Raw genomic sequence first — 72,089 nt, 5'->3', positions numbered from 1 at the left:
GTGACTGTTGCATACACGTAGGGGGAGTACGTGTAGGGGCCACTAAGGAGCAGTCAAATCACATAGTAAGTTAGTCGGAAGAAGCAACCATCATTTCACTCTTGAATGACACATACACAATATAAAATGGTTGATATGGAGAGAAAAAGAAAACCACTATATATACACTAGCAGGAGCCTGAGCTACAAGCCTGCTTGCTAAGGTTGCTCTCTTCACAAGCATAGAACGACGGGCCTGATCCCGCAGCTGGGGGAAGGGAACAATGTTATGCGTAGACGCGGTCGACATCGGCGAGGGAGAAAACCCATAGTCGGTGCGTTCCAATCGGGGGTCACCGCGGTATGGGCCAATGCCACGTCCCAACCGCCCTTCTAGCTACAGCCCGACGTCCCAGGTAGTCCATCTTCCTTTTGGAGCCGGCTTGCTCCACTGCCGTAGCTCCATCTCCATGTTGATCTTTCTCTACTTCTACCGGCTTCTACTTCTGATGAGTTTATGTCTCATGAACTAGTGCCAGTACTATTGTTCTAATCACACTTCTTCAATATCTTTGCCATCAAGGATGCTCAGGTCGATTTCAGTGGAACTGCACAAAAGCATCGTATGATCCGAGGGTACCAGCCGTCTTTCCTTCGACAGGTTCTACCTGGCCAGGGAATTAAATCATGTTTAGGGTTAGGGTTTAAGTCGTAGTGACCCCATTAGTAGTTTTTTCTTTCGTACACGCTCTCACAACTTTTTTCTTTAGTTGTGAAGTAAATATTGGCTATGATCTGTGAATCATTGAGATGCATCAGCATGCGTGTTTGTTTTCCTTTGTATTTGATGGAATGTTGTATCGCGTTTTTCCGGAGTGAACCTTGGAATAGGAATGAAAATGGAGTGAAAAGTTTCCGTTTTTCCGGAGAAAAAATGGAAACGGAGAGAAACCAACGTTTCGTTTCGTTGGATCGCGCCATTGAGCAAAACCAATGTTTAATCACGTCTGCCGTGTTCGTGTCTCACCCTCCTCCATGGCTTGACCCCACACAGTCGCTCGGCATGCCACTCACCGCAAACCGAGTATACGATAACTTTCCCGCCTGCTTGTCGATGGATCGTGCCATGGAGTACTAGCACTACTGGAAGAGATTGACGGACTCCCAAGAACTTTTTACATGCATGTTGTAGCCGGCTATTGCGACCTTTGAACGCGGAGCAGCCGCGTGCACCCAGAAGCGGCGCGGGTGACGCTCTCTCGGTCGGCGCGCCGCTTCAATGCCAGCGCCAATGAGAGGTCGCGTCCGCTCTGGCCGGGCATGAATGCGGCACTAACCGTTTCGGGCGGGAAGCATGCGCGGGTGATGAAGAGTGTTCGGGTTGGTCAGGACCGGCCGTGGCAGCGGTCTGGACGTGTGCAAATAAGAGATGTTGTACGTTAATATTGTTGGGTGTATAATTAACAACGTACATAATGTGCTAGTTGGACAAATATGATTGGAGATGGAGATGGAAATGAAATTTTACGTAAACACGGATATGCATGTCTATGTCTATGTGTGTGTGCGCGACGACTCTCGCGACCTGGAAGAGGGGGCGTGTTTTTGATCGAGTTTTCTTTCTTGGTATGTTAGAAAATCAGTTTGTCTAATTCACCTCTAGATGTTATTTAAGGATATCACATCTAAGCTCCCACAAGTATATAATGTAGCAACAAGAAACAAAAAAACTAGGACAAAAAAATAGACCACAAACAAAGTGGACTTCAACTTAGATGTGACATAACTAGACAGACCCTTAGAAATTGTCCGCCAGTTTTCGTTTCTTTTTTCCGGGAACGCGCGTATTCTATTTAAAACCACTTCTATGGAGAGATTTTTTTACTCCATTATAGCCTCTTGTTTGATAGAGTTTCTCGCGTCTCGCTCTCTCACCCTCTCCATATCAAAACAAGATGACAGTGTCCACTCTATCTCTCTCCTCACCGGTGGTCACAGGTCCGGCCGAATCCCATCCGCTGCGGGAGCTGAGAAGGTGCAGCGTTGACGTTGTCATCGTCGGCGACGGAGGGAGCCGATGCGCACCGTCTTCTCGGAGCCGGCGCTGGCGCGAACAAAGATCCTCCGGGCCCTTGTTCGCTGCCGTCGTGTGGGCAGATCCCGCCCGCCCACCTAAACGACATCTCGCTCACCTGAGGTATAACTTCTTGTACTGGTCCAGCTCCCCAGGTCGCTGCGTGCGGGTTTTCTTCTATGCGACTACTCCCCAGCTCCCCATGCATAGTAGCTAGGGTTTGTCGACTGGTACAACATCACCTACTAGTACTATTATAGAGGAAATGCCACTCGAAAAGTTGTCCTGATTTATGCCTCGGTGGAGGTATACATGTTATTTCGACAAAAAGTACATGGTAGTTGTGCGGTCATTGTCCATATGGTGGTAGTACTATCGCCGGTTAAATGAAGAAATGCTTTTTTTCTCGGGTATCCTGGTTTAGTTCCCATCAAGATATAATTATGATGCTTCTGTTTGTTGGTGTACTTTTCATTAATTCTTATTGACAATTGAGATGTCATTGCCAACCCTTTTTTATATTTTTGGAAACAGCGATGCGTGTCTTCATACCCGGGCATGTCTTCCTCAATTTTAGTGGAACTGCACAAAATTGGATGGCCATTGTTGTTCCGCCTCACTGTCCTCTGCCACGTGGTTCTTCCTTCCTCGAGCTTGATTACTGAGAAGAAACAGACCACAGTGAGGATTTGTCGAACTTCATAGGTGCCTCACCCAAACTTGATGCCAAATGGATGATGCATCACCACGATGACCTATCGATGCTCATGGTTGCGCCTCATGGTTGCGTCGGCTGGTGAAGCTGATCGATTTTCAATGAAAAACAAGCTGTCTTCCATCAGTGCTCTTTGCTTGTTACGCACAAAGATGATATCCTTCGTCAGTTCACCTTGGTTGCGTTGGAGACGCAGTCGTCTTTCACGTTGGTGCAATTTTATCACACAATTGGCTATGAACCAAATGTTTCCTCGAAGAAGGATCGACGTTGGTACTAAGAGCATAAGTTTTGTATTGATTTCTAAGCCTTCTCACAACTTTGTCTCCAGCTCCCCTGTAATTTTATTTGTCCAGCTATTAACTTTGATTTAAAAAATGGTGTGGACTAAAAACCCGGATGGACGTAGTAGCCCTCCATTTTTATTTACTCCGCATATTAGATTTGACTGAAGTCAAACTTTGTAATACTCTCAAACCTTTCCGATAATTGAAATTAAAATTCTTTATTTGTACACACTCTCACACGTTTCCGATAATTTGGCGCATGTGTGGTTGTTCACTTAAGGGAGGGTAGTGTACCACACGTGAAGGACAGGAAGTGCGACCAGGACGCGTGGGCGTGGATCGTTAGTTCATCGGAAGTAGTACTAGTTTTCTTCACTGTACATTAAATAAAGAGTTTCGTTTCGTACTTACACAATTTAAAACGATTGTTATGGAGAGAATAAGAAAACCACTCCACTATATATTAGTCGTATACACATGAGAGTACTATATGGACGCGGCTTCATTGAATTAGTGCACCTGCCTTTGGGTTTATGACAGGTGGGCCCAAAATGTGGCTGGCTCACCTGTCATACAGCCAAAAGCAGATGCAGTGAAGGCACCGGAGCTCAGTCCGTACTACATTAGTATATATATAAGCGGGAGCCTCAGCGCTTGTTCGCTAGGGCTTGCACTCTCCACACGCTCACCGCAATATATATATGTTACACGCTGGAGGCTCAATGTTCATTTGCTAGGGTTTGCTATATTCATAGTCTTTCACCCTCTCTTCACCAGATCTAAACAAGACTGTGTTGGCCACTTGTCTCTCTCTCCCCCCTCACAGCTGGTGAAGGAGGCGTCTGTATCCCGTCGCACCAGGAAGGGGAGGAGGTGCAGCGTTAACTCTATCGCATTCTGCGAGGGAGGCAATCCACTGCCGGCTGCGCTATTCTCTTTCACCCAGCGCCTGTGTGGGAGGGCCACCGACCCCTTCTTCCTCGCTGCCGTACGTAGTGTGGGCAGATCCGGCCTCCCGCCGCACGCCTTGCCACATCCCGGCGACCCTAAGGTATAAGTTTCTTTGAACCGTCGTTGCTCTAGCTGCATGTGGATCTTTTTCGATCTTTAGTTGAATCTAGGTCTTGGTTCAAAGAGGAAAGAAAGGTGCGGTGGGGTGGAGCATGAATCTAGGACGTGGTTCAATGAGGAAAGGAGGGAGGAAAAGTAGTATAGACTGGCTATCCAGCCGCTTTGTTGGTCGAAAAGGGAAAAAGGGGGTAACCCAGTACACACATCTGTAAGGAACCGATCTCTTTGTTGAAAAGGGAAAGAAACTGGGGGGGGTCGGGTAGTTTGTGCAGGACTAGATTTGCTGCCCTCACATAGGAAAAAAGTTCAAAGAGAACAAATATGGGACCAACACAGATATGCTGCTTGGCTACATACTCTGCATCACCCATTTATATGTGTGGACGCACATGGTTCTAGCATGTCCCATACAGCTATTTTATTGTTGTTAATCTAAGAATGCCGCCGGAAAATTGAAGCAATGCCACTGTTAAAAGTAAATTACATTTTTAACGAATGTTGTTTCAAGAGAATGTCTCTGTTAATATGAATCAATGCAACCGTTTTATAAATGCTACTATCCTACTTTGTTTTCCATCCAAGATAAGTTAGATGCTTCTTTCTGTCACTGTTTGTTTCATCCTCCTTTATCGGCAAGTAATTGTTTCCTTTTTTGCCTCTGTTAAAACAGGGGTATCGATTCAACTTGTTGCTATTGCGACATTTTGCTTCGCTACTCGAAACACTTATGTTTTAAGAGTGTTTTGTGCAGTTCAACTTGAATGTCACACCGGTGACTTTGCTTAATTTTGGTGGAACTTCACAAAAGGAGATCGAGATTTGTTTCCAGTCTTCGTGGCGAGTTGTTTCAAATCTTGGTCTCAACCACATGATGTGTAGTGTGCTTTGAGATGTTGTGCTACTTGTTTTGGTACTGTTTTAAATAAATGTTGAATTGAAGCTATTGTATTGCTGTCTTTTCCCATTAAGTAGTGAACAAAAATGGGACCAACCCAGACATGATGCTTGTTGCTTTGTTACAACAAATTCAGCATCACCCCCTTTATAAGCCAGTAATTGATGCCACTCTCAGAATTAACTACTGAATCTTATTTCAAAACTGCAACACTTGTTAGGGATTGGCGGGATTACCATTTTTGTGGCCGCATGTTTCATCCTCCTTTATTAGCCAGTAATTGATTCCTTTTTTGCCTCTGTTTAAACAGGGATATCTATTCAACTTGTTGCTATTGCGACATTTTGCTTCGCTACGCGAAACACTTTGCTTGATTTCAGTGCAACTGCACAAAACGAGATTGGATTTCCTATTCGTGTTGGCAGATTCGTATTTTATCCTGGTGTTCTCATGAAAGGTCAGTACAGGCCTTCATCCACATGATTGTGCAGTGTGCTTTGAGATGTTGTGCTACTTGTATTGGTACTGTTTTAAATAAATGTTGAATTGAAGCTATTGTATTGCTGTCTTTTCCCATTAAGTAGTGAACAAAAATGGGACCAACCCAGACATGATGCTTGTTGCTTTGTTACAACAAACTCTGCATCACCCCCTTTATAAGTAGATGGAAGCACATATTGTTGTTGCGCCCACTCTCCCCTGGAACTGTTTATGCTTTTCGTTAATCTAATGCCGCTGGTAAAATTAAGCAATGCCACTCTCAGAATTAATTAACTACTGAATCTTAGTTCAAAACTGCAACACTTGTTAGGAATGGTACTATCCTGCTTTGTAGTTCTTTCTACATGTTTAACCAAGGTATTGTTAAGATAATGTCTCTTTAAAATGAATCAGTTGCATTGTTTTAGGAATGGTACTTTTCTGCTTTGTCGTTCTTTATACATGTTGAAACAAGGCATTGTTAAGATAATGTCTCAGTCAATATGAATGAATCACACTGATGGAGAATTGCTACTCTCCTGCTTTGTTTCCCATTAAGACAAGTCATCAACCGTTATTTCTCAGTAATTGTTTCCCTTATACCTATTGTTGCTTACAGGGATATCAAAATTAAAGCTCGGTTTTATTCCGACTTCGATTTTAGTTGAACTGCACAAAAGGAGCCAATGTGTCCAAGGCAAACTGCTGCGTTACTGGGTCCAGTTGGTCGTTCCACTTTGCAGAAAGAAGCAGTCACTGTTTGCGGTACATTACAGAAGGAATGACCGAGAAGCTTTACAGAGTATTATTAGACACCGGTGACATGACTAGTCTGCAGAGACCATTGGCAATTTAACAACACGTGGAGTGCCCTGGGCAAAAAGTGCCCAAACAAGTACAAGAAGCTACGACAGGACCACGATCATAGGCATTACATATTTTGAATGGGAAAAGCTTGTCAAAGTTTAATCATTGATGTTAGCAAGAAGACGTTAGTTTAATATATTGGAATTGGAAAACCTTGTCAAAATTTGCTCATTGATGTTAGCCAGAAGACATGCATTTGATATTTTTGAGTGGGACGCCCTTGCTGTGAGCAGCGTCGAGTGTTTTTTCCTATTCCTGTGTTCATTTTAGAAGTAAATAGTTACTCTGCTGAGATATTCCTGTGTTAAGAGTTTGTTCTGAATATTGTCTATGTAATGCCAGGCCTTGTGTTTGATTGCAAAGTTGAGCTTGGAATGTTGTGGCATGCGGCATCACGAGCTGTTCACCGTGCCTCCTAAGAATAATGCTTCGTATTGTTTTGCATGTCGATCTAATGCCAGTGATTTGCTTGTTAAGAAGATCATCCTCTTCTGTTGTTTTCGTGCGTAAGAAGTTCATAGCCTATACGACATGTCGGATAGGTTAGACATGAAACCATATGATCTTCCGACCAACTCATGATGTTAGGCCGTGATTGGATCGTCGTTTTCCAACCAAAACCTCTTGTAAAACTGACGCTTGTAAATTAAAGCAGATGGTCTCTGGCGAAGGCGCTTGGTTGGTCGATTTCGACTAGTACAATATCGGAAGTACTTCACACACGATAAAAATGCTGAAAGACACTCGGACGATTGCTAATACAGCCGTTAGCTGTTGTTTCAGCCTTGCCCATGGATGGCATGATACCACGTCGTGCATGTATCGTCTGGTAATGTCGTCCATATAGCAGTGCTCGTAAAATATACACTGGTCTCTCAAATTACACGTGTAACCCGCCGGTTTTACTTACAGACCTTGGGCCCTCAGTTTCATTATGCCTGTATTTTATGCATTGTTTCCGATGACGAGTAAATTACACTTGTATGTTAATACAGGTTTGAAATAACCCAGAGCTCCCAATCGCGGCCTTACCGTTTCATGTCGTCTCAGTTTCTCGAAGGTGCTCATACGTGTCCGATGAGGCTTCCTGAATGAGCAGCGGGCGCTGTATCAGACATCTGTAGGGCCCGCGAGGCCCTCTTCGTTGTCTTTTGAGTTGTTGCGCTCGTCGTGGCGCCGAGCATTGTTAACATGGTCAACGAACATGAGGATTCAGGAGATGACTTTATTTTGACTGGATGACACTAGGGACCCACTAGGGCCATAGCCATACGTACGCAAGTGCCTCCTTATTATGTACAACTATATTTTTTTTGCTTTCTCCTGGTTTCCTGACATCACGGTCCCACACCATTGTCAACCTATGTAGTCAATATAAACGAGAGAATTGCACAAGGTGCGGCCGACAGCTGGGACCAAGCAGCTCGAGCAGTATTTGTGTTTTTGAGGCGTGAGCACTGCAGAGTTTTTCTTGGCGATGATTTCGTTGTTGTTCAGAGGAGAGCAGGGTATTAACTGGGCGGGCTGTGGCCCGTCTAGCCCAGGCCAGATATCCAGCCCAGATACTAATTTTTTCAAGATGAAAATGGCTAGCCCAGCTATACGTCTTTTTGAGGAATACCCAGGCAAGGTCAACTTGTTATTCTCCGCCCCGCTGGGCTGCAAATCTTTCCTAGGAGGGATGCATTAGGCTTAACAGGAAAATGGGCTTTAAAAAATAATAAATGGGATGTAATTATAAAAACTGGGCAGTAACTATAAAAAATGCACCAAACACGAAATTAGTTTATAAAATATTATTTATGGATTTTGAAAATCTTAAATTTTCATTGTTGCGCGCGCAATGTTTCGTTGGATTTTTACGTAATACAAATTTATATTTAATCTGACTAGAAATTTCGGGATAAAAATATTTCGGATCCCATCAAAATGTGGGAAATTTTATTGAATTCTGTCTTCAACGGTTGGTTGAAATTATTAATCGTTGTCCTAGCTAGAAAATGGGTTGTACTTTTAACAAACTGTAAATGGGCTGTTGTAAATTCCATTAGAATTCAAAAATGGGCTGTACATTCTTACAAAACGCAAATGGGCTATAAGTTCTCTGCCACACACTTGTGGGCCTACTAAGTGACGCGTCCCCTAAAAAAATAAGTTGACGCGTATGCAAGGCTTTGTCAACTTATTATAGTCAACACACGGTTCTAGCAGTAGTGGCCGTTGGATGTCTATCCAACGGATGTCGTGCTTCTTCTTCAATCTCGGATATTCTTAGCTTCGGCCACCGAAAACATGATTCCTCCCCCTGACATCTGGGGCGCACCGTTTCGGAGGCTGACCTGTGGGCCTACTAAGTTGGAGCGTACCAAGGGCTTTGTCAAGTTAGTCAATATAAACGATTCTAGCTTCAGTGATCGTACGATGTCCATCCAACGGCCGTAGTGCTTCTTCAACCTCTGGTCTTCTTGGTCCAGCCGCCCAAAGCAGCGCTAGTTGTGCCGCCTGCTCCTGCCTCCCATGGCCGGATGTGCTGCCGTGGAGGCCTCACCGCCCCCATACTACTCCCACCGCTGGCCAGGCCATCCCTCCACTCACCCACACCCCCTGTTATTCTGCGGCGATGGCAGCCTCACACCACAGCCAAACCAGTGAACCCTCGTACTCCTCTCTGCGTGGGCTTCCACTGCTGCGTCTTCCCTGGCTCCGTGTCGTCCCCTTCCTAAGCGTCACCATCATCCACTGCCCGGTGCTCTCGGCGCGGCGTGGTCAATGTGGTCAACGACCGACTTCCATCGGAAGAGTACTGTATGTGGAGAGGCTAACAGCTGGGTCCACGACGGCCTCAAGGATGTGCCTCCTTATTACGCGCAAAATAATTATTCCTCCACCTGACAGCAGGGACCCACCAGACGGGCCGCCTTATTTTGCCAAAAAAACGTTTCCCCCCTGACTGCTGGGACCCACTGGACGGGCCACCGTATTTTGCCAAAAAACATTCCCCCCACTGTCAGCTCGGACCCATCGAAAGTGCCTCTTTATTACGCACAAAAAAACGAATACTCCCCCTACTAGCAGGGACCCACCTTGGTGGGAGGCTGACTTGTGGGCCTACTAAGTTGACGGGGACGGAGGGCTTTGTCAACTTAGTCAATATGAACGATTCTAGCTCCAGTGACCGGACGATGTCCATCCAAGGGCCGTAGTGCTTCTTCAACCTCTGGTCTTCTTGCTCCAGCTGCCCAAAGCAGCACCGATCGTGCCGCCTGCTCCTGCCTCCCGTGGCCGGCTATGCTGTCGTGGAGGCCTCACCGCCCCTACTATTCCCACCGCTGGCCAGGCCTTGCGGCGATGGCAGCCTCACACCGCAGTCGAACGAGTGAACCCTCATACTCCTCTCCGCGCGGGCATCCACTGCCGCATCTTCACCGGCTCCGCGTCGTCCCCTTTCTAGGCCTCGCCATCGTCCACCGCCTTGGTGCTTTCGGTGTGGCGTGGTCAACGTGGTCAAGGAACGACTTCCATCGGATGTGGACTGTACGTGGAGAGGCTGACAGCTGGGTCCATGGCCGCAGCAAGGAAGTGCTTCCTTATTACGCGGAAAATTATGATTCCTCCACCTGACAGCAGGGACCCACCGGACGGGCCACCGTACTTCGCAAAAAAACGTTTCCCTCCTGACTGCTGGGACCCACCAGCTACACCTTCGCACGCAAGGAAGTGCATCCGGGCAAAAAAACGATTCGCCCCCCTGACTGCTGGGACCCACCAGCTACATCTTCGCATGCAAGGAAGTGCGACCGGGCAAAAAAACAAAACGATTCGCCCCCCTGACTGCTGGGACCCACCAGCTACATCTTCGCAGGCAAGGAAGTGCCTGACAGTCGGGACCCACCTGGTCGAAGCGTACGTAGCGTTGTCATTTTGGTCGTGAACGTGTACATACATACTGGTCAATGTAGAGGCGCGCACGTGTCATAGTAGAGGCGCGCACGTGTCGTAATAGAGGCGCACACGTAGCCTGTACACATAAGTACAGCGGCGAGGGTGCAAGAAAGAAAATACGGCCACGTACGTACATACGAGCAGGGTCTCGAACGCCTACTCGCGCATACGTACATGGCTGGGTCGGAACAGAGAAACAACGTCGTCGTCATGTTCATGGGGAGCCAACCGGCTGGGTCCAAACGGAATGTGTGGTCGTGTTCATCGGGAGGGCTTGGACGGAACAGGTGATGGAAACATGGCCTGGCGTACTGCACAACGGAGGAAATGGACCTCCTACATTCGGAACAGGGTCCTGTTGATTTGGAGGGGTGTGGCATACCGCAAAACGGAGGAAACGGACCTGCTACGGTCGAAATAGGGGTCCTGTTGATTGGGAGGGGTGTGGTGTACCGCAAAACGGACGAAACGGACCTCCTACGGTCAAAACGGGGGTCCTGTTGATCGGGAGGGGTGTGGCATACCGCAAAACGGACGAAACGAACTTGTGTTGGAGCGCTACGGTCGAAACGGGGGCCTGTTCATCGGGAGCGGTGTGGCGTACCGCAAAACGGGACTCCACAGGATACTGTTCATCTCCACCGTCGACCTCCTCCAGCCACCACGGGCTACCGTCGACCTCCTCCAGCCTCCACGGGCTCCTGTTCATCCAGCCTCCACCGTGCGCTACTCCACCGGCTACTGTTCAACCACCCATCCACGGGCACCCCTCCATCGTCTACTGTTCATCCAGCCCTCCCCACCACGGGGTCCTATTCAACCACCCCTCCACGGCCACCCCTCCACCATCTACTATTCATCCAGCCCTCCACACCACGGGGTCCTGTTCATCCAGAGGCAACGCCACCGCTCACTGTTCCTCCAACACCCCCCCCCCGCAACTCTCACTATTCATCCAATCGATCGGCTTCAATTAGCAGCAGTAGCGAAGGAATCGCTCCATCGGGTTCAGTTAACTGCCATCGATCGATTGCTCGGGTTCAGTAACATGTAGCCTGCAGTGCAATCGCTTGGGTTCAGTTAGAGCCAACACCTCGCACACACGCGCGTACGTGTACGAGAGAAACGCGCATCGCTCGGCCCCCGACCTCCCACCGTAACCGCCAACTCCCCGAAATTTTCCTCCCCCTCGCTTCTACTACGGTTTTTTCCGTCATGGTCGGCCCAAAGAATGTCATGCAGCTGCATCTCCGGCCCGCCCAGGACGAAAAGCCCATTTTTTGTCATGATTTTTTTTCATATAAGTAGGAGCCCACCACATCTATGATGATACCGAGTTTTTTCACAATTATCGTCATAGAAGTGTCATATGTATGACAGAAAAAAATTTCGTTCGGCCCAAAATGTCATGGATGTGTCTTTTTTTGTAGTGATGTGTACTTGTCCAGGGTATTGTGCTACCTTATATTCTAACAGGTGTTGGGAAACCGCCAAGATTCCTTGCCCCTGTCCTCTCTTCCCTCCAGCCGCAGTGACAACATCTCGGGAAGGGATTGAGAAGACTGCTTGGCGCGGCATCTCCATCAACAACTCAATCAGATAAAGTTCCTCCCCTGCCCATTCATGTTCGTAATTTGTGACTTGCGCATTAGAAAACCTCGCCACTCTATCTATACTTGGGTGCTCCCATCCCCGACTCGAACGCTGCTTCGGTCGGGGTAGTTGTAGTAACATGGGAAAAAGAAGAGTTTGGCAGGGGGCTGGACCCTGCGCCTGTAACCCGGCAGATGTGATTCTGCAGCAGGCACAGGAGCGCCGGCAAGGTAGCTTGCTAGGGAGACTCATTTATTTTCATTAAAGGGGCACTTTGCCTCTGCACGAATGTACACGCGCATGAGTTCCCGGCGAAACCTCACCTTTTTCATTGATATGCTGATGGAAGTACATATACTACAGAACATAAGCATGGGCTCGGCAGTGTACATTTCCTAGAAAGCACGGCAGGCTGCGCAAGGTGACGGGCATGGGGAACTGGGCGATGGAGATCTTTACGAGGAAGCCCGCCAACCACCGTCGCCAGGGACAGCAGGACGAGGCCCCCGGCAAGGCGTGTTGACGGGGGAGGGAGTGGGCCAGACGATGGTGCGGCCACTGGCGGTCAGCCGGAGTCGGAGTCATCGTCCTCCCGCCTGTTGTCGTCGTCGTCGCTCGCGCTGCCCTCCTCGCCGCTGTCGCTCGAGGAGGAGCTTTCATCATCAGTGGAGCTCTCCATGTAGCACCCTAGGCAAATTCCGGAGTTCCCGAAGACCTTGACGGAGAGCAAGCCGCTCTCCATTAACTTAAAATGGAGAACGTGCCCCTCCGTCAAGCTGTGGGCACGTGCAAAGGTTTTCCACCCCTGACGAATATAGATGACGTGAGGGCGGGGAAAGTCGACGTCTGCCCACATGCTGTCGTTCTTGCAGTCTCTCATGTGAAGCCTCAAGGCACGCGGGGCCTCCTCCTCCATAACCCGAGCGAACGGAGTCGGAAGCCGGAGGCAACTACACACAAGCTTATACAGCCTGATGAAGAACTCATAAGGTTGGTCCCCAATGTGGCCGCCCATAGGAGGAGGGCCACCGATGGGAGCGCAGCGGATCCGCCGCCCCAAGCGCTGCGACGATCTAGGCCCCGTCCCCTTCCTCTCCCCCTCACGACGGGCTCCGCCCCCGGAGGCTCAGAGGGAGGAGGGACGCATTGTTAAGCAGAATCCCTCGTCGCTGCCATCGAGGCACTAGCATGCCCTTTCACCATGGTGAATGGGAGGAAGATGGTAAGCAAGAGGGAGAGAAGAGAGCGAGTGCGGAGAGGCACCGTGCCTCTACCCTTTTATAAAAGAGCAATGCCGGAGCCTGTCCACCCAGCCCAAGGGGCGGCCGCCCCGCACGGCCAATGCGGCCTCTTGAAGAACGGGGAATCAGAATCGGCCCGCACCCCCAATCCATGAACGCCTGATTTTCCGCCTCAACATTAATGCCCACGTCCTCCGTGCCCGCCACCTGCCCTTACCAACGCATGGAGGGTACATGGCAAAACAAAAGGGGCGCGGGGACAGGTGGGACAACTGATTTCCACCCTGTGATCGTGGGGTGCAGCGCCATGCAAATTGCAACCCAAGTCCACTTAGTAAATGAGTAGCGCCCCTGCAGATTCCTTCCTTTTTAATAAGGGAAGCACGGTCCGCCTCTTTGCTATCGACTACGAGATGATGCGAGCATGCTGAGGCCATCCCACCATGACCCCCACATCACACACTCGACACGGTTTGTGGGGAAGCGTAACAGATAGAAACATGGTGGCGGTTCACCTCTGCCACGCCCGCCCACGCACTGCTTTGGGCTTGGCCCAACTACGCCTTGCGCTTATGTGTGGCTCAGGCCTGGGGGCTCCTGTCGGTGTAGAGAAGTGTGGGTACCTCTGTACCCCTCACTTGCGCACGGACGATCGCAGCCACGCCTACAACAAGGCTTGGCAAAGCAAAGGAGGACGGCAGAAGGCAAGACGAGAGCAAAGAATATGAAAGCAGACACTCAAGGTAACAGGCAACAGGAGGCGAGCAGGGCCACGCCCGGCAACGAGCATTGCCGAGGCGACCTGCGGAGCCCCCCGGCTAGCTCCTTGCTGAGGTGGCCTGCAAAGAGACCAGCAAGGCCACCACCCTTGGGTTGAGAACTTTGACACCATCGACAACATTAAGAACCAGAGTTGGAGAGCACATGCCTGGTTGCATGCAGCCCCTCACGAAGATTTGCAACCCACGAATCCACGTGGGATCAGAAGGCGAAGACCCCCGGCAAGACCCTTGTCGGGGATGACTCCAAGGCCTTGGCAAGCCTTGCCGGGGACAATCGCTGAGCCATGGCCAGACCCGCGTCTGGCAAGGTTTCGCTAGTTCACCACCAATCCAGTACGATGATAGTCACGCCAGCTAAGCAGGCGCCTGCATGGTGGCATGCAGATCTTCGTGGAAGCCTACTATTTCGCCAACATAGTAGCTAGTTGGCCAGCATGGAGCTGCATGCCTCGTCGGCCCGGACGCATGGCGAGGCGAGGAGGAGCGGTGAAGGACGAGATACCCTCTGTTGCCATCCCCAATAAAGCGAAAGGACACGTAGGCAGCGCGTTAAATGCGCTTGTCCTACGTTGATCGAGCGATAAGCTCGTACCGCTGTAGCCTTCCACCTCCTATGTGCCACTGTGGCAACCCCTTTGTGTATAAAAGGAGGCCCGAGGCACAGAGAGAGAGGACTCGGACTTTTGGAAAAAGCATGCACCGTAGCTAGTTCAAAAGCTCAAGAACACGCATATAACCAGAAAAAGCAGGACTAGGGTATTACGCATCTTCACGGCTCGAACCTGGATAAAAATCCTCTATGTGCTAACGGCTCGACATGCTTTTCATGCAACTAATCCCCAGCCGAACGTAGAAGGGATCCTTGTGACCCCATATGTGATCGGTTTCCCCTTCACAATCTCCTCCGTCCGCCACCCCATCCACGGCCGTCCTCCTTCACCATGCCGGAGGTGAGACCCTGACATCGTCGTCCATTACAAGAGAATGACCTCTCTCATCAACAACTTTGGACTAGGATCCCTGATCCCCTCCACTCGCTTCATCCCTGCCATCGTCCACCTTGTCGGCGCTGCTCCTACAACCTGTCTTGTCCATCGCGCTGGGATATTTCCCCCGCCGCCACTGTCTACCCTCCTAGATCTGCTTCGACGCTGCCGAAATCCATCGCTACCGCGTCACCATCAAATTGTTAGCAGATGCATACACGGCGCCGCACCCGAGGCGGTACTCTTTCATATCTGCTCAACTTATTTATCGTAGCAAGAAAATAGATCGCCACAGCTTTACTGTGATTTCTTGTCCATCACTTAGGACCTTACTTGTTAGTTGAAAGCAAACATTGGTTGCAAAGTTGCCTTTGTCTGATTTGCACCTTCAGATTCGCCATGGCAAGCTCAACACTATACTCGAAATGCTTATGGTTTTCCCCTTTTATATTCCACACTAGTTAAATGAGAGTATACTAAATTTCAAAATTAGGCCAGTCAATTTTTTAGAGCTCACCAGAGGGAAGGAAGGGGCTCAGGTGGGGACGGTGGCCTGGCGGTGGTGGGGCCTCGCTGGAGGGAGAAAAACTCGACGTGGGTGGGCGGGGGTGAGGATGGCAGAGGAACACATGTGGTGGGGACGGTTCAGGGGAGGGCAGGGGGGTCGGGGCCGGTGGTTCGGCCGGCGGCCCATGCTGTGTTCGTAGGGGAAGAATCGGAGACGAGGAAGAAGAAGGGTTATGAGATGTAGGATCTTCATCCAACTGCCTGAAATGGTCGACTTGCCCAAATGATAACAGTCACGTGACTTGCATGCAGACATTCCTTTATATTTAGTACCATCATCATAGCTGCTTAGCACTGCTCCTCCATCCATCAAGCTAAACAACGTTCCACTCATAATTCCAAACTTGTTGCTCAAATACGAATCTAATATGATGCTGCTATTACAAAAACAGATAATGTTTAATTGGTCAGCTAATGTTCCTACTTTACTTTTGAAAGCACATGCGCCACATATCGAGGGACAGTAGGGAGTTGTGTTCTTTATGCGCTCTAGCTCATCATGTGTGGCCAACCAACAATTTATTATCCAAAATCTGCTTGCTCTTCTTTAGCATGCTCCTATTTTGTTCTTCTTTTGTAAGTACTCTCTCCGTACCTAAATATAAGTCTTTGTAGAGATTCCTCCATGGACTACATACGAAGCAAAATGAGTGAATCTACACTCTAAAATGTATCTATATACATCCGTGTGTGATCCATAGTGGAATCTCTACAAAGACTTGTATTTAGGAACAGAGGGAGTATAATAGTTGTATAATATGTTCTTTGTAGTGAAGAGGAGCAGGGACATTTGCAGTGACAGTTCTATTCGGTCGCTTGTCATGGACGCTTTCAACTCTTCGTAAAGGAACTCAAAGGTCCCACCAAGGATAGAAGCGCATATTGGAGACACTTTTGCAAGGTGGATATCATTACATCATACCATTACATAATAGTCAGGGATACATGCAAGAGGCAAACAATGCCACATGAATACAACATCACAATACATAAGAGCAACATCCGACTACGGATGAAACACAAACAGAAACTCAAATGACATCCACCCTGCTAGCCCAGGCTGCCGACCTAGAACCTATCCCCTGATTGAAGAACAAGCAGAAGAAGAACTCCAAAACAAGCAAGCATCACTCTCGCATCATGATCATCGCATAACCTGTACCTGCAATTGTTGTTGTAGTAATCTGTGAGCCACGAGGACTCAACAATCCCATTACCATGGGTATCAAGACTAGCAAAGCTTAATGGGTAAGGAATGGATAAGTGGTGAGGTTGCAGCAGCGTGTAAGCATATATGGTGGCTAACATACGCAAATAAGAGCGAGAAGAGAAGCAAACGGAACGGTCGATAAGCTAGAAGCAATCAAGAAGTGATCCTGAAACTACTTACGTTCATACATAACCCAAACCGTGTTCACTTCCCGGACTCCGCCGAGAAGAGACCATCACGGTTACACACACGGTTGATGCGTTTTAATTCGAATTGGTGTCAAGTTCTCTACAACTGGATATTAACAAATTTCCATCTGCCACATAACCGCACGCACGGCACTCGAAAGTTTATACCCTGCAGGGGTGTCCCAACTTAGCCCATCACAAGCTCTCACGGTCAATGAAGGATATTCCTTCTCCTAGGAAGACCCGATCAGTCTCGGAATCCTGGTTACAAGATATTTCGACAATGGTAGAACTAGACCAGCAAGAACGCCCAGATGTGCCGACAAATCCCGATAGGAGCTGCACATATCTCGTTCTCAGGGCACACCGGACGAACACTACATACAACGAAAACCAGACCTCAAGTTTCCCCGAGGTGGCGCTGCAAGTGGCTCTAGTTTGGACCAACACTCGAAGGAGCACTGGCCCCCCAGGGGGGTAAATAAAGATGACCCTCGGGCTCGGAAACCCAAGGGAAAAAGGCTTAGGTAGGCAAATGGTAAAACCAAGGTTGGGCCTTGCTGGAGGAGTTTTATCCAAAGCGAACTGTCAAGGGGGTCCCATAAATCACCCAACCGCGTAAGGAACACAAAATCAAGGAACATAACACCGGTATGACGGAAACTAGGGCGGCAAGAGTGGAACAAAACACCAGGCATAAGGCCGAGCCTTCCAACCTTTACCAAGTATATGGATGCATTAATTAAATAAGAGATATTGTGATAACCCAACATAATCCTGTCCAACATGGAGCAATCTTCAACTTCACCTGCAACTAACAACGCTATAAGAGAGGCTGAGCAAAGTGGTAACATAGCCAAGCAACGGTTTGCTAGGAAGGATGAAAATGTTAGAGGCTGACATGGCAGTTTGGGAGGCTTGAAGAACAAGTGACAGGTAGCGCAGCATAGCGATAGAACGAAGCAACTAGCATATCAATGATAGTAGTGAGATCCAAGGTGACGGTCATCTTGCCTGAAATCCCGCTAGGAAGAAGAACGAGTCCATGTAAAAGATGAAGCCACAAAGACGAACCAAGCGTAGACGAATGAATCCTCACGATCGCAATGAAACAGGAACTAATGAGAAGAAGCACAACCGGAAAGAAGCAAACAACAAGGTGAACACACAACACATAAACATGACATGATGCACAACCAAGCATGATGCATGACAAGGCTAGATGAGGCTACTCATGGCAAGAGATGATGCAAACAAGAACAACACATCAAAGCAAGTTTAAATGAGGCCAGAAACAACATGTAAAAAACCCGGTAAGTCCTCATATGCAAATTTCGAAATTGATCCAGATCTGAATAAACCTTATGTTCAAGTTTTTAAACAGCAAGTTAAGATGCACCAAGATGATCTACATGAAATTCTAGTCAAGTTACATATAAAGTTCAATTAGTTCGGAGCTACGGCCTAGAAGATATGAGCAAAACAAGTTAAACATGGCATTGATGCAAAATTGTATTCAAACATCAAACAACACTCTGAAAACATGGATGCAACATGATAAGATGAAACTACATGCAATTCTAAGCAAATTTCATATAAAGTACACTCCAAATGGAGCAACGGTTCAACACATACACATGAAACAAGTTTAAAAGATAAGCTGTCCAAAACAGCAGCTAGGCATCTTACAAGCATCATGGAAATATGCTACATCACCTCAACATGAAAGCAAAGGGCATGAACATGATGTATAGGTAAAGAATGACAAAACATGAACACTGAGCTATCTCCGGAAATCAATAGAACAGGCTCAAAAGGACATGGCAAGATTGCAAATAATAACAGTTTCATAGACTTGGCAGGAATCATTGAGCATGACAGAAATAACATCTGGTTGCAATGTTTAGAGGTCTCAAACAATATGCTACAGCAAGCTATCATGGAAAATTAGAGCATGGCATGCTAGTACTAAAGACAAAGAACAAAACTCCCTTACTGAACTAATTCCAAAGGTCAACACAAAAGATGGTAGCATGCATGCAAACATGGCAAAAGATATGACAAATTCAGACATGGCAGGAACAACGATAAGTAGGCATGTTGGTGAGCTTGTACAACTCACCAACGAGCAAGACATGGCATGACAAGGTAACCAATAGTAAGAAGACATGTTTATGGAGCTAACCATTGCAAGAGCAAGTTCGTAGGGTGAATGGATCACTAGAAAAACACATGGCAAAACTGAACCTAATGTTAACAGGCAGACAGAAACATTATTTAGCAACTTGGAGCAAGATATGAACAATCTACAGCAAGCTACAAATGCAACTAAGGGAATGGATGGATAGAGTATGACATGTAGAACAAAACATCCTTAGTGAACATCTCTAGATTATGCAGATAATGGATGGTAGCATCAATCAAACATAGCAACATGATATAACAGATTCAGCACACATTTTGCCATGTCTGAAACGGCAGCGATGCTGAGGTGGCGGCGCGCCACTGGTCAGAGCGACGTGGAGGCGGTGGTGGAATCGTCCAGCGGCGGGGTGGACACGTCCGGGGGCGTGGAGGGGAAGATGCTAAGGTTTGGACTGCGAGATTTTGGAGGGGATGCACATATTTAAAGGTAGAGGGAGCTAGGAGATTCCAAATGAGGAGCGGTTTTCGCCCACACGATCGTGATCCAACGACGGAGAGCATGGAGGGGGTTTTGCTGGGTTAGTGGGCTAATTTGGAGGGGTGTTGGGATGCAAAACAAAAGGTGGTTTCGGGCTACGCGGTTAACCGTTGGGGCATCAAACGACCTCCAAATGGAACGAAATTTGACGGGTGGTCTACCGGTGATATACCAAGGCAACTCGGCAAATCTCGGTCCATTCCGAGAATGTTTTTCTCCCGCTCACGAAACAAGGCCTGAGAGGGGCCATGGGCGCGTGCGAGTGTGGTGTTCTCAGAACGGACAACGGAGAGAACCGGCGGAACCCGAATGGATGCATGTTTTGAAAAACATGCAAATGAAATGCAGATGATGACATGGCAAAACGCAACACAGAAGCAAATGATACGGCAACAATGACGAATAGCTGGAAGACACCTGGCGGGATCCGGGGCATTACAGTGTTGGTCTTCATGTTGTTGTCATGGATGCTTTCAACTCTTCGTATTTGGTCGAATATGTCGCCTTTGGTAGTTAGACTGATAGTAACAATAATGTGCCTTCAGTTGTAGAGAGCTGGTATCCGAAGCCTTTCTAGCCGTACTAGCAATACTAGCACATATATTCCAGCAAGTTCCACTTTCCTAATTTTACTCCTCATGCTTTAGGGTCTCATGGGAAACCACGGGAACCTATGGGGCCATGATCCCCTTTTGGTTCGGCGGGGGGACGGGCATGTTGTAGAAAGAGCAGAGAAGCGTAACACATCACGATAGAGATCACACGGGCAGTTTTACCTAGGTTCAGGCCGCCTCAAGGCATAAAACCCTACACCTGCTTTGGTGGATTGATGGTGGATAATGGTGGGAAAATGCAGCGCTCTTGCCCGGCAGGGTTGCTGATGACCCACAAGTATATGGGATCAATTGTAGCCTTCTCGATAAGTAAGACTGTCGAACCCAACAAGGAGTAGAAGGAAATGATAAGTGGGTTTCAGCACGTAATTGTCTGCAAGTGCTGAAATTGTAAGTAACAGAGTAGTTTGATAGCAAGATAATTTGTAACGAGTAAGTAACGGTAGTAGTAACAAAAGTGCAGCAAGGTAGCCCAATCCTTTTGAGGCAAAGGAAAATCCAAAATGGTTTCTTATGATAATCAAAGTGTTCTTGAGGGTACACGGGAATTTTATCTAGTCACTTTCATCATGTTGGTTCGATTCATGTTCGCTAATTTGATAATCTAGTATGTGGGTGGACCAATGCTTAGTTGTTGTTCTTACTTGAACAAACCTCCTACTTATGATTAACCCCCTCGCAAGCATCTTCAACTCCGAGAAAAGTATTAAGAATAAATTCTGACCATAGCATTAAACTTTTGGATCCAATTGTCCCTTACGGAATAGCGCATAAACTAGGGTTTAAGCTTCTGTCACTCTCGCAACCCATCATCTAATAACTACTCCTCAATGCACTCCCTTAGGCCCAAATATGGTGAAGTGTCATGTAGTCGACGTTCACATGACACCACTAAGCGACTCGCAACATACATATCATCAAAATATCGAAGACATATCAAGTTCACATGATTACTTGCAACATGATTTCTCCCATGACCTCAAGAACAAAAGTAACTACTCAGAAATGATAATCATGCTCAAGATCATAGGGGTATTAAATAGAGATCTGAACATATAACCTTCCACCAAATATACCATATATTAATCAACTACAAGATGTAAACAACACTAGTAGTCACCCACAAGCACCAATCTATAGTTCCGATACAAAGATTGAACACAAGAGATGAACTAGGGTTTTAGAGGAGATGGTGCGATTGAAGATGTTGATGGAGATTGCCCTCCCCAAGATGGGAAAGTTGTTGGTGATGATGATGACGATGATTTCCCCCTCCGGGAGGGAAGTTCGCCCCGCGGAATCGCACCGCTAGAGGGAAAAAGTGCTCCTGCCCAAGTTCTGCCTCGAGATGGTGGCGCTTCGTCCCGAAAGTCATCTCCTTATTTTTTTTCTAGGTCAAAATGACTTATGTACCAGAAGAGGGGCACCGAAGGTTGGCCGAGGGGACCACAACCCACCAGGGCGCGCCTGGGCTCCCTAGCGCACCCAGGTGGGTTGTGCCCACCTAGTGGGCCCCCTATGGTACTTATTTGCTCCAATAATTCTTATTTATTCCATAAAAATTCCTTGTGAAGTTTTAGCTCATTTGGAGTTGTACAGAATAGGTAGCCTGACGTAGCTTTCTTAGGTCCAGATTTCCAGCTGCCGGAATTCTCCCTCTTTGTGTGAACCTTGTATATTATGAGAGAAAATGCATTAGAATTACTCCAAAAAGCATTATTAGCAATAAAATAACATAAATAACAGTATTTAAACATGATGCAAAATGTATGTATCAACTCCCCCAAGCTTAGACCTCGCTTGTCCTCAAGCGAAAACCGAAATTGAAAAACATGTCCACATGCTTAGAGAGAGAGGTTTCAATAAAAACAAAATGCGGACATAGAAGCATCATGTAACTTATTATGACAGCAACAAACTTTAACATAGAACTTTTATCATGCACTTCTCATGAATAAGTAACAATTCCTCAAAACATCGAAGTATAAAGTATAAACCCTATTGGAAACCAACAAACTATGTTCTTAGTCAACTTTGCAACTACAATTCATCATCTTTTCAGGAAGGGTCATGCATCGGAGCCTTTTTGGCAAGTCCACATACTCAACCATCATATAGTCTTCTATGATTGCTAACACTCAATGCATACACATGAGCAAAACATTTCAACCAAACACATAGAAAGATTAGGGCCTATAGTACTGCCCCCCAACATACTCACCTTGAGGGTGATGTCAACAATAATAACTCATGCTACCCATATCCAACTGGATATATATGCCTAGATCTTTCCTCACCACATGATGCTTGCCAAAAGAGAAAATAAAACGGAATAGAGAGTAGAACTTTGACTCTTGCATGAAAGTAAATACATATAAGTAAAATATAGGCCCTTCGTAGAGGGAAGCAGAGGTTGCCATGCAATTTTTGTTTGTATGCTTAATCCCTTAGTGCAAGAGAACTTCACGTTATATTGCCCCTTATGATGGCAACCTTTATTATGCAATCTATCGCTTTTATTCTTTGCCATCACAAGTTCATATAATGCTCAATTTTCTCTTACACTAAATGATCTAACACTTTTAGAAGCAATTTTTATTGCCTTATTGCACCGATGACAACTTACTTGAAGGATCTTACTCAACCATAGGTAGGTACGCTGGACTCTCAAAACAGGATTTGGGTTTAAGGGTTTTTGGATGCACAAGTAGTATCTCTACTTGGTGCAGAATTTTTGGCTAGCAAAGATAGGGGGCAAACACCACATGTTGAAGGATCTATGAGAATATAGCTTCTATGTGACTATGAACAAACATAAATCATTACGTTGTCTTCCTTGTCCAACATCAACAATTTTGGCATATAATATTTTGATGGGTGCTCACAATCACAAAAGGTTTCCAGGGTAGTGTATTTGCATATGAATCTTCTCTTCCCTTATTAATTATTTCATGAATTGCATCATTGACCAATGCTATGTTTGTCAATCTACAATAAAATTTTGTACTTATACATTTCCTTGTGTGATGTCATTACTTACAATAAGATTAGCATATGATCTTTTTCATTTGTTTCCTTTCTTTTATTTAAACATGAAAGTAAAGAAAGAAAAACTCAAACTAAACTTTATTATAAATCTCGCACATAATTACAAGGATAGATCACTAAGCAAACTCTCGAAAAGAAAGGATCGAACTAAACTTTTATTCATCTAAAGCAAAAGATAACTATGGATCGAACTGAGAAAAGTAAAACCAAAAGATAGTGGAGGTGATACAATACCGGGGCACCTCCCCCAAGCTTGGTGAAAGCCAAGGGGAGTGCCCATACCCGATACTCAATTTTCTTTTGGTGATGAAGGAGGTGGTGGTGGTGATGAAGCGGTAGCGATCCTGTCCTTCATGATCAAGAGATTCTCCAATCTACGGATGACGCTCCGCAGGAAGATGATGTGCTCTTGATGCAGCATATTTTCATGAGTGAGATATTTATTTTGCACACGAACTATTTCAATGATCCGAAAGGCTTCAATCTCAGTAGGGGTAGGATGAGCATAGTAAGGTTTAAGGATATCTTCTTATTCCTCCTCGGCAGGGAGTTCTTGCTCGATCACCAGCATTTGATCTCCGGTAGCCTCCTTGCCCTTGTCCTCCTTGGCGGCTCCAATAGGCTCTTCCCTCTTCAACTCGATCTTCATCATCCAAGCATCCACTTCCACATTGTTGGAGGAAGAAGAAGACATGATGCCTGGCTTAACAGATCTAACAGAAAACAACAAGGAAAAGAAAACAGGAGATTTCTCCGTGATACGAAGGTCAATAGGTTCGAGGGGTATATAAAGATGTTTTATCTTGGGAAACAAGCAAACGAAAGAAAAATGGAGTCCGGAAGGTACCCGAGGTGGGCACAGCCCACCTGGGCGCGCTTGGCAAGCCAGGCGTGCCTTGGCGTCTTGTGCCCACCAGGGTCACCTTCCTGGTAATTTCTTATTTTCCTAATTTTCTAAATATTCCAAAACTGACAAAAAATACTTTTGCACATTTTTTGGAGTCCGTTTACTGACCGTATCGCATACGTCCTTTTTATCATGATTCTGGAGTGTTCTGAATGGTCTATTTTATGTGTTCCTCTTGTATCATAGTTTGGATAATATTGCTTTCAACATTAATGGGGGTACCTGAGATATAATGTTTTATTCGTTGCCATTAACAACATTCGGGTTAGTACCTTTGGCATTATTTATTTTGATAGCTCCAGATCAACAAACCTCCTCGATAACATAGGGTCCTTCCCATTTGGAGAAGAGTTTTCCTGCAAAGAATCTGAAATGAGAGTTGTACAAAAGAACATATTCTCCAACTTTGAACTCACGCTTTCAGATTCTTTTATCATGCCATCTTTTAACTTTTTCTTTAAATAACTTGGCATCCATTCATCTAATGAGCTAATATCAAATAACCTGTTCTCACCAGCAAGTTTGAAATCATAGTTGAGTTCTTTAATTTCCCAATATGCTTTATGTTCTAACTCAAGACGCAAATGACAAGCTTTTCCATAAACCATTTTATAAGGATACGTACCCATAGGATTTTTATATGTTGTTCTGTAAGCCCAAAGTGCATCATCTAATTTCTTAGACCAATTCTTCTGGGACGTATTGACAGTCTTTTGTAAAAATAATTTTATTTCTCTATTGCTATGTTCAACTTGACCACTAGACTAAGGATGGTAGGCTGATGCAATTCTATTGTTAACATCATACTTGGCAAGCATTTTACGAAAAGCACCATGAATAAAGTGTGAACCACCATCAGTCATTAAATATCGAGGGACTCCAAACCTTGGGAAAATAACTTCATTAAGCATTTTAATAGAGGGGTTGTGATCAGCACTACTGGTTGGAATAGCTTCTACCCACTTACTAACATAATCAACAACAACCAAAATATGAGTATACCCATTGGAGGAAGGAATAGGTCCCATGAAATCAAATCCCCAAACACCACATGGTTCAACAGCAAGAGAATAATTCATAGGCATTTCTTGACGCTTACCGGTATTACCTATTAATTGACTTTCATCACAAGATAAGACAAACGTACGAGCATCCTTGAAGAGTGTAGGCCAATAAAAACCAGATTGCAATACCATATGAGCAGTTCTGTCTCCCACATGATGTCCTTCTTAAACTTAGGAGTGACATTTCCGTAGGATTTGTTCCTGTTCGTGCTCAGATACACAACATCTAAATAATACCATCTACTCCTTCTTTATAAAGATGTGGGTCGTCCCAAAAGTAATGTCTTAAATCATAGAAGATTTTTTTCTTTTGTTGGTAAGTGAAGCTTGGTGGTATGTATTTAGCAACAATATAATTAGCATAATCAGCATACCAAGGAGTGTTGTGAGAAACATTTGTTGTAGCTAACTATTCATCAGGAAAGGTATCATTAATAGGTTGTGGGTCATCAAGAATATGTTCAAGCCTAGACATGTTATCAGCTACGGGGTTCTCCGCTCTTTTCTATCAATGATATGCAAATCAAATTCTTGTAGCAAGAGAACCCACCGAATGTGTCTAGATTTAGCATCTTTCTTTTCCATAAGATATTTTATAGCAGCATGATCGATGTGAACAGTCCTTTGGAATCAACAATGTAGGATCTAAATCTATCACAAGCAAACAGATTTATAAGAGGCCTAGAAATTTTAGAGAAGTCTTTGATAAATCTCCTATAGAAATTAGCATGACCAAGGAAACTACGAATACCTTTGATATCTTTAGAACATGGCATTTTCTCAATTGCATCAACCTTGTCTTTGTCTACCTCAATACCTCAGAAATTTTATGGCCCAAAACAATACCTTTGTTAACCATAAAGTGGCACTTCTCCCAATTCAAGACAAGATTTGTTTGCTCACATCTCTGCAAAACTCGATCAAGATTGCTTAAACAATCATCAAAAGGCAAAACCTCAACAATATTTTCACAAAAATCAGAGAATATAGTAGTCATACATCTTTGAAAGGTAGCAGGTGCATTGCATAAACCAAAAGGCATATGTATATAAGCATAAGTTCCAAAAGGACAAGTAAAAGTGGTCTTTTCTTGATCAGGTTGAGAAACAGGTATTTGTGAAAAACAGAATATCCATCAAGGAAGAAAAAATGTGTGTGCTTAGATAATCTTTCTAGTGTTTCATCAATAAAAGGCATAGGGTAATGATATTTTCTAGTTGCTTTGTTTAATTTTCTAAAATCAATTACCATTCTATAGCCTGTGACAATTCTTTGTGGAATAAGTTCATTCTTATTATTAGATACAACAGTAATACCTCCCTTCTTAGGGACACAATGAACAAGACTTACCCATCTACTATCAGCTATAGGATAGATTATACTTGCTTCCAGAAGTTTTAGTATTTCCGTTCTTACCACTTCTTTCATCTTCGGATTTAACCGACGTTTGTCATCAACAACGGGTTTAGCATCAGGTTCCATATTAGTCTTGTGCTGAAATAGAGTAGGACTAATGCCATTAAGATCATCAAGAGTATATCCAATAGCAGCTCGGTGCTTCCTTAGAACTTTCAATAATATTTCTTCTTCATGTTCTGAAAGGTTAACACTAATAATAATAGGATATATCTTTTTCTCATCAAGATAAGCATATTTCAAAGTGTTCAGAAATTGTTTTAATTCAAACACATGATCACCTTTAGGTGGAGGAGAACCTCCTAGAGTTTCAATAGGCAGATTGTGTTTAAGCAAAGGTTGTTGTTCGAACAAGATTCTATCTATTTCATTTCGTTCATGCATATGCAAATCATTTTCATGGTCTAGCAAATATTGTTCTAAAGGATCAGCAGGAGGTACAACAATAGAAGCAGGACCAATAATTTCATCCTTACCAGGCAAATCTTACTTATGAGGTTTTCTACTAAACTTAGAAATATTAAACTCATGAGATTCATCACAAAAACTAACCCCGATAGTTTGTTTCTCACAATCTATTTTAGCATTAGCGGTGTTCAAGAAAGGTCTACGAAAGATAATGGGACAAAAGTCATCTTGTAGGGAACCAAGAACAAGAACAAGATAATGGGACAAAATCAGTAGGGTATTTTATTTTCCCACACAAGACTTCAACATCTCTAATAATCCCAATTGGTGATGAAATATCTCTATTGGCAACCTTAATAGTAACATCGATGTCTTCTATTTCAGCGGGTGCTATATCATTCATAATTTCTTGATATAGGGTAAAAGGACTGGCAATCACACTAGCACCTATGTCACATAAACCATGATAATAGTGATCTCCTATCTTAACTAAGACAACAAGCATGCGAGCAACAGGTCTATGTTTATCTTTTTCATTAGGTTTGGCAATTCTAGCAGCTTCATCACAAAAGTAAATAACATGCCCATCAATATTATCGACCAAGAGATCTTTAACCATAGAAACACTAGGTTCTACTTTGATCTGTTCAGCTAGTTTAGGTGTTCTAATATAACTTTTGTTTACCATAGTTGAAACTTTAGCATGTTCCTTCATCCTAACAGGGAAAGGTGGTTTTTCAATATAAGAAGTAGGAACAACTGGATCAACATTATAAACGATAGTTTCATCTTTAGCTTTTGCAGGTTCTTTAATTAGAGGGTGATACTTGAACCACTTCTCTTTAGGAAGATCGACATGAGTAGCAAAGATTCACAAAAGGAAGCTACTATCTCAGAGTCAAGTCCATATTTAGTGCTAAACTTTTGAAAAGCATCGCTATTCATAAAGGATTTAACACAATCAAACTTAAGCTCAATACCTGGATCTTTACCTTCGTCGAGTTCCCAATCTTCAGAGTTGCATTTAATTCTTTCTAAAAGATCCCACCGGAATTCAATAGTCTTCTTCATAAAAGAACCAATACAATATCGAGCATGGATTGATCATTACGAAAAAGCCGAGCATAAACTATCTGAATAATAATTTCTCTTGAGAGCTCATGATTGGGTCATGAATATAACATTGATTTAAGCCTCCCCCAAGCTAGAGCGATATTTTATCCTTCATGAGGCCAAAAATTAAATATACAATTCCGATCGCGATGAACTAGATGCATAGGATAAAAAATTTCATGGAATTCCAATTTCAACCGATTCCAGTTCCAAGATCCAACATCATCGCATAGCCTATACCATGTCAATGCCTGTCCCTTCAAAGATAAAGGGAAAACCTTCTTCTTAGCTTCATCTCCAGGTAAACCTGCAAGCATAAACAATCCACAAATTTCATCCACATATATCAAGTGCTTATCAGGATGTACGGTTCCATCTCCTAGATAAGGATTAGCTAGCAGTTGTTCTACCATACCCGAAGGATATTCATATTCAATATTTTCAGTAGGTGCAGTATGTTGAGGGGTAACTAATTGCGGTTCCGCTCAAGGTGAAGATACCATGAACAAACCCCTCTAAGGATTGTTTTCCATAGTAACAAGTGACAATAAATTTCAGCACGTAGTAATAATTTTTCCTAACCAATTTCCACTTACCAAGAGCGCTTCACTCCCCGGAAACGGCGCCAGAAAACAGCCTTGATGACCCACAAGTATATGTGAACCATTGTGGCCTTTTCGATAAGTAAGAGTGTCGAACCCAATGAGGAGCAGAAGTAAATGGCAAGTGCCTTTCAGCAAGGTATTGTCTGCAAGTGCTGAAATTGTAAGTAACAGAGTAGGTTGATAGCAAGATAATTTGTAACGAGTAAGTAATGGTAGCAATAACAAAAGTGCAGCAAGGCAGCCCAATCCTTTTGAGGAAAAGGAAAGGCCAAAACGATCTCTTATGATAAGCAAAGTGTTCTTGAGGGTACACAGGAATTTCATCTAGTCACTTTCATCATGTTGGTTCGATTCGTGTTCGCTACTTTGATAATTTGGTATGTGGGTGGATCGGTGCTTAGGTGTTGTTCTTACTTGAACAAACCTCCTACTTATGATTAACCCCCTCGCAAGCATCCGCAACTACGAGAAAAGTATTAAGAATAAACTCTAACCATAGCATTAAACTTTTGGATCCAATCGGTCCCTTACGGAATAGTGCATAAACTAGGGTTTAAGCTTCTATCACTCTCACAACCCATCATTTAATAACTACTCCACAATGAATTCCCTTAGGCCAAAATATGGTGAAGTGTCATTTAGTCGACGTTCACATGACACCCCAAAGGGAATCACAACATACATATCATCAAAATATCGAACACATATCAAGTTCACATGATTACTTGCAACATGATTTCTCCCGTAACCTCAAGAACAAAAGTAACTACTCACAAATGATAATCATGCTCAATATCAGAGGGGTATTAAATAGCATAATGGATCTGCACATATAATCTTCCACTAAATGAACCATATAGCAATCAACTACATGATGTAATCAACACTACTAGTCACCCACAAGCACCAATGTATAGTTTCGATACAAAGATTGAACAAAAGAGATGAACTCGGGTTTGAGAGAGATGGTGTTGTTGAAGATATTGATGGAGATTGCCCTCCCCAAGATGGGAGAGTTGTTGGTGATAATGATGATGATGATTGCCCCCTCCAGGAGGGAAGTTCTCCCGGCGGAATCGCTCCGCCGGAGGGCAAAATTGCTCCTGCCCAAGTTCCGCCTCGATACCGCGGTGCTTCATCCCGAATGTCCTCTCCTTATTTTTTTCTAGGTCAAAATGACTTATGTACCAGAAGAGGGGTACCGAAGGTGGGCTGAGGGGAGCACGACCCACCAGGGCACGCCTGGGCTCCCTGGTGTGCCCAGGTGGGTTGTGCCCACCTGGTGGGCCCCCTATGTTACTTATTTGCTCCAATAATTCTCATTTATTCCATCAAAATTCCTTGTGAAGTTTCAGATCATTTGGAGTTGTGCAGAATAGGTAGCCTGGCGTAGCTTTTTCAGGTCCAGATTTCCAGCTGCCGGAATTCTCCCTCTTTGTGTGAACCTTCCATATTATGAGAGAAACGGCATTAGAATTACTCCAAAAAGCATTATTATGCAATAAAACAACATAAATAACAGTAGGCAAACATGATGCAAAATGGACGTATTTGTTGCCTCAGAGCGAGAGTTGCTACGTGCGTATAATGTGCGAGGGTCCGGATCCTTTCTACGGTTGCCATGGGCCTCCTTTTATAGATCATGGGGTCACCACAGTGGCAAATCAGTCTTTTATGCACTGATTAGATAGCAAACAGTGCTATAATACCTAACTTTGCAGGCAGACAGAGTGCATTCCATGTGCTGCTTAATGTCACATCACAGCGTGCCCGGCAACCCTTGCCGGGCTGTTTTGCCAGCTTTGCGTCTGCTTACTCGACACGTCTCAGGACGAGTGTCATATGGAGGTGTTTTTTGTAGGAAGTGGCTGCCATGTGGCAGGAAGTAGCCACTTAGTCACTTAGCAGCTTGACACCGCACTGATCGTTGACTTGCGTCGCTGTGAGGTGGTGCGGTGGAGTGGTTTTGCCTCCGCAAGCTCCGGCAGGCCTGCCGGGACAATCTGGAGGCTTGCTTCCGGGGCAACCCAACCTTGGCAGGCTAGCCTGCCCGACAAGGGAGGTTTTTCCCTTAGTGATATCTTGTCTCTCTAGCTTGACTTGATCTTCTCGACCATCTCTTTGATTCTTATCCTAATGCAGTAATATTGTTCTTGGGCCTGTGCACAGTCTGGGCAATGGACCCTGGGTTTGTTGGACCTACAGGATCCCCCGGGCCTGGCCCAAACACGCTGTCGGGCGTCATCGGGATAGGTCCTAACGGGGCACAGGCAGGAGCGTAGTGGTGGCTCGTCCCTTGAGATCTTCTTTGCTTCTTCATTAACCTGAGCCCAGGTCAGTTTCCGGTTCTCCCGTGTGTTGCGTAACGCCAATTGTAGTGGGGTAGATAATGGGCCACGCTTTACAAAGTACCCACGTCTCACGTACACGGGGGGATAACTGCCATCCCACTATTCTTCCCGCTTCAAGTGCCTTTGCCATGTGTTCCACATGCATCATGCAGGGTTAGTGGCGGATGCGGATGGCATGGGATTGGGTGCCATGGCAGAAAGCCAGGTGCCACAGATTGGAGCAGAGGGTCAGCCTTGATTGCTTGAGCCGTTAATGGTGAGGGGGAACCAGATTGGTCGAACGGGGAGGCAACCTCCACAAAAAAATCTAGCCCCTTCCCTTGCTCGCCTACAAAAGGGGACGCGGGGCAAGACGCTTTCCTGCACCTCCTCCTCCTTCCTTCTTTGACATAGCCTTTGCCTATCATGGTGAGAGGCCGGGGGTCCGGTGTTACTCCAGTGGTGACGAGAACTTCTGCTCCACAGCGCCTGCCTCCCCCTTCTGAAGATGTGGGAGCTGAGCCTGCTATGAGAGGAGGCGGAAGGGGGCACGGCTGAGGTTGTTGTGGTGTACGAGGCCGAGGAGGCCGGGGCGGCACCTCTATTGCGCCTGCACCGGACGCTCCTCCCCCGATGGAAGGCCACGTCAGAGACCAACCCTTGGAGTTTGTCATCAGGCTATATAAGCCTCTACACGGCCATCTACGCCTCCCTACCCCATTTACAAGGGTGATGGAGCTCGAGCAGCCGCGGGCGTTGAGACTGCACATGAGGGGCTGTGGGAATGGCAGCATACATGTGGATGTAGATTTCCCCGCCCCTCATGTCACGTACTTCCATCGATGCTAGAAGACTTTTGCTCGTGCCCACAGCTTGTCGGAAGGGCACGTCCTCCATTTTAAGTTAATGGAGGACGGTTTCTTTTCCGTCAAGGTTTTTGGGAGCTTGGGTGCTCGCTTAGGGTGCTGCGTGGAGAGCTTGACTGACAACGAAAGCTCCTCCTCGAGCGATAGTGATGAGGAGGACAGTGACAATGATGATGACGGCGTCGATTGAGAGGGCGACGACTCTGACTTCAGCTGAACACCAGCCGCACCGTAACCATCAAGTGGCGGCACCATCATCTGCACCTGCACCCCTCTCCCAGCAAGGCGATTTGTCGGGGAGTTGGATGCAGGGGTGGGTGTGGTGCCTCTCCTGGCTCCTCTAGCAGCCCTCCAGCTGGAGCCCGGTAGGCTTCCTCATGGGTTGTAGCTTCGTTCGTCCTGCCGTGTCCTACTGGCCCTGGAGGTGGCGGTATACATGTTTTCCCCGCCGATCTCTTCACCATCACCTTCGTCCGTTCCGTCCTGCTTCTGTCGGGCTACCTCTCCTAGAGCCTGACAGGGTCAGGCTGGGCTTCTGCCTAGGCGCCCGTTTTGCCCTCTTCACCTTCTGCCGTAGTGCCTAGGAGGAGAGGGACAAGGGCATCATGGGGCACTTATTTTTTTCAATCTTAAATTTGTAGGCACTTGCCAAATTTCAGTTCAAACTATGTAATCCCTTTAATCCATGTTTGTGTCCTGTAAGGTATGTACTTGTTTGATCAGCATATTAATGAAAACAATAAACCTTCCTGGGGACTCGTGCATGTAGCAAGTCCATGCAGAGATGGGATGCCTCTATACTCTTAAGTAAACAAGTTTCCCCTAGCAGGCTATCCTGCTGGTACCCCCAGTTTTGCTGCTGCGGGGTTAGGCCTACCGGGCACAAATCATGAAGAGGGACCAACCCCCCGCCAATGCTTTATTTCAAAGCCATTGCGGCCATCCTGACCGAAGCAATGTTCGAGTCAAGGGATGGGAGCACCTATGTTTTGAAAGGCAACGAGGTTTTCTTAAGCACAAGTCTTTACTTACAGAACACGTATGGATAAGAGAAAGAACTTCTCTATTTAGCTTGCCAGAGATTGCAGTGTAGGCTCGTCTTCTCATCTCCTCTTGGGGACCAAGTCCACGGTAGGAGCCTGCAGTTTATGCAGATGAAAATGATGCTAGATGCGATCTTATCTACGTGAACATGCGATGCTCATGATATGATTATCCATGCATGCAACTTGTTGGTGGCCCCCCAGCGCGTAATTTATTTCTCTATTGCTCAGGGTTTGCAGCTGGCTTTGTACAAGGGGTTACATGCAACTGAGGCAAGGCATGTACAAAAGGGTGGCTACCGGGAAGGGCCCGACAGCCGCGCCTCATGGGTAGAACATGCAGAGGTGCTCAATATTCCATGAGTTTTGCAACTGAGTGCCATCTTCGGTTTCCATACAGACTGTGCTAGGTCTGGTGACTCGTACTACCCGGTAAGGGCCTTCCCACTTTGGCGTCAACTTGTTTGTACCCTTGGCGGACTAATCGCGCCTAAGGACAAGGTCGCCTTCCTCAAAATACCGGGCATGAACCCTGTAGCTTTGATAGCGATGTAGGGCTTGCTGGTAGCATGCGGCACGCATAGCAGCCAGGAGACGGTTCTCCTCAAGAAGCACAACGTCGTCATCCCGGTGTTGTTCCTGCACGACTTCATCGTAGGCAAGCACTCGAGGTGATCCGTAAATGAGTTCCGTGGGGATAACTGCTTCTGCCCCATAGACTAGGGAGAAGGGAGACTGCCCGGTAGCTCGATTTGGTGTCATTCTGAGGGACCAAAGAACCATCGGGAGCTCATCGATCCATCGCTTGCCGCACTTCTGCAGCTTACCAAATGTTCTTGTCTTGAATCCTCGCAACACTTCAGTGTTCGCCTCTCAGCTTGCCCATTGCTTCTGGGATGTGCAATAGAGGCAAATGAGATCTTGCTTCCGAGGGCATGAACATATTTCATGAAGGTGTGGCTCATGAATTGGGTGTCGTTGTCAGTGATGATCCGGGCAAGGACCCCAAAGCGGCACACTAATCCTTTCAAGAACTTGATAGCTGACTGAGTAGTCACCTTTCTCACGGCTTCTACTTCTAGCCACTTTGTAAACTTGTCGATTGCAATGAACAAGAATTCAAAGCCCCCGGTAGCACGGAGGAAAGGGCTGAGGATATCGAGCCCCCAGACCAAAAACAGCCATGACAAAGGGATTGTCTAAAGAGCTTAGGCAGGCAGATGGATATTCTTGGAATGGAACTGGCAGGCTTCACACTTGGTGACTAGCTCGACCGCATCTTGGAGGGCTGTGGGCCAATAGAATCGTTGTTGGGATGCTTTCCCAACCAAAGCCAGTGATCCAATGTGGGAGCCACACATGCCTATGTGTATTTCTGCCAACAGATCCTTTCCTTCTTCCCGGAAAATGCACTTCAATTTCACACCATTGGGCCTTCTTCTGTATATTGTGTCATCGACAAACTAATACATACTGGCCCTCCGGGCTAATCTTTCAGCCTCTTCTTGCTCTTCGGGAAGTTCTACGTTGGAGGAAATGAACTATGTGTCGTGCCCAAGTTGGAGCCTGGGGTTCAGCAACAAGGACCAACAGCACCTCCTCCTTCATGGAAGCGCACCCCTTGACCATGAGGACTGGTGGTCAGGTGGGAGGGGGTAGCTCAGTAGCTGAAGGGGAGTTGTTCCTGCCAAGCTCTCTGTCGGGAGCCTCGGGAGGCTCTACCAGGAGGGACTTGCCGGAGTCCAGTTTCCTCCTCTTCCGGTCCATTGTTGTCGGGGATACGGAGGGCTGAGTGAGATGGAGAACAAAAGTTCCTGGTTCCACAGGAAGCTTCTACGCAGCACACTTTGATAGATGATCGGCAATGTTGTTTTCTGCATGGGGTACGTGCTCTGTTTGCAATCCGTCGAAGCGCTCCTCCAGCCTTCTCACTTCCTCAACGTACGCCTCCATCAATGGACTTTGGTAATCCTTGTTGACTTGTCTCACCATAAGTTGTGAATCTCCTCAAATGACCAGCTTCTTGATCCCCAATTCTGTGGCAATCCTGAGCCCGACAAGGAGCCCTTCATACTCTGCAGTATTGTTGGTCGCCTCCTCCTGGTGAAAATGCATCTGGACGACGTACTTCAGGTGTTCTCTAGTGGGAGCAACAAGAAGCACGCCAGCTGAGGGAGTCCTGGATTAAGGGGTCCTCGGGCGTCCGGCCTGTTGACATGGGCCGGACTGATGGGTTGTGAAGATACAAGACCGAAGACTCTTACATGTGTCTGGATAGGGACTCTCCTTGGCGTGGAACGCAAGCTTGGTGCCCGGATATGAAGATTCCTTTATCTATAACCGACTTTGTACAACCCTAGTCCCCTCCGGTGTCTATATAAACCGGAGGTCTTAGTCCGTAGAGGCAATCATAATCATACAGGCTAGACTTCTACGGTTTTAGTCATTACGATCTCGTGGTAGATCAAGTCTTGTAATACTCATATTCATCAAGATTAATCAAGCAGTAAGTAGGGTATTACCTCCATAGAGAGGGCCCGAACCTGGATAAACATCGTGTCCCCCGCCTCCTGTTACCATCAACCTTAGATGCACAGTTCGGGACCCCCTACCTGAGATCCGCCGGTTTTGACACCAACATTGGAGCTTTCATTGAGTGTTCTGCCATGACGTCTAAGACAGGATTTATGGCTCGCCTTGTTGTCAAGGACAGTATCACCTTTGGAGGAGCCCTGGCCCCAGGTTAAACCCTCCGGGTGGGCGGCTTTACCATGACTGCCCGTTCGGCCGTCAAGCCAATGATGACTTTTTGGATCATCGAAAATCGCCTCCGTGTTGACTCCGAACACTCCAAACGGATGGATCTAATGGAGTTGTCATCTTTAAACGAACTCCTCGATTGCATCGCCGCCCTGGAGGTCACTACAGACTACAACTGGATTGGGCTTAAACCCGATCAGAGAGAAATCAAGTCTCCACCGATCACCATTCAGGTAGCGGTAATCCAGGAGTGAAACAACAACTCTCCCTCTATGCTGAGGATGAACTATGTTCGGATTTCTGGGCTTGAAGAGCCGGATACCCATCTACAGAACAACATGCCCTGTCCTCCGAACCTAGAATCGGACAACGGGCCTGAAAATCAGTTGATATCCCGGAGCCCGAACTATTAAGTTCGGAAGTTTCTCAAACTCCGGGTCCCAAGTTGGGTCAGGATTCGGACTTAAATCCACCCACCCACCCAGATACGCGCGATCTTATGTATATACGACAACAGTCTCAAGAAACGTTCCATCACTTATGGGCCAGATTCCTCCTTGTCAAAGACAAGATCAAAGATTGCCGCGACGAAGACGCGATCTCACTATTCTGCAACAATTGCACGGACAAGGGAATCCTCAATGCCATTAACCGCAGTCGCGTATTACACTTCACTGAATTGGCAACCATAGTACAGAAGTACTGCGTAATGGAAAGCACCTGGAAAACTCAGGCAGCTCCCTGGGAGGCACCCATTTCCACTCAACACCTCGTCTGGGCAAAAAGGATGCACCCTTGTGGGTTGCCCGATTCAATAGTAAAGAAATCGAAGCCCATTACGGGGCACATAACCATTCTGTAGGGATGGCTCGATAGGCCATGCAAAATACACGCAACACCGGATACCATACCAACCCACAACCTTAGAGCATGTTGGATACTCCAGCAAGTGGCCAAGAGCGGCGAGGATGTCCTCACCAAAAATACCGCAAAGCAACACCCCGCGGAAGACAACGACCTCAGAGTATTGACAGTCTTTGAGACTTTTGCCTCAAACAACAGGCGCAAAAGGGCACTCTGCGGCCTCGCTGGAGTCTGCCAAGTCGCAGCAATAAACCCCTGGGATGACACAGCCATAACTTACAATGCCGGCGACGAACCAAAATTCAGGACAGTCCGGGCACCAGCCGGCTTGGTCCTCAGTCCAATCATGGAAGGCTTTCGGCTTACCAAAGTGCTCATGGACGGCGGCAACGGACTAAACCTCATTTACAAGGAAACTCTCAACAAATGGAAATAGACAGGAGCCGCATTGAGCAAAGTAGCACGACCTTCCGAGGAATCATTCCCAGTTAGGAGACGCGATGCGCGGGAAAAATCACACTTGACGTGGTATTCGGCACGCCGGAGAATTATCGGCCTAAAGAGATAACCTTCCATGTGGCCCCTCTCAACAATGGATATCACGCCTTATTAGGGCGAGACGCATTTACACGCTTCCAAGCTATACCTCGTTACGGGTATATGAAGCTCAAGATGCCCGGGCCCAATGGTATTATCAGTCTTGCCAGTGATTCGAACATAGCACTCCGCGCCGAAAACAAAACCATATCCCTGGCCCTCGAGGCATTGTCTGAAACCCTCATGGCCTAAGAGTTAACCGCACTACGCTCCATGGTGGATAGGGACGACGTGATCCTAGACAAGCGACCCAAATCCACCTCCTTTAAACCAGCAGATGGAATAGTCAAATTTCAAGTCCACCTGACGGACCCCAAGAAGACAGCATCCATTGGGGTACAACTAGACCCAACGGTTGACGCCGCGCTAGGAAAGTTCCTACGCAAGAACTGGGACATATTCGCCTGGCACCCTTCTGATATACTGGGAATCCCATGCAGGTTGTCTAAACACAGCCTAAACATATGGAAGGGATATAAACCGGTCAAGCAAAACTGCGGCGCTTTTTCGAACCCAAATGACAAGCTATGGGGGAGGAGCTAGCCAAGTTAATCGAGGCCGGATTCATCAGAGAAATAAAACACCCGGACTGGCTGGCAAACCTGGTGATGGTGCCAAAGAAGGATAAATCCTGACGCCTATGCGTCGATTTCAAAGACATCAACAAGGCATGCCCTAAGGATCCATTTCCCCTCCCTCGCATCGATCAGATTATTGATGCTACAGCCGGACACGACTTACTATGTTTCCTTGACGCATACTCCGGATACCATCAAATCAAAATGAAGGAGTCCGACCAAGCCGCAACATCATTCATTACCCCATGTGGGTCGTGCTGATTCAACACTATGCCCTTCGGACTTAAAAACGTCAGTGCCACCTACCAACGCATGATTCAAACATGCCTAGAGAAACAGATCGGCAAGATAGCTGAAGCATATGTAGATGACGTCATCATCAAAACTAGGCACGTCGAGTCATTAATAGATGATCCGCGTCTCACATTCGACAACCTCCGTGCATATGACATCAAGCTCAATCTGGAAAAGTGTGTTTTCGGCATTCCCGCTGGAAAACTGCTGGGCTTCATCATTTCCAATTGAGGAATTGAGGCGAACCCAGCTAAAATCCGAGCTTTGTCACAGTTGGTTACGCCAACAGACCTTAAACAAGTCCAAAAACTAGCAGATGTGCAGCAGCTTTAAGCCGCTTTATCTCAAGACTAGGAGAAAAAGCATTGCCACTTTATCGCCTTCTCTGACACACCGATCACTTCGAGTGGACGGACACAGCAACGGCCAGACTGGAAGAAATAAAGGCTCTTTTAGCGAGCAACCCAATCATGGCCGCACCAAACATTGGCGAACCCATGTTATTATACATATCAGCAATACACCAGGTCGTGAGTGCGGTGCTCATCGTTGAACGAAAGGAGGACGGACACAAATTCCCGCTTTAGAATCCGGTATACTACGTATCCATTGTCCTCACACCATGCAAATCCCGGTACCCTCATTACGAAAAAATAGTATACGCAGTTTTCATGGCATCCCGGAAGCTACGGCACTACTTTGAAGAGTGCTCAATCACGGTGGCTCCAAGGTACCACTCAATGTCATAATAAATAACCGCGATGCCATGGATCGGATTGCCAAGTGGGCCATTGAGCTCCTCCCATTTGACATAACATACAGACCTCGCCGGGCCATTAAATCCCAAGTACCGTCTGACTTCATCGCCGAATGGACAGAGGACGAACTCCCTAAAGAGTACGACACATATTCCAACTGGGTCATGCACTTCTACGGCTCCAAAATGCTGGCGGGCTTAGAAGCGGGCGTTGTCCTAACATCCCCCACTAGAGATACAGTTTAGTACGCACTCTAAATATTATACACAGACTCCAACAATGCAGCCGAATACGAGGCATTATTGCATGGTCTTCGGATGGCTGTCTCCATGGGCATACAACGCCTGGAAGTGCGTGGGGATTCAAACCTCGCAATATCTCAAATAAATGGAGATTTTGACGCCAAAGATCCGAAGATGGCGGCTTACCGTAACGCCATTCTCAAAATGTTGGCTCGGTTCGAGGGGCTCAAGTTTTATCATGTGGCTCGAGAAAGTAATCAAGCGGCAGATATCCTAGCTCGCATCAGCGCTAAGCGCGACCCCGTCCCTACTAACATCTTTCTGGAAAGGCTCTTCAAGCCATCCATGGTGTGGCAAGGGGAGAGCGGCAACACCAGTCCGGATCCAACTATAACCCCAGATTCCGAACACACCAATATCATCAGGGGCTCAACCACCGAAATAATACCGTCGACCCATCTTATCATGGCAGTCATTGCCCTATGGACCGAACCAGTCTTGGCCTACCTTAATAGGCGAGAACTCCCTGAGGATCAGAATGAGGCACACCACATTGTACGGCGCTCGAAAGCCTACAAGGTTCATGACGGAGAACTCTACAAGAAGAGCGCTACCGGAGTACTTCAAAGATGTATCTCCGAGGAAGAGGGGCAGAACTCTTGGCTGAAATTCATGCCGGTCTCAGTGGTCACCAGGCCGCGGCTCGGGCCCTTGTAAGCAAGGCCTTCCGTACAGGTTTCTATTGGCCGACAGCCCGAGCAGACGCATAAGACCTTGTCCATCGTTGCGTCGGATGCCAGCTTTTCGCCAACCAAAGCCATATGCCACCCACCACTCTACAAACAATCCCTATCACTTGGCCTTTTGCTGTCTGGGGGCTTGATATGGTCGGACCCCTTAAAGGAGGAAGCCATAAGAAAAAATATCTCTTGGTCATGGTGGATAAATTCACTAAGTGATAGACTTCATATCCGGTGTTGTGCACTGTTATGGTGTTCCACACAACATCTTCACCGATAATGGCTCCAATTTCACAGCCGATGAGGTGAAAACCTGGTGTGTTACTCTGGGCATTAAGCTTGATTACGCCTCCGTCTATCACCCGCAAACAAATGGTCAAGTTGAACGAGCAAATGGTCTTATTATGAGCGGCATTAAGCCCAGACTAGTGCGGTCTTTGAAAGAATCATACAAGCACTGGGTCGAGGAGCTCGACTCCGTACTCTGGGGGCTGCAGACCATGCCCAATCGCACTACCGGATATACACCTTTCTTCATGGTGTATGGCGCAGAGGTTGTCTTACCCTGCGACATTATTCATGACTCACCTCGAGTGCGCATGTATGAAGAGAGAGAGACCAAGCTTGATCGGCAGGACAACTTAGATGCCCTGGAGGATGAGCGCGATGTCGCAAAAGCCCGTTCCACATTTTATCAACAACAGGCCCGCAGATATCAAAGCAGAGAAGTGCAGGCCAAGACTTATAATGTTGACGAACTCATTCTACTCTTGCCGGAGAAGAAAAAGGACAAACTCAAGCCCAAGTGGGAGGGGGCCTTCATCATTTACGAAGTTCTCATTGGAGGAGCGTACCGCCTGCATGATGCATGAGACAATCGCCTAGAGCCGAACCCATGGAACGCGGCCAGACTCCGAAGATTATATGCCTAGCGCCGAACTCTTTGTCCATCTCCTTCTCCCTTTCGTTTCCATTATTTTTTCCTCTCTTTTCATTTATCCTTTTTTTAGCCTTAAAGCTTTCGTGCGGCTAAACCGTGGACCTATGATGTACACATCCTTAAATATGTACGTCCATTATACCTGGGGGCTTCTTTTACAGAAGTTTATTATTATTTTACGAGCATTAAGCTCACCACATATGTGTCTTTTCCTCGTATGTACCTTTTCTTCGCCATTATATGTATCGATATGACTTAAGTTTTGGCCAAGCTGGGCTGCCTGGCTCCTGTGCTTATGCCCTACGTTCCCGTTAGTATGGCTAGGGCATAAAGGGAGCACCTCTGCGATAGTTACTGCTGGGTCATCCGGATCTGTACCTTACACTGGGTGAAGCCAAAATCTAGCGTTCTTAAGGGAATATTCGGTCGGCAGACTAAAGATGTTTTTTACTCATTACACTATGAACCCCAAGATGTTACGTATGCTGCGATTTTTCAATCACAGTTCAGGCATGCACATTAACGCATGCTCACCCAGGGAAAGGAATCCTTAACAGAACTATTCTCTCTAGAAGATGTTTCTTTCAATTACAATGTAATATAACATAGCTAGCCAGATACAACTTGTCTGTTCAAGCAACTATGACCCTTACGTCTATTTTCCACGTGTACCCCGGTCTATATTACCGAGTGGGTATTCGGAAACACTTTGCACCTTCGGGTCCAGAGGTCGAAGCAAAAAGGTCCGCCATGACAATCGTTTTACAATCCGGCTAGGGAAAAAATTGTCAATTGAAGTACATAGTCACTTGGACTCAAAACTTCTTCCTCTATGCCATCTAACAGGCTATCTAGCTTACAATCCTGTTGGGAATACTTGGTGGCTATCTTTACCTGGTCATATACCAAACTAACTGGAATTTCTTTTCCATCTGAACATTTAGGCCCGACCCGGGCCATATGATTCGGGTCAAGCTAGGTGTACCGTGTTTTCACCATGGCCCGGGCCTCTCGGGCACCTTCCCGGCAGGCTGATATCTTCCACAATCGGAAACGCCGCCATGCTCCCTTGAATAGTGGTAAAAGCTCCTCCATACTTCCTGGAGGGAAGGCAGATGGCCATAAGGCCTTGGCAACACTTTGCATCGCCTGTCGAGCTCGCTCGTGCATTTGCGACGGCTCTTGTAGCAGATTGCCCGAAGATCCAGACATCTCCTCTTCGGGACGGCCAGTCAGCATACCTACAGGCATAACTCTGTCAATTCCTTTCCTCGTTGAATTACAGGGAGGTAAGATTGAACACATACTAAAAATGCCGCCTCGCAGCCTCTTATTTTCCTTCACGGAGTTAGCCAGCTGGGCCCGCACATATTTCAGTTCTTCGCCCAGCTGGGTGTTGGAATCCTGGAGTTTGTTTTTCTCCTCCCCGGCCCATGTCAGTATATGTTTGCTCGCAGCCTGTTGCCTTTTGGATCCTTATTCGTCCCCTTATGCGACTTCCAGTGCCTCTCTCGGATGATCTGACGATCCTACCATAAGATATGCAATAGTGTTAGCATTGCTGGTATATAATTCTGTTTTTTCTTGATGGAGGGACACATTACCAGGCGATGCCTTCTTGGATCTCTCCAGTTTGGCGGTAGCAGCAGCTAGCTGGGTCTGACACTTTTCCAGCTCTTCAGACAACGGGTTGTTCTTCTCTGTGAGCACCTGGTTATACAATGATCCTTAAATCAATTGTATCAACTGTTTCATGTGTCAGGGGCTACTGGTATAGAATTATCAGATTTGTACAAATGTGTACCTACCCGCATATCTTTCAAATGTTGGTCTGGGCTCTGGTAAGCCCATCTCAAGCAGCTCGGATGTATGCATCAGCCGAGCTGAAGGCGTTGAATGCCTCTTTTGTAAAACCGGGGTCGCGAAGAGCGGCCCACCGGAACCGATGATTCATGGCGCTTTCCACTTCAGAGTTTGTAATGGATACATCATCCGAATCCTCTACAAAAGGACAATCCAGCATCACTCCCGCGTCAGCCTCTGTCCTTAAGGCAAGGTCTGGAATCTGGGTGGTGGAGGCATGACCGGCAGGATCCCCGGACATAGTCCGGTGAACATTTTTCCTAATAAGACACAATGGACAATGTCACACTTCGATGTGACAGCCAAGGAGCGTATTTAAAAGCCATACCTCTTTGTTGAAGGCTCGACCGTGTTTTCATTTTCCTTCCTCTTCGAAAGCCTGCCCGGCGTAGGCGCCGCTCTCTTGTGAGTCGCCTTAGGTGCAGCATGGCGCGCCGAGCACCTCCCCTTTGGAGCACGAGGCAGTGCGGTGGGCGAGGCGTAACGAGGAAGCACTTTTAGAAGAGATGTCTCCTGGTTACTTACGTGTGAAGCAGGGAGAAGACCAGGATAGTCGGAGCCATTGGCCGCTTCCGTGCCGTCATAGATCACCTGGTAGAACACCCCATCCTCGAGCGTCACGAATATGTCTGGATCCTCTTCGAATCCGGGGTCAAGGTCCCGGTTGTGGTCCTCTGGCTGTGGGGCGGGGCTGTCGAGCCCCTTGGCGATCTTCCACTATTCATGTTACAAATGGGCGGATTAATGTCCATGGAAAGTGACTCAGGGAGTAGACTGAGTAGAGTAGTGGGATTGAAACTCACCCAGCTAGGAGGATTGTACATGGAAAATCCATCTCGGTGCTTAATACGAGTGAATTTCTCTTTCTCCCCTTTGTATAGTTTGGCCAGTATTTTGGCCAAAGCGACAAGGGTGTCCGAACCCTTCCGACCGCAGCAGGAGGCGTCATCTTCCCCATTATAGTGCCACATGGGAAGCCTTCTGTATTGGAGTGGCTGAACCCCTCGTACTATGGAAGTCGCTATTACCTCAACTATTGATAATCCAGACTGGGCGAGCGTATTTAACTTGCTCATCAATTGACGGACTTCCGCACTATCTTCCTCCTCGAGGCTCCGAGGGCGCCAGCTGTGGCATTTCTTCAACGGAACACTTGAAAATTCGGGAAGACCCATTCGGACTGGGTCGAGAAGGGCGACGTCCTCGATATAGAACCATTCGGAAGGCCACTCTTCGGATGCCTTCTTCGGCGTGCTGGACAGGTATCCGGACCTGGTGATGCGCCATACCTCGGCTCCGCCCACTTCAAATATTGACCCCTCTTGGCTACGAGGGACGAGGCAGAATAGTTTCCTCCATAATTCAAAATGGGCTCACAGCCCAAGAACAGCTCACAAAGAGCAATGTAACCCGCGATGTGCAGGATGGAGGCAGGAGTGAAATTGTGCAGTTGGAGGCCATAATACTCCAGAAGTCCTCGGAGGAACGGGTGGATTGGAAATCCAATGCCTCTCACCAAGTAGGGAACGAAGCACACTCGTTCCCCCCTAGATGGATTGGGGAAATTCTCCGCCTGAGCCCCGTTGTCGAAGGAAGTCAATCCTGCTCGAACGGGGACTAGATCCGCTGGGGAAGAAATCCCTGTGTCTGCAGCTTCACTAGCTGACTGTGGGATATGGAACATTTCTCCCAATCGTCTTTTCTAGGGCCGTGGGGACGGGAGGAAGAGCTGGGAGCGCTAGCCATGTTGGAATGGTTTCTCCTAGCAAGCTCTTAGGATTCCTCGCTCGGTGTGGAATGGATCTGAAGATCCCAATCTCTTTAAACAGACGCCTTTCTTACATGGTCAGGGCAATATGTGTAAAAATACCCCAACCTCTCGTATTCGCTCGACACGTGGAAGCTGAAGTCATGAAGGTGTGGAAGCCGATGGATGCGACATTTAATGGAAAGCCGAATATTTCACTTTAAGTCAGGTAATTTGAAGAAATCGGAGGAGGAACCCGCCTTGCAATGCCTAAGACAATCTGCGCGCCGAACTCATCATCATTCAAAGACTGGTTCGGGGGCTAGTGAGGGACTCTTGGATTAAGGGGTCCTCGGGCATCCGGCCTATTGACATGGGCCGGACTGATGGGCTGTGAAGATACAAGACCAAAGACTCTCACCTGTGTCTGTATAGGGACTCTCCTTGGCGTGGAAGGCAAGCTTGGCGCCCGAATATGAAGATTCCTTCTCTATAACTGACTTTGTACAACCCTAGTCCCCTCCGGTGTCTATATAAACCGGAGGGCTTAGTCCGTAGAGGCAATCATAATCATACAGGCTAGACTTATAGGGTTTTAGCCATTATGATCTCGTGGTAGATCAACTCTTGTGATACTCATATTCATCAAGATCAATCAAGCAGGAAGTAGGGTATTACCTCCATAGAGAGGGTCCGAACCTGGGTAAACATCGTGTCCCCCGCCTCCTGTTACCATCAACCTTAGACGCATAGTTCGGGACCCCCTACCCGAGATCCGCTGGTTTTGGCACCGACACCAGCCCCTGCACCTTGTAGGGAGAAGGCACCATCGAAATACATGATTCATTCTTGGAGTGCTTCCTTGCTGGGGATAGCTGTCTCCAGTACCTCTTCATCAGGGGTTGGCGTCCATTCTACAATAAACTCTGCCAGTGCTCTGATCTGAATTGTTGATGTGATTTCAAACCATAAACCAAAGCTGGATAACTCCAATGCCCACTCCACTATTCTGTCGGTAGCCTCAGGGTTTCGGAGTATCCTTTGCAAAGGGAAGCGGGTGACAACTGTGATCTCATGGGCTTGGAAGTAGTGGTGCAATTTCCTTGAGGCTGTGGCACCCCGGCTCAGAAAAACCAAAACACCTCGTATTCTGGCCCAGAGATCGAGGAGAAGTCTCTGGAATACGGCACTGCTTGACATAGAACAAATCAGCTCTTATTACAAAAATAATAATACAAGGGTCTGATGTTATGAAGAAGCACATCAGCACGGCGACACTACGCCTGCAATACTATACTTGCTCATCAGCAGGGGGAGATGAGCCACTTGAGAGGGGGAATGAGGATGATTTCCCATGTGGCAAGGCCACAGAACCACTCCAAAAAGAAAAACAGAGCAAAAACCAAATAAATCAGAAGAAAAAGAAAAGGGCCAAAAACCAGGCTGTTACAAACCTTCCCCCCTTAAAGAAATCTCGTCCTCGAGATTTGGTTGCTCAGGGAACAAGTATGACTTGAGGACACCGTTTCCAATTCGGGTATCCTTTTTCCTTTATTTACAGTTCCCCCAAGAATTTCAGATGATCAACTTACCTTGCTTTGGGGTGGTTTGCTTCACCTTTCCCAAATTCTGACAGATTTTTGCTCACATACCAAATCTTTTTGTTGACATGAATTTTCTCATATCTGCGGTGATATCCAATTGATCTGAGCATAGATTTTTCCTTTGGTCATGAAACCTTTTTACTTCTGTCATGGGGTTGCTTCAGATAAATGCAGGCCTTCTGGTTTCAATAAATGCTGAGAATTATCATGGCCATCTTCTGACGGGATCTGACTGCTCATAGGTGGCACTGATTTATCTTGATTTATTTCTTTGGCTCGAGCATGAGATATCTACCAAAGATTTGACTGCCTTCTGTTGTGATCAATATAACTGTGTATGGACTTATAGCTGCGTCATACCTCAAATATCCCGATAGGGGCTGACGGCAAATGCTTTTCCTGACAGACTAACCGCGTACTTGATTCCATCCGTGAGTATACCGGGTCTGAGCTAATTGTTTGGCTTTTGATTTTTCTCATGAGGTCGATATACCCATCTATGGTAACAGGCTGTGATTTGCTTTCATGCTGCCATTGAAGTCAAACTGTGGGGCTTGCAAAGAAATCTTGGTTCTGACAGAACAAACTTGGATATTCCACACTAACCATGTCAAGTGGGTCAGCGGGACATGAAAATCCTTGTAAATAGAGTAGGCCCTTGTGAGTATGCCTTTGGGGATGCATATGGAATAATGGCCTCCAACAGACTTGGGTCTCCGGACCCTGATGGTCGTGCAAAAATCATGATACCTTTGTTGTCAGTCTCATCCTTTTCACGGTCATGATTTTCCTTGTCAGGATATTGTACTGAAATAACTTGGTCACACATGTCCTTGATTCTTTTTATGACCATGGATGCGAGTAGTGCAATGTTTTTGACATTAGTCCTTGTGCTTGTTTTTTTTGACCTGGGTCCGCACACACATGACATATACCCGGGGTTTCTAGCTGTATGGAGCTCATTGCTGAGGCCAACCATATAAGAAGGTGACAAGGTTTCATGATATCACCTTGCTTGGTGCGGGAATAATGCCTTTGGTGACCATTGTCAAGACTGTTGATTCTGTGATGTCATCTCCAGATCTTGTCGATCCTTGTAATTCATGAGGTGTATCTCTGCTCATCTTCCTTTGTCTGACTCGTGAGGTTGTGGGATCCTTACTTTTCTTAGGTATATCTGCTGGATCACTGTCGCATCTCGTATCAGTGACTGATATGACTAGGGATGCAAGCTCACCATATATAAGAAGGATATGCCACCGATCACTCGATCCTTGCGGTAGGCATATGTTTTGACTGTATTGTACCTCTAAAAAAATTATTGCAAGTCGGTACTGCCATACATTGGCAACTCTTCATATAATCTCTGAGGATGGTGCAATATTGTGGTACTGACGCGGACTGGGTGGCTTATGAGAGAAGCCATCTGAGTAGCTTGCTAAGGAAGACTTGTTAACTTCTACTCCAATCTTATGTCTAGGTATCATGCAGAAGAAGGCTCTATAGCTTACACACGAAGCTTGCTCTGATTTATATGCTGGAGAAGCCTGAGTTCCGTACATGAGAAGCTTCTCCTAAGGTTTGCTTGTTGAGAAAACTTTATTTCCGTCTATCATAAGCCTTTACTAAGGTGCCTTGCTGTGAAAGACGGGGTGTCGTGGGCCGGAAATTGTTCACATATCATGCTGAGGAAAAATTGAAGAGCCTTGCCTCATAAATTTCTTTCGATAGCGTGTGGAAGAATACTGGGTTTATCATATCCAAAACTTCATACTAATATGTAGACTGAAATCCATACACACGCCCATAATATTCTGAGGTTGATTATTTGCATGCGAAAAATGGTTTGACTGTCTTCCTTGAGCATATCGCATTCTGACTTTATTTCGGATGATAACATATTTCAAGCATCATCTTATTGAGCCAAAACTTTGTATATGATCCATACCTCTGTCTGAAAATATACCGTTGATCTTATACCTGACTAGTCTTTACGCTGGCTGGATCATAATTGCTGTCAGGACTTTGTACTAATGGAGACTCGATGCTGATAGTCAATCCAATACACCATTTGTATTCTGAGCAGATACTAATGCCATAATGCAGTTGACTGGGTAGACCATAATGTCTAGCTGAGCTTCTTTCAAATATTTCAAATCCTTATTGCTTCTTAGAGTCCGGTGTCGGTGGATGAGCAACTATTTATAGGGGAAAATAATGTAACACCGGGGCCCAAAAAGAAAGAAGCAAAAGAAAACTCAACTAAACAAAAGCACACAACAACAATCAATTCACACACAGTCAATGTCACATATTACTGCTAGTCACACAATATGCATGCCTACTTAAGCACACAAATCTCGCGGGATCTCCGGTTCTACGATCTAGCATGCTGTCACGATGTGAACAAGGACGAATAACAGTATGGAAGAATTGGTGTAAACAGCGCTACACCAATTGCTAGCTTAACCAGATAGCAACCTGGACTAGCTCGGAGGCGAGGACGCACTCAGTAATCATGTAGTGGGACACGAAGGTCACAACCACATTATTATCAAGCAGGCAGAAAAAGATCGTACTTGTCCAAGAAATAGGATAGCGGGGGAAAACTGAGGTTGTTGCCAGTGCCCTTTCTTGATAACTAAGATCATAAAGGGTTGCCAACACGACAAAATAAAAGAACGATCTGGGATAGAAACATGTCCATAACCGAAGCGATAGGTGGCCTGAAAGAAAGACATCAGCGGGATACCTGAGCACCAATTTTGCAAACAGTGTCGGGATCACTTGGCATCACTCTGCTGGGACAGAAATGACACCAAACACCGAAAGAAAAAGGAACTGGAGAAATGCAAAGGTTGAGCTGTAGTGGATCCCAAACCGATGCCAGCTACACTCACCAGCTAAACCGTTATCACAAATACTAAGGCTATATGCATGCTATGCAACGAACAAATACAGCAACCAAATGCAATCATCAAGCCAGACTCTATACTACCGGTTTCTATCACTCGTGCTGACTAGGGCGTCCTACAGCCAGGCCTGCTCTAATACCGAGCATGTGGCACCCCAGCTTAGAAAAAGCAGAACACCCCGTATTCCAGCCCAGAGATCGAGGAGAAGTCTCTGGAATATGGCACTACTTGACATAGAAAAAATTAGCTCTTATTACAAAAATAATAATACAAGGGTCTGATGTTACAAAGAAGCACATCGGCACGATGACACTACGCCTGCGATACTCTACTTGCTCTATGCTAGCAGCGGAACAACTCGTAGCAGTGGAAATCTTCTAGCAGCGGAACAATGATGACGGTAGTGAACTCCACTCCGCAGGGACTCTGGCTGGGACATGATCTAGTTCGCACGAACGGAAACCACGACAAGCAATCAAGCAATCATGGCATCACCTGTAATCTAGCATGACACGCCAGGTCAGTACATTGAATGTACTTGCAAGCTCACAACAACCAAAAACATCAAGGCAAGACAACAACATAGCATTAAGTAGGTTAATTAAATTAACAGCTACCATGATACAACATCAACTACTAAGCATGATATGAAACTACTACAATACTGATAAATTACCATCTCAGATCTCCATAACCATATCTCTCTTGGCTAACCAGCCAAGCAATATAGCATCTCGATCACCTCATGATCAAAACCAAACGGTGATCATTCACGGATCACAAACGGACCAACCTCATGGTCTTGGATCGGGTTACCTTGTAACCAAACGGAGATCTTTCCGGTGATCACAACCATGACCAAACTTGGTCCCCAACATCATCATCCACATCCTGCCAATCTGTACTGCTCAAAATATCAACATATAAATCACTTATAGGTCATTCCGTCATGTGAGTGTTGATCGAACGGTGTGACCTATTATGAACCCATGCCCATGACCGAGGACGCGGCTATCGATAGTTTAAAGAAAAACAGTCTGCAAAGGTAGCACACTTTACCGACACCACGGAAGCCATGGCCTTGCACTCCCATTCGGGTGGACCAACGGCGTTCCGACAAAACCAATCTACTGCCATGACACTCTCCCGGCCACTCCAACTCACTCCCCACTGGGCTAGTCCTGGGTGGCCTCGTATCTACCAAAGACACCAACGGCCACCATCGTGGCCAAAATAATAAACCATCCCAAACGGGGACATGTGCACATAACAAAAACAACGGGCACACAAGGCTTATGTCCGGCTACCTGATCAGGGTAGCACGGGCCCATAACCTTCCCTCGTTGGAGGCACCAGTGAGAGACATGGCAATAGCATCGCATTAGGCCTTCCCATAAAGGCAAATGTGGTTGCACTGGAGAAAGCCCGGTTCGGTGGCACCTGACCAACTTAATGATGGAATTTATCCCCAAAAATAGAATTGTGATAACTGATACTCCGATATCAACTATCAAACTATAATTCAAGTCATAGAAACATCCAAAAAATAATCTGAGTATAATATCCTCATATCAAAATACTCCAAAGATAGCATAATATTTCTATCATGATGAATCTGAAAACAATAACTCTACTACTCCAATGACCAGAACAAAGCTATCCAGCTAAGATCCACATGTAAACACCATCTTCGAAAATAATACTCCAAGCAATAGAACATCAACTAGCATCATGAAAATAATCATACTAACCACTAATAATCCAAAGGTAGCATGACATCCAAAGTAATACTCCAAAATATACTAAAAGATATCATCGTGGAACAACCATAATATCAACCACTAATACTCCAATGGAAACATGATACTCATCAACTACAAACATAACCCCTAGGAATCCAAAAAATAGCATGGCATCAATAAGATCAAAATAATACTTCGAGAAAATGCCATGCACAGATCACAAGTAGCTAAATTAAACCATGTCACTGCATTACAGTAATGCAAATGGAGGGTGTGTCCTGCCTGGGGTGCAAGAAATCACCGGGAGAAAGTGCGAGAAACTCGCGGAACGAATCGCCGGAAAATGTACTCTCTCGGAGGGAGCTGAATAAGGGCAAGGGCATAATGGTCATTTTCAGAATGTTAAAACATGGTGAAAGCATGACCAACAGAACGGTTCGACGAAACGAAGAAGTGAGCGTTGGTTTCACCTTAAACGGAGTTACGGTTGCGGAGTTATGAGGTGTAGAAGATCAAGGACTTTTCTGCAAAAAGAATATTCACAGACGGGTTACTGAGTGGATAAGGTAGAGGCGCAAAATTAGAAATGGACTTTCAGAAGTTGAAAACGTAAAACAGAAATATGTTTCCACTTATCTGACGTGGCAGGGGCGGTTCAACGCGTGTGGCTGCCAGGTGGGGTCGGGGCTGGGCGGGTCCCGCGAGGCGGGGCCTGTCACTTATCCACGTCAGCGGGCCGGCCCAGTCAGCATAGAGAGGCCGACAGGCGGGGCCCAGGGATGGGGTCAACATCGTCTTCGTCTCGCCCGCGTTCGCCCGCGGTCCAGATGGAGGTCGCCGATGCGAGAGCTCGTCCGGCCGGCTCCAGCCATCTGTGGCGGCGCCCTGTAAGACATATGTTTTGGGAACTGCTCGACACCCTAGAACGGGGTGTGGCTATCTCATTATATAGATGTACCAAGAGGTAAGATACAAGGCATGTACAAGACTATGTATATACGGTCTAACACCCTCCCTCAATCTTAACTGTAGCCTGAAGTACAAAATAAGTTAAGATTGCGCCCACAGCCTACAAACTGTGGTTGTGGAAGAGGCTTCGTGAAGATGTCAGCAAGTTGATCTTTGGAGGAGATGAACTTGATACAAAGCAGTCTCTGTGCAACACGTTCCCGAACAAAGTGATAGTCAACCTCGATGTGTTTCGTCCTAGCATGAAACACCGGATTAGATGAAAGGTATGTAGCGCCGATGTTATCACACCACAGAACTGGAGGATGACCTGTAGAGACTCTAAGCTCCAGTAACAAAGACTGTACCCATATGATCTCAGCGGTAGCATCAGCAACAGCTTTATACTCAGCTTCGGTACTGCTACGGGACACGGTGGCTTGCTTGCGTGCATTCCAGGCGATCAGGTTAGGACCAAAGAACACTGCATATCCCCCCGTGGATCGCCGATCATCAGGACTGCCAGCCCAATCCGCATCAGAGAAAGCCGAAAGCTCACAAGACGGTGCAGACTGAAGGAGCAGACCATACGAAGCAGTAGAAGGAACATAACGCAGGATGCGCTTAACTGCCGAGAGATGAGTGGTACACATGGTTGACTGCATAAGAGACATCAGGTCTGGTGATAGTGAGATATTGCAGACCACCAACAAGGATGCGATACTCAGTGGCGTCATCAGTGGAAAGAAGATCTCCATCAAGGGTAGACAACCGATCAGTGGCAGACATCGGAGTGATAGCATGTTTGCATTGGAGCATCCCAGCACGGCCCAGCAAATCCATGGAGTACTTTTTCTGACTCAAAGTCAAACCGGTAGAGGACCGTGACACCTCCAATCCAAGAAAATAATGCAGAGCTCCCAAATCTTTGACAACAAATTCTCACCTAAGGCAGACACAAGGCGATCCGCAGCAGCATTGGAGGAACTGACAAGGATGATATCATCAACATACACCAAAAGATACATCGTCACCTCAGGGCGCTGAAGGAGAAACAATGACGTGTCAGCAGTTGAGGGAATAAACCCAAGAGTCCGGAGTGCAGAACCAAGACGAGCATGCCAAGCACGAGGCGCCTGTTTAAGTCCATACAATGCCTTGACCAGACGACATAGATGATGTGGACGCGTAGGATCAACAAAACCTGGTGGTTGACGCATATAAACCTCTTCCTCCAGAACTCCACGGAGGAAAGCATTCTGCACATCAAGCTGACGAAGCGACCAACCACGAGTAACGGCAAGAGACAGCAGTATACGAATAGTAGTAGGCTTGATAACTGGACTGAATGTGTCTTCATAATCAAGACCGTACCTCTGCTTGAAACCCTTGGCAACCAGCCGTGCCTTGTAGCGCTCAATAGAACCATCTGCATGTCGTTTGACCTTAAACACCCACTTGGAGTCAATGATGTTGACGCCAGAGACCGGAGGAACAAGTTGCCAAGTACCATTTTTCAGCAAGGCCTGAAATTCGTGCTCCATCGCAGCACGCCAGTGGGGAATACCCAATGCAGCCTGAAAATGACGCGGCTCTGCCGTGGGATCCGCAGCAGCATGAGCCACACATGCAGCAAGCCACGCCACCGTCCCGTCTTTGCGTTCCTTAGGGCAAAAAACACCAGACCGGCTGCGCGTGTGTGGTCAATGATGAACCACAGCGGGTGGTGCTGGCACCATGGGGCTTGCCACAGGCGACGAAGGCGTTGTGGCCGAGACGGGGCTGGAGGAGCCAGAGTCAGCAGACTCAGCACCGGGCGACGTTGCCAGGGCAGGGCTACCAAACCCAGGCGACGACATAGCCGAGGCGGGGCTGGCCGGCGCAGCTTCCTTGGTTGTTGGGCCGCCTGCTGATGGGCCCGACGAGGGCAGCTCCTGTGGCCTGGCGGGCGAGCCAGGCGAGCCGGGCGCTGGGCCAGGCGAGCCGGGCGCTAGGCCGGGCGATCGATCGACGGGGCGGGCGACCTGGGCGCGGAGGCGGGTGACCCGGGCGCTAGAGCGGGCGAGCCGGCCAACGGGGCGGCCGAGGCGGGTGCAGCCGCGGGCACTGCCGACGCCCACGGGGCGGCTGTGGATGCACCAGGCTGACGGGCAGGACCCGCCATGCATGGGCCATGCACAGGATCAACGTGGCCATCATGAGTGTCGTCCAGAATCTCATCATCCAGGAGTTCAAGGCGGGTCCCGCGTCCAATACCTGTAGCATGGTTAGGAAGCAACACAGGAGCATTTGCAACATCCACAAATTGGTCAGGTAAAGGTGTAGTGGAGTGCACAGGTGGTAAACTAGTGGTAGAGTGGTTCGGAAGAGCATGAAACGGGAACACATTCTCATCAAACACGACGTCACGAGAAATGTAGACACGATTGGTGGGAACATGAAGACACTTGTACCCTTTGTGAAGAGAACTGTACCCAAGGAAAACACACTTCTTAGACCGAAACTCTAATTTGCGCTTGTTGTAAGGCCGCAAGTGCGGCTAACATGCGCATCCAAACACTTTGAGAAACGTGTAGTCTGGAATATCACCGAGCAAGAGTTCAAGAGGGGTTTTCATTTTCAGTAGTCGTGAGGGAATCCTATTTATCAAGAAACAGGCGGTGGAGAAAGCATCACTCCAGAACCGAAACGGGACGGAGGCATGAGCTAGTAAAGTGAGGCCAATCTCTACAAGATGACGATGCTTACGTTCAGCGGTGCCGTTTTGTTGATGCGTATGAGAACAAGACACACGATGCGAAATTCCAAGCTTATTAAAAAACGAGTTGAGGTTGTGATATTCACCCCCCCCCCAATCGGATTGAACATGAATAATCTTATGCTTAAGGAGACGCTCAACATGTGCTTGGAACTGAATGAAAACATTAAACACATCAGATTTACGATTGATAAGATATAGCCAAGTAAACCGACTGTAAGCATCAATGAAACTGACATAGTAATTGTGACCACTAACAGATGTTTGGGCATGACCCCACACATGAGAAAACACAAGCTCAAGAGGATGTTCCACAACATGACTAGACTCTGAAAAAGGTAGTTGGTGACTCTTGCCCTGCTGACAGGCATCACAAATAGTTTCAGCACTTTTATTGGACACAACTGGCAGTTCATGGCGGTGCAGCACATGACTAACTATAGGAGCAGCAGGATGTCCAAGGCGCGCATGCCAGTGCGTAGGTGACACACGAACACCACTGAACACTTGAGGAGAAGACGGCGTAGGAGATGCAGACGGTGCGTCAAGTGCATATAAGCCATGGCGAAGACGACCACTAAGCAGAACGGCCCTCGTGTCCCGATCCTTGATAAAGAAACGAAAAGGATGAAACTCAGCAAGGACATTATTGTCACGAGTAAGTTGAGGAATAGACAACAAACTACGCGTAGTAGAGGGAACTCGAAGAACGTTAGAAAGATGCAGTTTACGAGAATTGTGTGCAAGAAGTGATGCCTGACCAACATGGGAGATGCGCATACCTGCTCCATTGGCGGTGTGCACTTGATCATGTCCATGATACGGTTCCTGAACGGAGAGCTTGCCCATCTCGCTGGTGAGGTGATTCGTCGCTCCTGTATCCATGTACCACGCCGGATCAAGGGAGTACGACTGGGTGCGCCCGTGGTCGTGCCCGGTCACCGCAGCTGCAGCCTGCTTATCATTCCCTTTGCCATTGTTGCCAAGGCCAAGGAAGTCTTGCTTGTAGCGTCTGTGGCAGCGAGAGGCGAGGTGACGGTCTATGCCACAAAGCTGACAAGCCTGAGGAGCGCCGCAACTGGAACAACAAGCCACTGGGCGACTCCCTCCTGTGATAGTCGGCGCGTTGCCCTGCGAGGCCTGCGACGGGGAAGCCGGTGGTTTGCCACCTGATGGGGCCGGCTTCTGAGGTTTGCCGCGTGTGGCGGCGTTGGCGGAGACGAAGCTGGGGGAGACACGGCGCGCCTTGATGCGCTGCTCACGCCCAAGGAGGCGCGCATAGAGCTCGCGACGCGGGAGTGTATCATCTCGACCATGGACGTTCTCAATGAGATTATCATAATCATCATCGAGCCCGTTGAGCACAAAGGTGGTGAAGTCCGCGTCCAGAAGTGGCTGACCAACAGAGGCCAGAGTGTCTGCGAGGCTCGTCATCTTGTTGAAGTACTCCGTGATGCTGAGATCGCCAAGTTTGGTCTCGCCTAGCTCGGTGCGTATAGAGTGCGCACGCGCCTGAGACTGGGAGGCGAAACTGGTGTGGAGGGCCGCCCACGCCTCCCTGGACGTAGCGGCGAAGATGACCATCGATGAAACACTCGGCGTGAGCGAGGACTGGATGGCAGAGAGAATGGCCTGATCCTGCGCCACCCACGTGTGATATGCCGGATGGTGAGGAGGTGGGCACGGGATGGACCCATCAACATAACCCTCCAAGTAACGGCTGCGGAGGAGAGGCAAGACCTGCGCACGCCACGACAGGTAGTTGTCCGTCCCGAACTTCACGGGCAGCTGGTGAGAGAAATAAAATAGCGATGGCGGTGACGCACGATCCTGTGTCGGTGGCGCGTACGTACCCATAGATGGATCCATCTCGTGAGGCGGCGCGATGGACAAGGGTGCGCCATAGCCAGGGGCACCAGCGTACGGGTCCCCTGGTGACGGAGGAGGCGCGGCCCTGTAGGGCAGCGAAGGCGGCGCCGCGTAGGGTTGAGGACGCGTCGGCGCCACATAGGGCTGCGGCGGCAGCACGCCGTAGGGAGGCATCGGCCAGGCGGACGGCGGCGGTGGCGGAGCACCCGGAGTGGAAGCAGGGGCGCCATACCACGAGGGGCCATAGGCCGGACCTGAGCCACTGTACGGGTGCAGGGTGGCATACGGCGACGTAGCGGCAACGCCATAGGTTGGGGCAGGGGCGGTGCTGTATGTTGGCGGCTGGCCCTGGAAGGACGGCGGCGCCGGTAGGGCACCCGTAGTGGTCGAGGGCGACGGGCCGCCAGAGGACGGCGGCGGAGGAAGGTCGCCGTGGGTCGCTCCCGATCCGATCTGAGACCCCGCGGGCGACTGGGTGTTCCACCATGCCGAGACCCCGGCCAGGGGCTAGGAGGCCAGGAACGGCGACGAGGGAGCGACGGCAGGGGCCGGCGCAGGGGGCGAAGCCGAGGCGGCGGCGGGAACGGGAACAGCGATCGGCGCGGCGGCGGCGGCAGCGAAAGACATCGTAACCCTAAATTGATACCATGTAAGACGTATGTTTTGGGAACTTCTCGACACCCTAAAACGGGGTGTGGCTATCTCATTATATAGATGTACCAAGAGGTACAATACAAGGCATGTACAAGACTATGTATATACAGTCTAACACGCCCAACCCACCAAAATGATCAGGAGACGGAGGCGCGTCCATCCCCGAACGAAACGGGCCTCGAAGAGGGCGGGAGCAAGGGCACCATGGACCATGGCGGACGGCGGCTCGGTCAGGATTGGGGACGAGGCTATGGTGGAGGAACGGGAGGGCAGTGCTCGGGAGGGATTCACCGGAGTTAAGGGACTCCACCGGAGTTGGAATGGGGAATGGAGGAGCTCGGCAAAGAGTGGATTTAGCAGGGCAGGGCCGGCGGCCATGGCAGCCATGGGGGGCTAGGGAGCTCCTGGAGTCGAACGGGTGGGTCGGGGAGGTTGCTGGGAGGGAGAGGGAGCTGCTGGAGCGCTCGGACTGCGCGGAGAGGGGCTTAAATAGTCGCGGGGAGGAGCTGCCGCGCTGGCGTCCCCATGGACGCGTGGCCGGCGCCGCGGACGCGTGTGCGGGCGCTCGAGCTCGGGGGAAGGCAACGGGGAGACGCGGAGAGGATCCCACGGGCTAGAGGAGGCCAGAGAGCACGGGGAAGAAGAAGACGGCAATGAACATATCCAAAACGCCACTGTACGCCCGTGGGCACACGACGGTTTGCGTCGGTGGGAAAGCTGCCGGAGGGGGAGAGGGGTCCAGGGGAACGGCGACGACGAGAGCTTGCTGCTGGACATGCTCACGCGCGCGAAGACGACAAGAGGAGGAGGTGCCAAAGCACAAACAACCACTGGGCGCGGCCACTGCACACAGATCGCGTGCACAGTGATGCCATTAATGCGGTCACCGCGTGCACTCGCATGTAGCAGGGGAGATGGGCTGGAACTTGTTGTCTACGGGTAAGTCCTTCAAAGGGAGGTTTTAACTGTGGTGGTAGCTCGGTTAAAGGTGAAGTGGTTAAATGGCAAATGAGCTCTGAAGTTTACTGCAGTAAACTTGATCAGCTCAATGTGATCAACAGAGAGATGCTATGTGTCAAGTATTTTGTCTGGGGTGTTTAGTCTAGGAAGGACTACAGTCCTGGGGAGTTTGAGGAGAAATGGACCAAGAATGAATATAGTTGCTTCACAACTGCATTTTTGGTCCAGAAATGAAGATCATGATGATGCTCTCACATGGTGTTATAGAATGGGATGCAACTTGGCAAATCCTCATTATATGGACATATAAAGATGCTGTAAAAAGCTCATGCCAGATGGACAAGCCAAAATGGCACTTGCTTCACAAACATCAATTATATCCAGAAACTTGGACTAATTTTGGTGATCAAATGGCTCATTTAAATGATGCCAAATTGGGTGGAGAGAGGTTTTATGTGTATAAGAATGATCTGGTAATTTATCAGGTTTTTTGAAGCAAAATAAAATACACTTGCTTCACAACCTGAAAATATTGCCAGAATCAAAGATTTGCTCCTGTGCTCACATAGATAATTGGATGGGGCTGCAAATGGGTGGAGGGGGTTAATATGAGCACATTAAGGAGTGTGAAAAAGTTCAACTCATTTTGATACTCCTAGCTAGTACTTCCTTCACAAAGCCTTCTATCTGACAGAAACTTTGAAAATTCACTGAGGAAGATTGGCTAGGCAAATAAAATTGAACTTGTGCATGAAGCAATTGTTTGTACATATAAGCATGCCCAAAGAGGTTGGGAGCCACTAGGAAAAATATAAACGACACTTCCTTCACAAAGTGCCATTCAGGGCAGAATAGAAAAATAATTATTGGGGAATTATTTTTGAACTGGCCAAGGAAATGTTTGGGCATATTTGAGCTACATGACCCAAAGGAATTGTGAGAATTATTTGGGGATTTTTGGATGGACAGAAATATAGGTTTCTTCACAACCTAGGGCAGATAGGGTTATTCCTTTAATGAAAAAGGAATATTCCCTAGAAAAGAATTTTAGGGTTTCGTCAAGGAGTGAAGTGACATTATCTTTGGCAAGGTTTTGAGAATGATGAGCCACTTGGGAGGGGGAATGAGGATGATTTCTCATGTGGCAAGGCCACATAACCACTTCAAAAAGATAAACAGAGCAAAAACCTAATAAATCAGAAGAAAAAGAAAAGGGCCAAAAAACAGGCTGTTACATAGGCCATGACTAGGCCAAAAATCAAATTTTTCACGCTAGAATACCTGGATCAAGCCCCCTACAATACGGAGCTGGCGAAGTATACTGGACGCTGCACCACTTTATCCCTTCCCGCGTCCTTGGGGTTGCCTCCGCTGTCGTGCTCTTCTCTATCTTGATCCTCGTCTGGCCTTGCCGGGCTTTGCTCATTCTCTCCCCCTGAAGGGACACTGGCTGAGTTTACTGCTTCCTCCACTTCCTGCTGCACTACTATTGCTGCACTAACCACTTGATTAGTTGTCGCCAGGTATAGTAGCAACGGCTCTTGTGGTTTGGGAGCAACCAAAGTGGGCATAGAAGACAAGTAGGTCTTCAAATCTTGCAGTGTTGCATCTGCTTCCGGAGTCCACTTCATGGGTCCTGCCTTCTTCAAAATTTTGAAGAACGGCAAGGCGCGCTCGGCAGACTTGGAGATGAACCTGCAAAGCACGGCAACGCACCCTATGAAACGCCTCACATCCTTAACTGTCTTAGGTGCCTGAATCTGCTCGATAGCCTTGATCTTATCGGGGTTGGCCTCTATCCTGAAACCAAGTAGCTTGCCAGAGGGAACGCCAAACACACACTTCTTCGGGTTCAACTTCAAGTTAATCTTGCATAGATTAGCAAACGTCTCTTCTAAGTCCTGGATGAGGGTTGATCTGTCCTTGGTCTTGACCACAATATCATCCATATAAGCTTCAATGTTCCTGTGCAACTGTGATTCAAAACCAATCTGGACTGCCCTTGCAAAGGTGGATCCGGCACTCTTTAACCTGAAAGGCATTCGCATAATGCGGTATGTGCCACATGGGTGATGAATGAGGTCTTCTCTTCGTTTTCCTTGGACATAAAGATTTGATGGTATCTAGAGTATGCATCTAGAAAAGAGATCAAATAACATCCTGAAGTGAAACCCACAATCTGGTCGATGCTTGGCAAGGAGAATGGGTCCTTCGGGCATGCCTTGTTAAGATCCGTGAAATATATGCAAAGCCTCCATTTCCCATTAGCCTTGCGCGTGACCATTGGGATTGCTAACCACACTACAAAAAAGACACACCATGACATTTTGGGTCGAACGAAAAAGAATTATGTCCTGCTTATGACACTTCTATGACGATAATAATGACAATACTTGGTATCATCATATGATGTAGTGGACTCCTACTTCTATGAAAAAAATCAAGACAGAAAATGGGCTTTTCGTCCTGGGCAGGCTGGAGACGCAGCTGCATGACATTCTTTTTGCCGTCCATGATGGAAAAATTGTGGTAGAAGCGAGGGCGAGGACAATATCAGGGAGTTCCCGGTTACGGTGGGTGGTCGGGGCCGAGCGATGCACGGAGGTTTCCGCGTTTCTCTCATGTACGCGTGTATGTGTGAGGCATTGGCTGAGCTGAACCCAAGCGATTGCATGTTATTGAACCCGAGCGATCGATCCCTTGGTTGTTAACTAAACCAGAGCCATTCATTCATTGCTAACTGAACCCAGCGATTCTTTCGCTGCTGGTGCTAACTGAACCCGAGCGATCAATCATTGTTGCTGCTTACTGTAGCCGGTCGAGCCCCCTTACAAGACGTAGCTAGCCGGTGTTGAGTTGCCTCTCGATGAACAATGACTGTTGCTACCGTGCACGCGGTACGTAAAACGAGTCGAGACGTGGTGAGTCAAGCCGGTTTGTTGGCTGTGGATGAACAAGACCCTGTGGTAGTAGGCCATTGCCGCTGGATGAATAGGACGCCGAGGAGGCCGCCGCACCCTAGCCGGTTGGGGTGGATGAACAGGACCTCGTGGAGGGTCTATGAACTGCAGCCGGTGGAGGCTGGATGAACAGTAGCCGTGGATGAACAGTAGCCCATGAAGGCTGGAGGAGGTCGACGGTGGATGAACAGTAGCCCGTGGAGGCTGGAACGAGGCAGTAGATGGTGGATGAACAGGACCCCGTTTCGACCATTGGCGCTCCAACGCAAGTTTGTTCCCTCCGTTTTGTGGTACGCCACACCCCTCCCGATCAACAGGACCCCGTTTCGAACGTAGGCACTCCAACACAAGTCTGTTTCCTCCGTTTTGTGGTACGACAGACCCTTCCATATGAACAGGACCACGTTTTGATCGTACACAGTTGAACAGAATGCCCGTTTCCTCCGTTCTGCGGTACGCCAGACCTCGTTTCGGCTGTTCCGTCCAAGCCGGTTGGCTCCCAATGAACACAACGCCATTGCTGCCGTCCGCTGCCTCTCCATGTACACGAGCCCTGGCCATACATATGCACGAGTAGGCGTTTGAGACCCCGCCCGTATGTACGTATGTGGTTGTATTTTTTTGGCTTCTAGCTGTACATACGTGTACACAGTTTAGAAGGGATTGCCTGAACTGCTACATTAGGGGCATGCCGAGTCTCCTTTCGCCGCCAACTCGATGTCGTCTACTACTACACGTGTCGCTGCTTGCTCAGCCACGGTTCATCGTTGTAGAGAGACTGATCGACCGGTATGTATGTACACTGATACGTCCATTTTGCATCATGCTTTTATATTGATATTTTTTGCATTATGGGCTGTTATTACACATTATGGCACAATACGTTTGCCTTTTCTATCTTATTATACAAGGTTTCCATGAAGAGGGAGAATGCCGGCAGCTGGAATTCAGGACTGGAAAAGGAGCAAATATTAGAGACCTATTCTGCACAACTCCAAAAGTCCTGAAACTTCACGGAGAATAATTTTGGAATAAATAAAAAATGTTGGGTGAAGAAAGCACCAGAGGGGGGCCACCTGCCATCCACAAGGGTGGAGGGCGCGCCCTACCCCCTGGGCACGACCCCTGCCTTGTGGGCCACCTGGTAGGCCCCTAGTGCCCATCTTCTGCTATATGGTGTGTTTTGACCTGGAAAAAATTAGAATGAAGCTTTCGGGACGAAGCGCCAACGTCTCGAGGTGGAACCTGGGCAGAACCAATCTTGAGCTCCAGCGGAGCTGTTTTGCCGGGGAAACTTCCCTCCGGGAGGGGGAAATCGAAGCCATTGTCATCACCAACTATCCTCTGATCGAGGGGGGGGGGTCAATCTCCATCAACGTCTTCACCAGCACCATCTCCTCTCAAACCCTAGTTCATCTCTTGTATCCGATCTTTGTCTCAAAGCCTCAGATTGGTACCTATGGGTTGTTAATACTGTAGATTACTCCTTGTACTTGATGCTAGTTGGTTTATTCAGTGGAAGATCATATGTTTAGATCCTTAATGATAATTAATACTCCTCTGATTATGAACATGAATATGCTTTGTGAGTAGTTATGTTTGTTCCTAAGGACATGGGAGAAGTCTTGTTATATGTAATCATGTGAATTTGGTATTCGTTCGATATTTTGATGAGATGTATGTTGCTCTCCTCTAGTGGTGTTATGTGCAAGTCGACTACTTGACACGTCACCATGATTTGGGCCTAGGGGAAGGCATTGGGAAGTAATAAGTAGATGATGGGTTGCTAGAGTGATAGAAGCTTAAACCCTAGTTTATGTGTTTCTTCGTAAGGGGCTAATTTGGATCCATATGTTTCATGCTATGGTTAGATTTATCTTAATTCTTATTTCATAGTTGCGGATGCTTGCGAGAAGGGTTAATCATAGTTGGGAGTCTTGTCGAAGGAAGGGCAGCACCCAAGCACCGGTCCACCCACATATCTAATTACCAAAGTGACGAACATGAATCATATGAACATGATGAAAACTAACTTGACAATAATCCCCATGTGTCCTCGGGAGCGCTTTGCTTTATATAAGAGTTTGTCCATGCTTGTACTTTGCCACAAAAAGGATTGTGCCACCTTGTTGCACCTTAGTTACTTTTGTTACTTGTTACCCGTTATGAATTATCTCATCATACAACTATCTGTCACCGATAATTTCAGTGCTTGCATAGAGTACCTTGTAGAAAACCGCTTGTCATTTCCTTCTGCTCCTCGTTGGATTCGACACTCTTACTTATCGAAAGGACTACGATAGGTCCCCTATACTTGTGGTCATCATACACGTTCGCGACAATGCTATGTACGCTTTGAGCGCGTGGGTCCCAGCTGTCAGGGAGGATAAGGATGCACTTCCTTGCATGCAAAGATATAGCTGGTGGGTCCCAGTTGTCAGTGGGAGGAATTATTTTTATTTTGCGAGTAATAAGGACGCACTTCCTTGGTTCTGATGATGTAGCTGGTGGGTCCAGTTGTCAGCCTCATAGCCTAAAGTCCACTTTTGATGGTTATCGTTCATTGACCTCATTGACCACGAGGCGCCGAGAGCATCAAGGCGGTGGATTACGGCGAGGCCTAGGAAGGGAACGACAAGGAGCCAGAGAAGACGAGGTGGGTGGATGCCCACGTGGAGGGGAATACGAGGGTTCACTGGTTTGGCTGCGGTGTAAGTCCGCCATCGCCGTAGAATAATAGGGGGTGTGGGTGAGTAGAGGGAAGGTCTGGCCAGTTGTAGTATGGCCGGTCCATGAGGCCTGCGCGGCAGCACAGCGGCCACGGGAGGCTAGAGTAGGCGGTACAACGATCCTAGTTCGGGTGGCTGGAGCAAGAAGACGAGAGGTTGAAGAGGCAACACGGCCGTTGGTTTAATATTCACTAGTTAGTGCAGCTAGAATCATTTTGGCTAAGTTAACAAAGCCCGTACGCGTCAACTTAGTTGGCCCACAAGTCAGCCTCCAAATCTGGTGGGTCCCCTAGCAGGGGGAATCATTTTTTTGCTCGTAATAAGGTGGCACTTCCTTGCGTGCGAAGATGTTTTCTGGGTTTTTTAATTTCTTCTTTTTCGAGTTAGAATAAAAAGAAAACAATTTAGCATCTTTGATACAATCTATATTTTCGCGAAATGGATCATAATAAAGCTGGTGGGTCCCAGTGGTCAGGGAGAGGTAACTTTTTTCCACGTAATAAAGGAAACACTTCCCTGCGTGTGAAGATGTAGCTGGTGGCTAAAACCTATCAATGGGAGAAATCATTTGTTTTCGCATAATAATGAGGGACTTGCTCGTGTGTGGCCATGGGCCATGCGGGTCCCTACTGTCAGCCACTCCACATTCATGCCTCTTCTGATTGCTGTCATTTGTTGACAAAGTTGACCACGTTGCGCCGGGAGAACCAATACGGTGGATGATGGCGAGGCCTAGGAAGGGAACGACCCGGAGCCAGCAAAGACACAAAAGTGGATGCCCACGCAGAGGGGAGTACAAGGGTTCACTGGTTCAGCTGCGGTGTGAGTCTGCCATCGCCGGAATAACACATGTTGTTAAAGAAAATAGCTGCGTCGCCCTCCTTCAAGACAGGAAACTATAGACAGGTACCTGAGGTGCCCTGCTGAGAGAAGAATTTGTCAACAATCAAGCACTTGATCTTGCAAGAATAAATATATGATGTCTATGCTATTATTGGGATAAAATGAATCAAAAAAGCAGCAGAATACAAGAAGGGAAAGATACACCAACTCCTGAACAAGGTCGATGAGTCGTGAAATCATGATTGATTGAACGACGAGGAAGACCGATCACGCAAAAACGGATGCATGCAGTTCGTTCATGGCTAGGAACTCAAATGATGTCCCTTGCTAGGCTATCGGTTGAGGAGAAAAAATGCAAAGAAGGGTACATGAGGGTGGAATAAAAATCAAAAAGATGACCCCTTCTTTCTTCCTGAGCATTACGGATAAATATTCATTCTTTATACTATCTCCCCCCTTATCTTAGAAGGGTCGTCTGAGAATTCGCCGCGGTTAATTGATGTGCGTACACACTAGGCTACCCTTCTCCGAAAGCTCCACGGGACCACCTATCACTAGTCTTCGGACGGAGGGGTTTATTGCACAAAAATGCCGGGATGCGGGTTCCCGCAGAGGAAAGCGTGTTGGTGAGTAGAGGAATGGCCTGGACAGCGATGGGAGTACGGTAGGCCAGTGAGGCCTGCGTGGTAGCACAGTCGGCCTTGAGAGGCGGTAGCAGGCGGTACCGCGGCGGTGGTTTGGGCGGCTGAAGCATGAATATCCGAAATTGAAGAAGCACTACAGCCGTTAGATGGACATCCAAAGGCCACTGCTAATAGGATCGTGTGTTGACTATAAGTTGGGAAAGCCTTGCGTACACGTCAACTTGGTAGGCCCACAAGTGACCATCACATCTGTGGCAGAGAACATATTGCCCATTTGTGATTTGTTATAATCTACAACCCATTTTTTTTAATTCTAATGGAATTTACTCAGCCCATTTATTGTTACTTAAAAGTACAACTCATTTTCTAGCCAGGACTTTGTTAACAATTTCAGCCAACCGTTGAAAAATAATTCAACAAAATTTCCAACATTTTGATGGGATCCGAAATATTTTTTAACCCAAAATTTAGAGTCGGATTAAATATAATTTAAAAATAAATTTGTATTAGGTAAAAATCCGTAGAAATTTTGCGTGCGCAACAAATAATGAAATTAAAAAATGTACCTTTTTTAGAAGAATTAAAAATGTACCTGTTCGGTGCATTTTTTATATTTACAGCCAATTTTTTTAATACAATACATTTATTATTTCTTAAGGCCCATTTTCTTGGCAAGTCTAATGCGGCCCGGAGAATAACAAGTTTACCTGGGTTGGGTACTCCGCAAAAAAAGAATAGCTGAGCTAGCCATTTTCACATTTAAATATTAATATCTGGGTTGGATATTTGGTCGACATAAAATAACATCCTGGGCCAGACAGGCCACAGCCTGCCCAGTTGATACCCTGCTCCTCTAAACAACAACAAAAACATCGCTCAAGAAAAACTCTGCTCACACCTCCAAAACACAAATACTGCTCGAGCTGCTGGGTCCTAGCTATCGGCCACTCCTTGTGCAATTCTCTCGTTTATTGACTATATAGGTTGACAATTGTGTGGGACCGTGATGTCAGGAAACCAGGAGGAAGCAAAAAAAATATAGTTGTATATACTAATAAGGAGGCACTTGCGTACATGCGGCTATGGCCCTGGTGGGATCCACTATCATCCTCCCCAATTAAAGTCATCTCCTGATTCCTCATGTGCGAAGGAGGATGGAGAAGGCCTCGCAAGCCCTACGGATGGTTTGATACAGCGCCCACTGCTCATTCAGGAAGCCAGGATCATAGGGACACATGTCCACGGCAGCATTGTCGTTCACTTGTTCACCTGTGATTTGTCCTTCCACGAGCCGGTGCTCGTTGAGGAGACGGAGGTTGCAGCACAAGTCCTCCTGTGCTGGTAGCTCTTCCACAATTAGGGCATCAAAGTGTGGCCGCACCTGCTCTATGGTGAACACGGCATGAACCAGTTTGGGCGATGGTGCCGGCTCCTGGTTGGAAGCCACATCCATCGTCTGCTTGTCATCGCTCATCACGGAGAGCTTGCTCACAAGCCAGCATGTCCGGCTGGACCGGACCACTGCCAAGCACGAGTCTGACTGCCCTCGCCTAGCCAGACCGTCTCCCTCGCGCGCGTGCTTTCCACATGAAATGGTCAGCGCCGCTTCCTGGTGCAGGCGTTGGCTCCACATTCAAAGGACACAAGTGACATCCATCCATCCGTCTGCCGCCCACATTAATGATACATGGTTGTCGAGGCGGCTACTCCGTGGCCACCCGTTCGTCCGTCTGTCGCCCACAATTGCTATATAAACTGTTGTGCCGGCCATAGCCGCAGTCATCCGCCTCCATCCCCGTTCTCCTGTCCACACCACTACTGCCCGCCATCACTTCCTCGTGCTCCAGCACTCTTTGGGACGAACAGACGACGCACAAAAGGAGATGACAGCCATTGCTACCGACTGGCTGGCCGGCTGACAGCCGGAGGAAGACAACATCCCAATATCGAACTTGGTAGTCGATGATCCAGCGCCAACCCCCTCCTCCGCGCCATCCTAGCCGGTGCATTGCACCATGACCATCGGTGAGGCCCGTGCCCAGTACATGGACACAGTGAGGCGCAGTTCCAGGAGGCGCAAGCCGACGCCACCTACAACCACCATCTCCTTGAGGAGCACCTGCAGGCAGAGGAGAATATCGCCACGGAGCGGGCGGTGCAAGTGGCGCTGCTCGAGTCGTACTGCTCCGCCCGCGAGAGTCGCCTTGTGCGCTGGCGGTACCGCATGCAGGTGGCGAAGGTTGCGACCACCTAAAAATAGGACAATGAAGCGGGCGAGGCACTGTTTGGCGAGACCGGCGACGAGGCGGAGGACAATGCCGGCTCCGTCAAGGCCCTGCCCCACCGGCAACAAGGCAGAGGACTTCACCGACTTTGGCGAGGCCCTGCTCCGCCGAGGCCCCGCCCCGCCAACAATGAGGCAGAGAACATCGCCGGCTCCGTCGAGGCCCCACCCCACCGGCACCAAGGCGGAGGACTTCGACGGCTTTGGCGAAGCCCTGATCTGCCAAGGCCCTGCCTGCCAACAACGAGGCAGAGGACATCACCGGCTCCGACAAGGCCCCGCCCTGTCGGCAATGAGGGGGGGTTTCCCCCACTCCACCGAGGCGCCACTGTCTCGGTAACGAGAAAGAGGGCATCGCCGGCTCTATCGAGGCCCTGCCCCGCTACCAACGAGGCCGCGCCACACAGGAAACAAGGAAGAGTATAACAAGGTAGGTCGTCGCCGCTTAGGTCCAAGTAAGGCCACCGCTGCTACCCTCCGGTTGAAGGAATCTAATATATGAAGTAAAAACGAACAGAGGGAGTACAAAATGTTTGAGCAGCTTTTTACCATTCCTGTACACTGCAATCAAACACACAGGCCTGGAAATTCATAGAGAACATTCAAAACAATCAATGATTATGCATCACGGCGATTAACATGTCAGAGCCAATATTTTCTTTACAACTAAAGAACAAAGATCAATCGATGTTGCTGATAGCAAAGGGCATCCCATTTGAAAATATCAAAAGCATGTCTTCTTGCTAACATCAATGAGCAAATTTTGACAAGGTTGTCCAATTCCTAAATGTCAAACGCGTGTTGTTTTGCGTACATAAATGAGCAAACTTTGACAAGGTTATCCCATTCCAAAATATCAAATGCCTATGATTGTGGAATTAGCAGGGTTTGTCATCAGTTCGGACATTGACATGGCACCTTGTGCTAAATAAATCAACTGTTCTTTTTGTGCAGTTCCACCAAAATCAACGAAATTCGCATGTAGCTTGTATGATTTCGCCTTTATATGTGGCAACGCCTTGAACATATCGGCACCTCCTATCTTGTGGTGGAAATGAATGATTCGAGAATATTCGATGTATTCGAGAACATTTCCTGTAGTTCCCATTGAAATCAAGCTGAGCACCCATGTTTGCATAAATACAAAAATAGTGATTAGTATAAAGCAAATTGTACTGTGCATTGACAGTTTAAACAGGCAACCTACATGATCCATGCAGAGGACACATTTAAAAAAATGGAACTCACCGGAAAGAATCCTAAAACAACATTCTATTGGCCATCACAGCAACAAAGATGGAGATCCGTGAGTCCTTCTGAGCTGAAGTTAGTTTGTTCTTGTTGGCAGTAATGTAACCATCCTTCATCTGCTTCCTTCTGATACGAAGAGAATGATCCTGTTGTGCAAAGGCAGGAGAACAACTAAATGTTGCATCCCTGTTTGCTCGAAAAAAGGAAAGGAAATAATTAAAACAACACAGATGAAGCACTTCTTGAGGACAATACCACTTTCTCATGACAATATCTAAACAGTAGCACAACACCAATAGAGACGACAAAGCTCAATCATATGGATGAAATCCGTGGGCCAGTTCCAACCTTTGTGAGGAGGCTTATTGTGTAGAGCATACAAATGAAGCACTTCTCGGGAACCATCTGTTGCTATCTATGGGGGTGGCCATGCTTACTATATACTCCTCAATTAGTTTAATGTTTCCAACATCTTCTTGTGCAGTTCCACTAAAATATATGGTATCCTCAAAGAAGATCCATGTTTGCACTAGTAGAAATAATTATGTATGGCATCAAATCAGTGGCAAAACAATTGCTTGTTCCAGCCATAGCAATAAATTAAGATGCAAAACTATATCATTACTTGTGTCATCACAGTTCTAGTGCTTCATTATAGCACCGGGAGTTGATTTTTTTTTCTTCCGCTTGTTCTTCCCCTTCATCACTTGGTTCAATAACAGACAAGCTTCGCCTTCAATGTAAGATTTGGCATGTCAATTAGGGAGCACAAGTATAGTAATAAACTTAATTTTTTGATGGAAGTGGCAAAATACAGGCCAGCAGTTGTGAAATATCCTTATCTTACCTCAATGGGATATTACGGTGCACATACAGATTGGAAGTCTTGTCTCCATTTGTGCAGTTCACTAAAATCAAGCAACATTACCATATAAGTAGCACAACATATGAAAGCACACTGCATAATCATGTGAAAGAAGGCTAGTACTGACCTCTCATGACACGGAATTCAAATAACTCACAAGAAGAAGATCTGAAACAAATTTGCCAACACGTATAAGAAGTTAGATCTTCTCTTGTGCAGTTCCACTAAGATCAAGCAATCAAGCAACATTGTCGGTGTGACATTTTGGTTGAACTACACAAAACACTCTTAAAACAAAAGTGTTTTGTGCAGTGCAACAAAAGGTCGCAATAGCAACAAGGTGAAGTAGATGACCCTATTTACACAGAGGTGCAAAGGAAACAATTACTGGTCAATAACGGTGGATGTCACAGAAGCCCACAAAAAGAAGCATCTAACTTATCTAAATGGGAAAGAAAGCAAGACAGTAGCATTTCGCAAACAATGGCATTGATTCATATTAACAGAGATATTATATTAACAATAAAATTCGTTAAACATGTAATTTTCTTTTAACTGTGGCATTGCTTCATTTTTTCATCGTCATTATTAGATTAACAACAGCTAAAGAGTTGTACGAGACAGTGGACGCACCAGCACCATGTGCATCTACCGATGTATAAAGGGGTGATGCACATCTTGTTGCAAACAAAGAACAAACAACCAAGGAGCATATTTGTGTAGGTCCCAGTTTTGTTATCTTTAGACACCTTTCCCTATGTGAGGGCAGCAAATCTAGTCCCGCTCAAACCCTACAGCATTTCCCCCCACCAACAGAAAGATCAATTCGTTACAGATGTGCGTACTGCATCTGTCATTGTTTTCCCTTTTCGACCAACGTAGGTGCTAGATAGCTAGTCTGTACGACTTTCCCCCTTCCTTTCCTCTTTAAACGACATCCTATATCCATGCTATACAACTTTCCCCACTACTTTCTTGTTTGATCCAACACCTAGATTCGAGTGCAGAAGCGGAAAAAGTCCACATGCAGCTAGAGCAATGCGTGTGGAATAAGTAAATTATACCTTAAAGCTCTCAGGGTGTGGCCCAGTGGGCGGCCGGAGGCCGATCTTCCCACACTATGTACGGCAGCAAGGAAGAAGGGGTCGGAGGCCCTCCCTCGCCGCCGCTGGGTGAAAGAGAACAGCTACGCCGTTAGTGGATTCCCTCCCTCGCTGACGGCGACAGTGTTGAGCCTCCTTCCTTTCCCGGCGGACGGATCCTGCTGGATCTTTGACCAGCAGTGAGGGGAGTGAGAGAGGGAGGGAGAGAGAGATATAGAGAGAGAGGCCAATGAAGTCTTGTCTAGATCTGGAGAGAGTGAGAGAGTATGAAAAGAGCAACAACAAGCGCTGAGGCTCAAGCGTGTATATATATAGTGGAGAGAGAGTGTGAAGAAAGCAAACCCTAGAAAATAAGCGCCGAGGCTGCAGCGTATATAGATGGAGTGGTTTTATTTTTCTCTCCATAAAAATCATTTTAAATTGTGCATGAAACGGAACTCTTTATTTAACATAGTGAAGAAAAATACTAGGGGCAATGCTAATACGTGAAGAAAATTTAACGCTCGAAGGAGTCAACTCGCAATTAACGTTGCACGCCTCCCGGGCACGCTTACTAACGTTCACATGTGGTACACGACCCCCCGAAGTGAACAACAACTTAACCACACACGATCAAAATATCATAAAGGTGGGATGTACCATCCTCCAATTTTAAATATGTTAGGCACTTGTATTCGGCCTAAGTCAGTGTGCCACCGTATGTACTAAGGGTTACACTGGGTGCTAAGAAACTAGGGCATATTGAGAGTAATTGACATGTCGTTTATTTGTAGGGTCACTTGCAAACAGTGAAACTCTATTCTCCTCTTATTTAGTGGATGAGGCAAATCTTTTGCCTCCATTTCGGGGGGAAAGGAGAAATTCAATTTTAATTATTTAGTCTGTACACTTTGCTCTCTTCCAATAATTCTGGGTACTTGTATTCGACCTAAGTCAGTGTGGCACTGTATCTCGTACTACTCCCTCCGTCTAGGTGTATAAGTCACGTTAGAAGGTGCAGCGGGACAAAGGTGCAAGCAGATTGGAGGAGAAGGAGAAACTTGACCGGTCCTTCCTCCAATCAAAGCCCTGATTTCTCTCTCTAAACACAACAATTAAGAGATGTCGTTTTAGCTACCATGCAGGGACACGTATTAACTCGCATGCAAGCCAACTTTGATTCCTTGACTGATCAACGCGTAGTTGCGCTCCATGCATTGGGTTTCCTGGGGAGATAACAAAGCAGAGCAAGTAACGCTCGCTAGCAATGAGGCTAGGAGGGGATTGAGTTGCGAAGTTAACGGACGACGCCTAAAGATTTTGGGAATATCTCATTTTCGTAAGATGACTTAACACCTAGACGGAGGGAGTACAACTCCTTAGTCCAGGCTTGATGGAATATCCGTCACCTCTTCTCTTCTTGTACATACTCCATTTATCTCACTTCCTGTGGCTTCCCACTCGCACGGTATTCCTATTCTATGAACATGTGTGTGTGTTTTAACAGAGCGTGTGTGTTAGAGAGAGCGACACATCGACCTACTCCTATAGAGATATGGTGTGTAGTGTACGATTTAGCCGCGAGAGACAGTGCATACTCTCGTTTCCAGGCGTCCGGTCGGGG

The sequence above is a fragment of the Triticum aestivum genome, chromosome 5B (assembly GCF_018294505.1).
Source record: "Triticum aestivum cultivar Chinese Spring chromosome 5B, IWGSC CS RefSeq v2.1, whole genome shotgun sequence".
Classification (NCBI taxonomy): domain Eukaryota; kingdom Viridiplantae; phylum Streptophyta; class Magnoliopsida; order Poales; family Poaceae; genus Triticum; species Triticum aestivum.
This window is presented reverse-complemented; position numbering follows the sequence as displayed.